Source organism: Henckelia pumila, chromosome 3 (genome assembly GCF_033568475.1).
Source record: "Henckelia pumila isolate YLH828 chromosome 3, ASM3356847v2, whole genome shotgun sequence".
Lineage (NCBI taxonomy): Eukaryota > Viridiplantae > Streptophyta > Magnoliopsida > Lamiales > Gesneriaceae > Henckelia > Henckelia pumila.
In genome coordinates this window covers 28,065,562-28,137,650 of record NC_133122.1, presented here as the reverse complement: position 1 = coordinate 28,137,650, position 72,089 = coordinate 28,065,562, and the positions used below count along the sequence as shown (strand labels likewise).

The 72,089-nt window shown below is 34.9% G+C and overlaps 4 protein-coding genes across 4 annotated transcripts; 3 read left to right on the top strand and 1 right to left on the bottom strand.

Annotated features, from left to right (window-relative positions):
• Nucleotides 1–4,860: 4,860 nt before the first annotated feature.
• On the top strand, nt 4,861–8,964 carry LOC140888333 (uncharacterized). The gene is made up of 4 exons (XM_073296014.1): nt 4,861–5,641; nt 6,269–6,412; nt 6,497–8,494; nt 8,597–8,964. Exons 1-4 carry the CDS (start codon nt 4,861–4,863, stop codon nt 8,962–8,964), a joined length of 3,291 nt encoding a protein of 1,096 aa, XP_073152115.1.
• Nucleotides 8,965–20,501: 11,537 nt separating this feature from the next.
• LOC140888332 (uncharacterized) lies at nt 20,502–26,951 on the top strand. The gene is made up of 6 exons (XM_073296013.1): nt 20,502–20,592; nt 20,973–21,107; nt 24,664–24,982; nt 25,158–25,976; nt 26,068–26,155; nt 26,247–26,951. Exons 1-6 carry the CDS (start codon nt 20,502–20,504, stop codon nt 26,949–26,951), a joined length of 2,157 nt encoding a protein of 718 aa, XP_073152114.1.
• A 3,190-nt stretch (nt 26,952–30,141) lies between these two features.
• LOC140888330 (uncharacterized) lies at nt 30,142–32,635 on the bottom strand. Its single transcript, XM_073296012.1, has 9 exons — nt 32,411–32,635; nt 32,184–32,327; nt 32,035–32,100; nt 31,847–31,952; nt 31,347–31,761; nt 31,079–31,254; nt 30,850–31,015; nt 30,475–30,744; nt 30,142–30,396 (listed from the first exon to the last, which is right to left on the bottom strand). The coding sequence occupies exons 5-9, from the start codon at nt 31,698–31,700 to the stop codon at nt 30,142–30,144; spliced, it is 1,221 nt and encodes a 406-aa protein (XP_073152113.1). The 5' UTR covers nt 31,701–31,761; nt 31,847–31,952; nt 32,035–32,100; nt 32,184–32,327; nt 32,411–32,635.
• Nucleotides 32,636–34,609: 1,974 nt separating this feature from the next.
• On the top strand, nt 34,610–38,359 carry LOC140888329 (uncharacterized). Its single transcript, XM_073296011.1, has 4 exons — nt 34,610–34,731; nt 34,883–35,198; nt 36,161–36,290; nt 36,624–38,359. The coding sequence occupies exons 1-4, from the start codon at nt 34,610–34,612 to the stop codon at nt 38,357–38,359; spliced, it is 2,304 nt and encodes a 767-aa protein (XP_073152112.1).
• The last annotated feature ends 33,730 nt before the right edge of the window (nt 38,360–72,089 follow it).

Below are 72,089 nucleotides of genomic sequence, written 5' to 3'. Positions count from 1 at the left end.
GGTTGTAAATTTATTAAAATTCTTATCGAGTTCAAGTAAATTACTCATCTGTAAATATTTAATTTTGAGTCATTCATGAAGAGTACTCTTGTGTAAAATTGCAAGAGCCACGAATTCTAATTTTGGTGGGACCGGATCCCCTACGGATTTACGGAAAATTTCATCCTGTCCCATGAGTTTTACCCCCATGTGATAGGTGAAAGCACATGATTGTTCAAATTATGCGGGCCCCACATAATTGATGTGGGGCCCTCATGATTTAAACCAATGAAAGAGTTCCACCTACCCCATGGGATAATGCTCATGGGATAGGATCAAAGTAACCGGGATCCACAGTAGGGGATGATGTGCCCATAATTATGACAAGTATTCAATTGGAACGTAAGGCTTTTGTTTTCCTTCTAACAATTGATACGTAAGATTTTTAGAGTCTTTATTAATATGAATTTTTTAAATTTAGTAAAACGTTTTTTTGGTTTAAATTTTTTTCTTCTTCTTGTTTTTTTTAACAACTCATCCTTTTTCTTCTTCTTCTTCCATCCAATTTTTTAATTTTTTTAACAGAGAAAGCTGAAATATTCAAGGTTCGATTTTCTTGATCTTTTACATGTTCATTGTTTTTTTAATTGTTTGATTGCTGAAATTTTTATTTTGTTTTATTTGTTTGTTCTTTTCATTGTGTTATTGAGACATGCTTATGAATTGTGCGTTTTTTCTTGTGGTTAAAGATATTGCCTTTAAGTATCTTAATTGAAGGATATTTGAGTGTGAATTATATATATATATATATATATATATATATATATGAGTTCTTTTATGGTGCCCAACTCATATGCCCAACTCCATGCCCACCATGTACAATATGTGAGTTGACCAACACAATTGATGAGTTGACTTATCACATATTGTACATGGTGGGCATAGAGTTGGGCATATAGAGTTGGGCACCATAAAAGAACTCATATATATATATATATATATATATATATGTATATGTATAGCCATGTAGGACTAGGTTTTAGCAGGACTAGGTTTTAGCTTGTGATATTTTTTTTTGAGAGAGATTTAGCTTGTGATATTTAATAATTATTGGGAGGGATGAAGAATTTTTCTTGGCTTCTTTGCTTGTACTTTTGTTTTAAAATATTTTTTAATTTATTTAAAAGACAACATGATTCAATATATTAAATTAGTAGATTATATATATTTTATCGTGGGTTTATTAATCTATAATAAGTAATTATATAAAATCATGAATAATGTATCGTGGTTTTTTAATTATAAATCTCCTTTAATTTTTTCATATTAATTAAAAAAATTCCGTGAATTTTTTTAATAATATTTAGTAAAATATTATAAACAAAAATTACTATTATATATAATCTATTCTAAGATTAAAACTTTTTCATTACAAATCTTATATTTATCACTAGGTTATCATTTGCGATACAGTACTCTCTTTTGATTGATGTTGGTTGCAATTGATGTACTTGACTGTTGAGCTTTGACTTATTGTTTTTGGATATTACTTATATTTTTATTTTTATTAATTTGTTGCATTTGATATGTAAAAGAAATTTATTGCTTTTTTTTTTTGTTAATGTCTTTGAAATAGAGACTCCAAGAAGCCAACAATTTCATTGATACGTCGAGATTCTTGATGTATTCTAGTTCAAATGAATTCAAGCCTAAGATTGGTATGTTATGTAATAGCCTAGACGAGGCTTAGAAGTTTTGGGTTGAATATGGTGGAAAAGTTGGATTTGGAGTTAGGAAGCATTATTTTAATAAGAACAAGAACACCGGCGTTATAACTTCATTTAAATATGTTTGTTGTAAAGAGGGTGTTCGTAAGGAAGACAAAAGAGATTCTTCGACACTCAATCCTCGGCTTAAGACTCGAACGAATTGTAAAGCAAGATTGGGAGTCACACTTGTGGACAATAAATATAAAGTTAATGAGTTTACCGAAGTGCATAATCACCCGCTCCATATTCAAGAAACAGTTCATATGTTGTCTTCCCAACATAAAGTTACAGAAGTTCAGTCATATGAGATTGATTTGGCAGAAGATGTTGGGCTTAAACAGAAATCGACTTTTTAGTTGATGAGTAGACATGCAGGGGGAATAGATGGTCTTGGTTATACCATGTTGGATGCAAAAAACTATATTTGTTCCAACAGACAAAAAAGTATGGTATATGGGGAAGTTGGTTGTCTCATGCGATATTTTCAACAACAGTTATCTAAAAATCCATCATTTTATCATGCCAATAAGATGGATGTGGAAGAACAGATAACTAATGTTTTTTGGGCCGATGCAAGAATGCTAATAGACTATGAGTATTTTGGTGATGTTGTGTCACTGGATACCACGTATTGTACGAACCGTGCACATCGATCACTGGCTATCTTCTCAGGTTTCAATCATCATAGAGGAGCGGTGATTTTTGGTGCAGCACTTTTGTATGATGAGACGACATCATCCTTTGAATGGTTATTCGAAACTTTTTTAGAGGCACACAAGCAAAAAAAACCTCTCACCATCTTCACCGACCAAGATCAAGCTATGGCAAAAGCCTTACATGAGATGATGCCTGAGATATTCCATGGATTGTGTACATGGAATTTAATGCAAAATGACATCAAACACTTGGGAAACTTGATGAATGATGGTTCTCATTTCTTCACTGATTTTAAGAGGTGCATGTATGTCATTGATGATGAGATTAAATTTGAGGAGGCATGGAGTGTTTTACTAGCATAGTATAATGTTCATGAAAACACATGGTTGCAATCCACTTACAATATAAAAGATAAATGGGCAGCTTGTTACATGAAGAAGGCTTTCACCCTTGGTATGAGGAGCACACAACTCAGTGAAAGCGTCAATTCTGATATTTAGAGTTGTATGAAACCCGACTTAGATATAATACAATTTTTTAAGCACTTCGAACTGGTCTTGGAGGAAAAGCGTTACAATGAGTTAAGGTGTGAATTTGAGACATGCCAAAAATTACCGAGATTAAAGCTAGAGGTTTCTCCTATGTTGCGTCAACTTTATGAGATTTATACACCTACTATATTTAATATATTTCAAATGGAGTTTGTTTTGTTTGCAGCTGCTTACATAAAATATAAAAATGAAACTCAGCCATTATTTGAATATGTTGTCGGGCTAATCGATAAGGAAGGAGAATGGAGGGTGACACTTAATCCTAGCACCAAGATGATTTCATGTAGTTGCCGAAAATTTGAGATGACTGGATTATTGTGTTGTCATGCCATGAAAGTATATGATGTACTGGACGTAAAAAGACTTCCAGAGGATTATATCTTGAATAGGTGGACGAGAAAAGCTAGGATTGGAGTGGTACATGATTATATGGGGAATGAAGTCGAAGAAGATCCTAAACGACAGAGTACAGAACGGTATAAAAAACTGTGTATGATGCTCGTAAGACTGGAAACCGAAGCATCCGCCCACCCATCAACTTTCTCTTTGGTGCATAATTCTGTATGTGATCTAACCAAGCAGGTCATGTAGATGCGTCTAACTGGAGTGAGCCAAGACAATAATGATGATGTCAGGACATCAAGGACGGGACCTTCCATAATACAAGCAAAAGGATTCAAGAAAAGAATTGGTGTGAAAAAGTCAAGAAGGTTGAAGAGTTGGGTAGAACTTCAAGCAAAACGAAGAAAAACAAATTCAAGAGTCGAGGTAAAAATATTTATACTATTGATACTTTTTTGGAAACAAAAATTATCTATTTGCTTACTTTTTATACAATTATTGTAGGACACTGGAACACATCATAAATTATTTGCATCTTGCTCAACACCTCCGGTACCTCAGGCATGTCTTGAAACAACTGGAAGTCAATTCAATTTCACCGAATTATTGATGGTATGAACTTTAATGATATTTAGAATTTTTTGGTGTGTAAAAATCTTAAGCCAAAAAAAAAATTTATGAGTTGAAAATGTTTGTATAATTTGTATTCTTGTTTAATGCAGGCACAATTTAATCATCCCCAACATTCTCTTGAAGCCATGGATTACAATGGAGATATATCCAATACACATCCTTGAGTATCTATGTTTTTTTTCTTCTGAAAAATAACACATTAACAGTGTTAATTGACATAAAGACTCAAAATATTTGAATTATTTATTTTTGATAAAAGTATAGTGATTACGTTTAGTTTTATCCGATAATGCATGATGAAAATGTTCTAAATTTTAATTTAAACATTAGCATGTTACTAGTCTTATATTGTTAGAAATTTTATTCGTGAAAATATTTTTTGACAAAACTCATAAAATTCGAAAAATTTATACGGATACATTATTAAATGATGAAAAGTATTATTATCAATATAATAATATTTAATGTTAAAATCATTAATTTAACTTATATGAATTAAACTATATATTATTTTATATAAAATAAATTTAACAAAAAATTAATATGTTGGATGGAAAGAAAAGAAGAATAATGACGAATTGTTAAAAAGAAAAAGAAACAAATTTAAAACTACGTTTTAATAAATTTAAAAAATTCATATTAATAAAGACCGTATAAACCTTACATATCAATTGCTAGATGAAAACAGAAGTCTTAAGTTCCAATAGAATACTTGCCATAATTATGGGGCGATCCGGTCCCAATTTTGGTGGACAATACATGGCAAGTCTATATCATATATAATCATACACACACACTGACACACATCTCTAAATACAATGAGAGATTCATATTCAGTGATCAAACAACCCATTTAGTTTCTGGAAATGGGCAATCAGTGGTCTCATGTTTTTCTCCTAGCAGTGGCATCATTATTATTTCATACACTAATGCCATGTTTGGCCATGGCGTTAACCACTGATGAATCTGCGCTTCTTGCTTTCAAATCCCAACTCAGTTTAGGCCCTTCTCATATTTTGTCCCAAAACTGGTCCGTTTCTTTCCCAACATGCAAATGGATCGGAGTTACTTGCAGTTTTCGCCACCAAAGAGTGAGTTCTTTAGATATCTCTTACATGGGAATCGAAAGAAATCTGCCGTCACAACTGGGAAATCTCTCGTTTTTAGTTTCACTCAACTTGAGCGGTAATGGTTTTCATGGCCAACTTCCCAAAGAATTGGCCCAGTTGCATAGGCTCAGATTCTTGGATTTTCGGTTCAACGGCTTCACCGGTGACATCCCATCTTGGTTTGGAACAATGGTTGAACTTGAATTCTTGAATCTTCGGAACAATAGTTTTACTGGTCCTATCCCGAGTTCCATCACTAATATGTCCAAGCTCCAAGTTTTGGACATATCATATAATCCTTTACAGGGAAATATCCCAGAGGAGATTGGAAGTTTGCTTAACTTGAAGCAATTGTCATTACGATCTAACAGGCTCACTGGTGTCATACCCGTGTCAGTTTTCAACATATCCTCCATGGAAATTCTTGATCTTACAAGGAATGGTTTGTCTGGCAGTCTCCCTGAAGACATGTGCCTCGGCGGCCTGTCGAATCTGAAATGGCTTTATCTGTCTTTCAATGAATTGGAAGGCCCGATACCGCCAGATATTGGAAACTTAAATTCACTTCAAGTATTGTATCTCGATTACAACCATTTTACAGGTACGTGTTTCGTTTTCTGACAAAAACTTCACTTCAAATTTTGTGTGAATGCAAATGTGTGTTGATTGGATTTTATTTCACTAGATTGAACCTAACATTATTGTTTCAAACTACACCTAAGTCCCCCCCTCTCTATATATATATTTTTAATGAATGAAGAATTCATTAAAGGTAAATAGAGTATGTGTACAACTACCGGGCATTCTCGGGATACTTTCATCCAGAAATAAGACGAAGCCCAGAGGATAAACATCAAAAACCAAATACATATATCAATCATACTTAATTTGAAACACATACAAGGCAAAATAAGAATCTTTAATAAGTCCCCCCCTTTATATATATGCTCGCACAAGTTCTGTCTTTTCGGACATCAAACTTTATCGAAAACAAGGTCCCAAAGTTCATGTTTTGAAAACTCTGGAACCACTAGAATCCTAAGAGTGGGATTACAACTCAACCCTTTGGGATGGAGATTTTGAGGAGAGCTTCTCTAAGTTTGTATGATTCGGTGATGGAGTATTGGTTCAAAATCTTGCTAGCTTGCTAACATAAGCTTATATGTAAATTTGTATGCTATTCTACGTTCTATTGTCAAATCCTTGCGAAATTCAACTCTTTGGATAGGTGTAATCCCAGAAAGCATTGGAGGATGCTCAAAACTTCATATTTTAAAGTTGTATTACAACAACATAACTGGAAGCATACCAAAAGCCATTGGAAACTTAACAATGCTGAAAGAGTTGTATCTTGGCCACAACAAGTTGATAGGTATGATATTTGAAGTAATTTGCACAACTTGTGAGTCCAAGAAATTTATAATTTTATATTAATTAAAACGTCCTGTTATTTCAGGCACAATTCCAGAAGAGATGGGCAACCTTTACAATTTGGAGAACTTTGGCTTGGCATACAATAATTTAACCGGTTATATCCCGCAAAAAATCTTCAACATCTCAACTTTAAGTTTGGTCGCTGTTTCATCGAATAAACTTTTGGGTCACCTTCCATCAATTTTGAGTTATGGGCTTCCTAATCTGCAAGAACTATACTTGGATAACAATATTTTCTTTGGAGAAATCACTGATTCTATCTCAAATTCATCTAAACTCTTCTTCATAAGCTTTATTTCCAACAATCTCGGTGGACAAGTTACCAACTCTTTAGGGAAGTTGAATCTTTTGGAACATTTACATTTAGACGACAACAATTTTGTTAGTGAAGAATCAAAGCTGAGTTTCATCACACCATTGAAAAACTGCAGCTATCTAAGACGATTAAGTTTTGCGGGGAATCCTTTCAATGCAATTATTCCAGTTTCTGTTGGGAATCTATCGACTTCTATCGAGTACTTTTATGCTTCTCGCTGTGGTCTTCGAGGCAGCATTCCAGAGGCATTTGGAAATCTAGAAAATTTGTTTCGGCTATATCTATATGGCAATGAACTTAGGGGAGCTATTCCGAATACATTGGTAAACTTGATAAAACTTCAAGGACTTTATCTTTCTGAAAACAAAATAAGCGGAACCATTCCCGATAGTCTCTGCACATTACAGAATTTGAATACAATGCACCTTCACCAAAATCAAATCACTGGTTCTATCTTTGATTGCATCGGAAATCTTACTTCTTTAAGGAAACTATACTTGGGGAACAATAGACTAAATTCTGTTATACCTACAAGCCTATGGAAACTCAATGATCTTATAAAGTTGGATCTGTCTTCAAATCTTTTAACGGGTTTTCTGCCTCCAGACGTCAGTAATCTGAAAGTTGCATTCGTCCTTGATTTGTCCAAAAATCAACTCTCAAGCATCATTCCCAGCTCTATTGGAGGCTTAGAAAGCATTGTGTATCTTTCTTTGGCAGAAAACAGATTTCGAGGTTCTATTCCCGAATCAATCAGTGAGTTAGTGAGTTTGGAGACGCTAGATCTTTCACACAACTATCTTTCTGGAGCCATACCAACATCACTACAAACACTTCAGTATCTCAACTACTTTAATGTTTCTTTCAACGAATTAAGCGGTCACATCCCTACTGGTGGCCCCTTTAAATCCTTTTCGAGTCAGTTCTTCATTTCCAATGCAGGACTTTGTGGTGAATCTAAATATGGAGTTCCACCTTGTCTTGAAAATAAGATCACTGAGTTGAAGAGGAAAAAAGTGATTCTTCCTCTTGTATATGTTTTCTTGGTGGTTTCAGTGATAGTTTTTGCCATGACTTTGTCATATATACTGGCGAGGTACCAAAAGAAAAATAAGACAGAGACCCCCACAAATAGTTCATTCAACATTGCACCGTCACGAGTCTTGTATCAGGAACTTGTAAAGGCGACTGAAGGGTTCAATGAGAACTATTTACTTGGCACGGGAAGTTACGGCTCTGTTTACAAAGGGACGCTTCAAAATGGAGAAAACGTGGCGGTGAAAGTGTTCGACTTACGTTTAGAAGGCGGATTCAAGAGTTTCGACACCGAATGCGAAGTCCTACGCAGGCTTCGCCATAGAAATCTCTGCAAAGTCATTGGTAGTTGCTCAAATGAAGACTTCAAGGCTTTGGTTTTTGAATTGATGCCAAATGGGAGCCTTGAAAAGTGGCTGTATTTGGAAAACAACTTCTTGAATATCGTGCAGAGACTAAAGGTAATGATAGACGTAGCGTGTGCATTAGAATACCTACACCATGGTTACTCGATACCTATAGTTCACTGTGATGTAAAGCCAAGCAATGTGCTCTTGGATGATGCTATGGTTGCTCATTTGAGCGATTTTGGAATCGCTAAGCTATTCAACGATGGAGTTAGTGTTACGCTCACAAGGACCCTTGCCACATTAGGCTACATTGCCCCAGGTAAAACATGTCATTTTTCCCTCTAACATCTTCCATTAAACATAATTATATATATTTGGCTCATATCTTTGATGAACTTCTTTATTTTTTCATGTTTTATAGAATATGGTTCAGAAGGGCTGGTGTCTGTAAGATGTGATGTTTACAGCTATGGTATAATGTTGATGGAAGTTTTCACGAGAATGAAGCCGAACGATATAAAATTTACAGGGGATTTAAGCCTAAGGAGGTGGGTGAATGATTCAATGCCTAATGCAATTGAAGAGGTCATAGATTCAGAATTGTTGAGTGGAGATGAAAGTTATTTGGACGAAAAGCTGGAGTGTTTGGTGTCAATAATGGAGATAGCTTTGAAATGTTCGATGGAGAATCCGAGTGAAAGGATAATTAGCATGAAATATGTTGTCGTAGCATTGAAGAAGATCCTGTCTCAACTCCTTCGCTATACTCCACAAGTAGGCAACGTTTGAAATTGGAGTTGTACTGATGTTTCTGTAAAATTAGACACCATAAATATTTCTTGAAGTTAATTAATAACCCAAATAACAAACTGATTTATTTTATTCCTAAAACTAGTAGTTTCCTTAATTTTTTACTAGTCATTTTCGCATGCGATATGTACATATGTATAAATTTAAGAGTTAGGTCTCTTGTAAAACGGTGTCACGATCTTGATCACCCGTAAAACAATCTTTTAATAGAGTTTTGTACAAATTTAATATGGATTACAATTGTATTTTTGGAGTAATTAAGATTTTGGTGTTTACAAATTACATAGGCAGAACTGACATAAGAAATGATCTAGAAGTCCACAAGTTTAACTGATTTATAAAACTAGACAAACCAAACCAAATTGAGTAACTAACTGAGTCCACAAAGTTGCCTAAACTGAAGTTATTCAAAATGGAAAATTTACTCTGACTAGACAAGTTACTTGAACTGAACAAGATGACCAAACTGAACCAGCTAATCTAACATGACAATAAATTAATAGGAAGACATTAATTTTTTCCCCAAGTTCATTTTCATTTCCTTTTTGAAAATTTATCGTGTTTGTTGCTCTCTCTATCCGTTTACCTGCATCATCAATTGTTTTATATTACTTAATTTCTAATAAAATGACTAATTTTTGTTATTGACTCAAATTATATCATTGAAGGGCTCGAAGAATGAGACATTGCGAATTCGTATTGTGATGATAAAACATTTTATATTGTTTTAATCTTCTCTAATTTGGTAACAGTTTGTTTTCCTACCACCAAAAATTGCTTCCTCTTCCGAAAGTGAATATGGAACTTCACTGGGGCACGGTGGCTTCTTCAGTTGGGCAAAATCTATATCGATGAAAATATTTTCGCATATGCAAAGTCGATGGAATCCATTGGTGAGGATTTCATGAATATCGATATATGGTATAAATTTTATTATATTGTAATTTTGTGTTTTGATTAAGGCATTATTGATTTGGGATTTTCATGTTGCTTCAAATTTTGCATATTATGGATGATTGCTTTCCACATGGTAACATAAACTCTAAAAAATTAGATTACTTAAAGAAAAGGAGAAGTGAGTATTTGCTGAAACGATTTATGATGTTCAGATTTTGTTTTTCTATGCAGATCAAATGAATCAAGATTGCATACTCAAGTCTTGGCCCAACTAAAAGTCTATCAAGTTTTTTTGGTTTTCACAATTGATCTAATATAAAAATATTTGCTACCAACTGTTATATCCAAGTAAAATTTGTTTTTTAGTGGAGATGTTAACTCAAATCCATCATTTAGTAACCATGGTATTAGCACATTACTCACGGAAGGTACTTTTGTGTTGGATTATAAGTGTTGAATTTTATGAGTTTTGTCAAAAAATATTTTCACTAATAAAATTTCTAACAATATAAGACTAGTAACATGCTAATGTTTAAATTAAAATTTAGAACATTTTCATCATGCATTATCGGATAAAACTAAAAGTAATCACTATACTTCCATCAAAAATAAATAATTCAAATATTTTGAGTCTTTATGTCAATTAACACTGTTAATGTGTTATTTTTCAGAAGAAAAAAAACATAGATACTCAAGGATGTGTATTGGATATATTCTCTCTTTTCTTTATTTAACTTTCACGAATTCTTTGCTTTTCTTTATTTGTCAATAAACATGTTGAAAAAGAATGGTGGAGGAGATGGGTGCTTACAGCTTCGTGCCTCTCTTGCTTTTATTTGTGCTTTTTTCTTTCATTAAATCAAAATTTTACAATTCCTCTCTTCCAATTGTTATGTGTTATGGTTATCATCGGATTTCGCTGCTCGCCGTCTTCTCTGCTGCGAATCAGGCCTTCTACCATCCTTTCGATGGTTCTGCATCGTGTGGCTTTTATTTGGGAGTTGGAAATTTAGTTCATTCTTTGTTTTGAGTGTATATTATGCTTTATATATTAGCAGTTCTTGAAGAATAAACAGTGTTCATTAAATCTTTATGGCAAACCTTTGAATAATAAACAAATTAATGTATATTATTAATACGTGATCTTTCATGCTATATTACATTTTGATTTCTGACTTTTATGTTATCAGTAAATCGGACTTAAAATATACATTGGATGGGAAAAAAAAAATTTGAGAGTTGAAATCTTAGGCGGTGCAGAAAATTAGCACCATTGAAGTCAAAGATTTGATTTTGTTTCAAATTAAACCATAATTGAAAAATACATTAAATATATTGCCTCAAAACTTATAATATATATATATATATATATATATATATATATATATTAATTGAAACAATTTCACAATCCATGGTGGATCAGCCCATTGGTCTTTAGATTAAAAAAAATGAAATTAAATTAAATGAAGAATGTAAAACCATGGATACTAGATATTTCATTAGTTATGATTTGGGTGCATGATTACTCTAAACTTTGGGGTTTTTGATGAGTTCATTCAAATTTATTAAATCGTTCGGATGCATTTTTATTTAATAGCCTGATCAAGAGTAAACCATGCTCAGGTTTTATTTTTACTCCTGACTCTAATGATAATACTCTGGTCACGGGTATATAAGAACTTCCCAGATGTATCATGTATAAGAATTTCATATTTTATTACTGAAGTCGGTCAATTGTATGTCTCCCTTGCTTTACTACTTTAGGTTAAGATAAAACTGGCCAACCCCATTATGCCAATTCATTTTGTAGTAAATTGACTGAGCTTATTAGAACCTATTTGAAATACTGGAATCTGTCATGCTATCTACGTGGATTCAGTTTGTGGGAGTGGGGATTTAAATCCAAGTGATAAGTTTGCTTTTTTTAATGTTATTTACGCAATTTGATTGGTTCTGTTCTCATGTGTGGGATATTGGAGATTAAATATGCATTTATATTATTCAACTTCATGGTGTTCTTCAATTTTCCATTCAAATTTTATGGGCTCTTTCTCTCTTTTTTCTGTTTGCTGATTTTGGAGATGTCATTTGTGTTTGTTGGTACATTTATTTCCCATTTGAAAACCATTTTCATATCATATTCACAAAATGACCGCCAACTGTTTGATGAAATTTCCACGAAATATATATATGTATAGGTGTTTCATTATACATTATTGTTATTTGTCTACCATGAGCCATGATCACCCCATTGTAAAAGCATCCAAAGAATACACTCAAATCCATAAATGTAAGATGAGGGGAGACACCAAAGCATAAAACTCCTCCAAAAATATCACAAGAAGTGCTGCTCTGAACATTATGAAAAATGTGAGACTATGGAAAAACAATTTTCCCATAGCTAAGAGATTCAAACAGCAAGTTTGCATGTACACATGTGCTGGCCAATAATTTTAAATTTCCATCAGGGTTGACCACTTGCAGTCTGATGCAGAATACAACAGGCACAATGATTTCCAGATAAACAAAATGATAATAATATCGGTTCCTTGAGAAATAACTATTGGAACTAAATATGCATTTAGGTGATTCAACATCAGGGTGTTCTTGAATCTTCAATTCAAAATTTATATGCATGTTTCTCCTATTTTTTCTGTTTGTTGATTTTGGATATGTCATTTGTGTTTGCTGGTAAATTTATTTTTCATCTGGAAACCATTTTCATATCATATCCACGAAGTAACCGCCAACTGCTTGATGAAATTTCACACCAAAGATATATTTCTATAAGTGTTGGGCAATTTGCTCAAAAATCCCCAAATGCAAACATATTTTGCTTTGGGGTCCCTAGTCATAAAATGTGATACAAAACAATACAAGATGTGGTACAAAACCATACAAGATGTGGTACAAATTAACAAAAATTGTGGTACAAAAAAATGGCTAGGGAGTGCAGAGCAAAATATGTTTACATTAGGGATTTTTGAGCAATTTGCACAGTGTTGTTTCATTAATTCATTATTGTTATTTGTTTTGAGTTTTGTTAATTATAATCATGCTGGATTTTTTTTTTTCTTTTCAACTGAATATATGTCATTATAGCTTCAATGGCTTCTTCTCCCCCACGCACTACTGATCCTGGTAATCCGAGAGACAATCGTAGACGTCAATTAAACACGGCGCTTCAACGATTAAGAAGACAAATCAATGACAGAAGAACGACGAGAAGAACTTCTTTCACGGCGCCGGTCAAATTACCACCAACAAAGATATGGGAATGAGCGCATAACGTCTCCACCTTGCATGTCTCTAATGTTACTCCCAATTCGCTCGGTATCGACTTCACTATATACAAATTTAAACAAATATTTCGAGTCATTTATTAATCATTGTTTTTGGTATTTATTTTGGTTTCTATTATCATTCGATAACGTTATAATCAAACAGAAAATGACATTTCTCGACGACGTGAACAACAAAGGCTTTTAGAAAGGCAAAGACGACACACAATGACTAATGATGAAAGGATTACATATTTGGCACAAAGAAGAGAGGCTTATCGGAGGAGGACCCGACCTTCTACAACTTCTCACGAAGGTGAAAGATTTGTATTATATAATTAAGGAATTTTTTTTTTATATTTTTTTGAACTTATTAAACATTTTAGAATATTTATTTTACAAAAATTGCATTATATAATGCAATTTAAAATTGTATATTATTACAATTTCGTAGCAATATGGAATTTTTTTTGTCAATATTTCAAAATCGTAGCAATCTGGAAATTTTCTTTAAAATCTTATTTGCTATAAAGATTAGTGATTTCTTATTTGATTAAATTAATACTTTCAAAGTCTAAATTTATGTCTTTGACCATATCTAATTATATGGTATTTTATTTTAAAAAATATATATATACGTAATTCTGAAACTGATTCCTATTTCTAATATATAATTGTGTTCATTTATAATTTAGGTGACATGTAGATTGAAAATAATTTTAAACATAATTTTATAGTTTCTTTTTAAAATATCTACAAATTATATATTTATTTTTTAATTAAAAATATATAAAAATCTTTTTGAATAATTCTTTAAATATGTTTTTCATATAAGGTACTGATGACATTATGATTCACCAAATGTATCACGTACAATCGATACCTTATCAGAGCTTATCATCAAATTTTCTCCGTGGAAGTACAAGCACAAATTATGATCCTCAAGGTATTTCAAACATACATTATATTAATCGATAGTAAATTTTGTATATTATGTTTGGCACATCACATATCACATACTACACATAGCTTATTATTTCTTATACAATTTTGAATTCATAAAATTCGAAAAAATTTGAATTGATTTGAAATTTTTTATAACAATCTTATCTGCATTTATAAATTGTAATTTTTTATTTTAATATTTTATACTTTTTATTTATGGGGACTTGGAGATAAATCCCCAATCAAAATCTCAACTTAATGGTCAGTCCCTGTATCATGAATTTATATTCTGCAGTCCCCAATACCACAAAATCTTTGTTTCCACTCCCTATTCCACATTTTATCTCATTTTCCCTTTAAGTTTGATTTTATTTACCTTCTTAATATTATTTTCTCTTTATCCACATCAATTTTCTTCCCCTTCCCCAATTACCATTCTCACGTAAATCCCTAGCCACCCATCTGCATCTCTTCTCTCCCTCTCCAATTCCTATCTTCCATCGAGATAGTTAAATCTCTCCCTACCGATTTATATCTCTTCTCCTCAACGTCGAGGCCACGCAAAATCTAGGGGCCATAGGAACCCATCGACTTGCGACGCCTGTGGATGACGATTTGGAAATGGGTGAAGATGAGCTGAAGCAAAACAAGCGAGAAAGTGAGTTTAATTCTTCTTATTTGTTTTTTTTTTTTTTTTTTCAATTTGGAGTTTCTTCTTATTTGTTTTTTTCAATTTGGTAAATTTTTCATGTGATTTGTCCTGGAATGTTTTAATTTTCTCAAATTCTTAGAAATAAATTTTTAAAACCAATCGTGTATCCAGTTCTGAAAATTATTTGTAACCTTCACAGCTCAAACCATATTTAGTCAATAATTTGTTTGGAGAAAAATATGTATATTTGGGTGATTATGATGCTCACGAAAGGAGTGCAATCTTTTTTGCATCAACACTTTAATTCAAGATGATTGGCGTAAGAATTAACTAGGCTTGTCAAAATTCATATGGATATAGGGTTGTCAAAATGGATAGAATACTAAAATAAAAGAAGTTAAAATAGACAAAATACTAAAACAAGATATTATTGCACACAACTCAATTTTTTTTTATTTATGAAAGATCGTATGTACAGAAAACGAATGCATTAATTCAAAAAAAAGTGTATAAGGTGGTTAAGTATTAATTTGTTATTAATATATTTGTTGACTTGTTATGGAACGTGCTTTTATTTATACATCTTGCATTCTTTTGTGATATTATTTTGCATTTGGTTATGATGTTGAATTTGAACTTTGGTGATGTTGAATTTGAACTTTGGTAAATGGTTATCACTCTTGATTTTAGAATTTTCATGAAAATTAATTATTTTGTGTGATGGTTTAGTACTTGGATTGACTACTCGAAGACTTATCGCTTGAACAATGTTTCGATAAATTTATTCAAAAGTTTCTGAATTGCACTATTTAACTAAAGAAAATTTTAAAATTTTTGGGGACTCATCCTTTTTTTTTCTTACACAAATGAAATGAGTTTAATAAAAAAAAATTTCTCTTAAGCAATCTATTTTTCATGATTTTTCTTTCATGGTTCACTAAGGTTAGAAGTTTCCCCTTTAATGTATAAAACTATTTTTTTACATAAATTTTATTAGCTTACTTGATTGTACTTGTTTTTGGAAGAAATTTAGAAGTTTATATTGTATTTGAATTGGTTGTAGTTATATATTTTTTTTTATTTCATGCAGAAATGTTGATGAAAATGAGGATCATATGATGAAAAGAAAAGATGCAATTTCTCGATGTTCTTCTACTTATTTTATAAATTAGCGAACAAGCTTGAACCAAAACTCGATGACCAGCAACAAGAAAGGTGCAGATTTGGATTATGGAGTCATTTTCTCGTAGGCAAAATTGATTTGGATATATGAGAGAATTAAGTTTGGTTACAACATGGAGAGAACTTGAACCGGGTTTTCTATCGACAACAAGATGCATGTTTGGATTGTTGTGTTTAAACGTGTGTTTGGGCGAGTGTCATGCTCTTTTTAGTTATGTGTGAGATTGTTTTATTATGTGATGTGTGTAAACGGGATTTATATTATTTTATGTATTATAATCCTCTTTTTCATATTTTTGGATCATTTTAAGTGCAAAGGCAATAACGACTAAAATATCGAAACAAAATAGCTTATTTCGAGCACAAAAAAACCCAAGTCCAGTACAATGGGCATGCAATTGGGTACATAATGGAGAAATTTAAGCATATATTCTGAACGAACCATTGTGTATGGAAGATGTACCATATTTAACAACACATAATACTGCAAATAGTCTCAATTACACCTCATTTTCCATATATTGTACCACTGTGAAATATAATCAGTAATGCATTTCTGACCGCGCATCAACACCATCATGGTAAAAATGTATGGAAGATGTACCAAATTTAACAAACCATCGTACCGCAAATAGTCTCTATTATACTTCAATTGTCATCTATTGTACTACTGGTCAATATAACGGGTACTACTTTTCTGACCACGCACCAACAACACCATGGTAAACATGTATGAAATATGTACCACATTTAACAATACATAATACCGCAAATAACCACTTTTATACCTCATTTGTCATATATTGTACTACTGAGAAATATAATCGGTACTGCATTTCTGACCGCGCACCAATACCACCTTGGTAAACATGTATGGAAGATGTACCAAATTTAACGTAACATACCGCAAATAGTCTCTATTATACCTCATTTGCCATATATTGTACTACTGGGAAATATAACAGGTACTGCATTTCTGACCGCGCACCGACACCACCTTTGTAAACATATATGAAAGATGTACCAAATTTAACATAACATCATACCGCAAATAGTCTCTATTATAACTCATTTGTCATATATTTTACTACTGGGAAATATAATCGGTACTGCATTTCTGACCGCGCACCAACACTACCTTGGTAAACATGTATGGAAGATGTACCAAATTTAACATAACATCATATCGCAAATAGTCTTTATTATACCTCATTTTTCATATATTGTACTACTGGTCAATATAACCGGTACTGCATTTCTGACCGCGCACCAACACCACCTTGGTAAACATGTATGGAAGATGTATCAAATTTAACATAACATCATACCACAAATAGTCTCTATTATACCTCATTTGCCATCTATTGTACTACTGGTCAATGTAACCAGTGTTGCGTTTCTGGCCGCGAACCAACACGACCATGGTAAACATATATAGAAGATGTACCAAATTTAACATAAACTCATACTGCAAATAGTCTCTATTATACTTCCTTTTTCATTTACCGTACTACTGATCAATATAACTAGTACCACGTTTCTTACCACGAACCAACACCACTATGGTAAAAATGTATGAAAGATGTACCAAATGTAACAACACATAATACCTCAAATAGTCTTTATTAGACCTCATTTTCCATATATTGTACTACCGGACAATATAACCAGTACTGCATTTCTGAACACACACCAACATCACCATTGATTTAACAAAATTAGGTCATTATCCGCATACATAAGGTTGTTTTAACCATAGATGTTACAAACATATACAACGGATACATATACATGTATTTGTTAATCACCATACATGCTACCAAATTAGATATTAGAATCCATAAACATGTGATAATCATTATTGATGCTACAAAATTAGACATTTGATGTTTAAACGTATGTTATGTATGCATCCAATGTCCTAATTTTGTAACTTCAATGATGATTAACAAATGTTTACACATTAAATGTCTAATTTTTTAGAATAAATTTATGCATTATAATGTCTAATTTGGTAGCATATATGATGATTAACAAACACATGTATATGTATCTATTGTATATGTTTGTAACATCTATGGTTAAAACAACCTTATGTATGCATCCAATGTCCTAATTTTGTAACATCAATGGTTATTAACATGTGTTTACACATCAAATGTCTAATTTTGTAGAATCAATACTGATTATCACATGTTTATGCAATCTAATGTCTAATTTGGTAGCATATATGGTGATTAACAAACAAATATATGCGTATCCATTGTATATGTTTGTAACATCTATAGTTAAAACAACCTTATGTATGCATCCATTGTACTAATTTTGTAACATCTATGGTGGCGTTGGTGCGTAGTCATAAAGGCAATACCAGGTATATTGATAAGTAGTACAATGGATGGAATATGTGGTATAATAGATTCTATTTGCGGTATGTTGTCCCATTAAATTTGGTACATCTTCCATACATGTTTACCATGGTGTTGTTGGTGCGTGATCAGAAACGCGATACCGGTTATATTTTCCAGTAGTATAATAGATGAAACATGTGGTATAATAAATACTATTTGCGGTATGATGTGTTGTTAAATTTGGTACAACTTTCATACATGTTTACCATGGTGGTGTTGGTGCATGTCAGAAAAACATTACCGGTTTTATTGATCCGTAGTATAATAGATGGAAAACAAAGTATAATAAACACTATTTGCGGTATGATGTTTTGTTAAACTTGGTACATCTTCCATACATGTTTACCATGGTAGTGTTGGTGCGTGGTCATAAACGCAGTACCGGTTATATTAATAGGTAGTACAATGGATTGGAATATGAGGTATAATAGATGTTATTTGCGGTATGTGGTACTGCTAAATTTGGTACATCTTCCATACATTACTATGGTGATGTTGGTGCATGGTCAGAAATGCAGTACCAGTTTGATTGAGCAGTTGTACAATAGATGGAAATGTTAGTATAATCAAGACTATTTGTGGGATGATGTTTTGTTGAATTTGGTACATATTCCATACATGTTTACCATGGTGGTGTTGGTGCATGGGCAGAAACACAGTACCAGTTATATTGATCAGTAGTACATTAGCTGGCAAATGAAGTACAATACGGTCTTATTGTGGTATAATATTATGTTAAATTTGGTACATTTTCCATACATTTTTACCACGGTGGTGTGTATTAAAAAAACTCAGTACCAGCTGAATTTACTTGCAGTACATTAGTAGACAAATGTATTATAAAATTGGTTTTACTTGGTATAATATTTTGGTGCTTGGTCAGAAACTTAGTACGAGTTGTATTGGCTCGTGGTATATTAACAGATAAACGTGGTTATAAATTGATTGCTTGTAAAATTTTGTAGAATCAATAATGACTATTACATGATATCGTAACAATAATGTCCTTCTACGTCCTGGCAGCGAACGGACATCCAGTGGTCTAATTATATCGGCATTAAAATGTGGTAAATCTGTATCGATGTCAAATGTAGGGATTGGATTGACAACTGCCGCATAAGCTAGCTCTCCGATAATTTTCAACTTTGTAGCAAGAGTCACAAGTCATATATTGACAAACTCTTTGATTCAATCGCAGCACAAGCATGGTTCCAAGGGATCCCATTAATACCCCAATAATAAATTCTGTAGGCCTACCTCGTTCTCTCGCACGATACATGTAATATTTGTTTCTTTTTTTAAAAAAAACCCTAAAGCTAGATTTCTTCCTATTTCCTTCTCCATCTGTGGGTTTTCGCGGAAAGGTACTGTTGAATTCACCGGTGGCTGTCGACGTCGGTGGCTTCAGTGGTTATGATTTATTTTTCCACGAATTGAGATTGAAGAAATGAGAGAAAATAGATCGGGAGAAAATGTCAAAATCAAGCAATAATAAATTACTTTTGCCAAAATCAAAAGTTACTCATTTTGAAGTATAACCACTAACAAACAATATGATTTTAAAATCAATAAAAAGTAAGTATCCCTTGACACCAACATAAATCAACAATGAAACTAATACAACTAGAAGGAATTATCAACACAAATATAAATAATTACAATAAATCAACACAAAATTGACACAAAATAAAAACAATCACCACAAATCGGAGAAATAATTGGAGAAATCGAACCAAAATATCAAAACTTGGAGAGGCACTCACTGCCTTCATCTCATGCGTTGCTTCTGCTTGTTCCTTGTCACGGCTCGCTTCAAAACATTCATTTGTCGTATCGCAGTGGCCAGTGGATTGGTTCCATTGATGTCATTTTCTTGCGAGGTTTTTTCCAATTGACACATGAGGGGGCGTGAGACCTCAAAGATGAGATAAGGAAGCGTGAATTTTGGGAGAAAGAAAAAGCGTAAAGAAAAGAAGGAAAACATTTGGTAATTTGGGAAAATAATAAAATTAACCATTTTGATCTAAAAAGGCTGCCAATGAAATCATAACAAGATTAGAAGGCCAAACTAAATACGATGTAATCACTTTCGTGATACTTGTGCTGGTAAAACTTTGGTCATTTCAATGAATGATACTACAAATATAAATGTACACGGGAAGGTACCGGAAAAATTTTGCCACGAGAATGCAAGTCTTAGATAAGATCAATCACGTGGGCATTGGAGCAAAGAATGACAGTAATACTCCAAAGGTTATACCACTAATACATTATACATCTCTCATGACATGAACAGTAAGAAGAAAATGGAGGGGAAATTACTCATCTTGAATTAAAGTGTTGACACAAAAAAGATTGCACTCGTTTTGTGAGTATTATAATCACCCAAATATACATCTTTTTCTTCAAACAAATCATCCACTAAATCAGGTTTGAACTGTCAAACTTACAAATAAATTTTCAGAACCGGACATACGATTGGTTTTAAAAATTGATTTTCAAGAATTTGAGAAGATTAAAACATTCCGACACAGATCGAATGAAAAATTGACCAAATTGAAAAATAAATAAGAAAAGATTCACTTTCTCGCTTGCTTTTCAGCTCGTCTTCACCCACAGTTGATGGGTTCCTATGGACCATGGATTTTGTGTGGGTTCTCGACGTTGAGGAGAAGAGAGGAGGGAGAGATTTAACTATCTCGATGGAATATAGGAATTGGAGAGGGAGAGAAGAGATGCAAATGGGTGGAGATGGTAAATTGGGGAAGGGGAAGAAAAGTGACGTGAATAATGAAGAAATAAAATTAAGAAGGTAAATAAAATAAAATTTAAAGGAAAAATCTGATAAAATGTGGAATAGGGAGTGGAAACAAAGATTTTGCGGTATTGGGAATTGCATAATACAATTTCATGACATGTGGACTGATCATTAACTTGAGTTTTTGATTGGGGATTTATCTCCAAATTCCCGTTTTATTTAAATATAACATTATATATTTATTTTTTATATGTTCATTTATTTAATCACATTGTATCATTTTACAACGTATTATTATTATTTTTAATTAAAAACATTATTAATTATTTATTTCATTTCAAAAAATAACTTTAATTATTAAAAAATTCGTGGTTTTTTTATTGCAAATAAATTAACATACATAAATTGATAATTAGCTAACAAAATCCTTTATTTTATTATTTTTTAAACCTATGCCACAAAATATAGTTACAATTCCAACAATTATGAACCTCAAATTACTTTTGAATAATATTTTAAATATGTTTTTTATACAAGGTGCTGATGACACCATGATTCAACAAATGTGTCACGTACGAACAATACTATATCAAAGTTTAACATCAAATTTTGTCCGTATAATTACAAGCACATGTCAACAACCCACAAATTATGCTTCACAAGTTATTTTAATTAATTAAAAGTACATTAATCGATAGTAAATTTTGTAGAATATGTTTAACACATCCCATAATTGACATGTCCTAATATTTCTTCTAGAATTTTGAATACGGAAGATTCAGTTGCATATAATTATATGAGTCGATTATATTGAACACAGTACGATTAGAGATGTTCGGTATATCACAATATCTATGTTCACGTCGATATTTTTATAACAATCTTATATGCATTTACAAAATGTAATTTTATTTATTATTAATTTGTTTATACCTTTTATTTAAAGATAACATTATATTTATTTCAATATGTTAATTTATTTAATCACATCGTATAATTTTACAACGTATTAATTTTTTATTAATTAAAAAATTATTGCTTCTTTAATTGCATTTCAATAAATAACTTTAATTACTAAAAAACACGTGGTTTTTTTTTATTACAAACAAATTAACATACATAAATTTACATTGTTAAAAAAATTCCTTAATTTTATTTTTTAAACATATATCACAAAATATAGTTACAATTCCAACAATTATTTTCTTCAAATTTTTTTTTGAATAATGTTTTAAATTTGTTTTCCATACAAGGTACTGATGACGCCATGATTCAGCAAATGTGTCATGTACAACCAATACCATATCAGAGTTTAACATCAAATTTTGTTCGTGAAAGTACAAGCACATGTCAACAACCCACAAATTATGCTCCTCAAGGTATTTCAAACATATATTATATTAATCGATATTAAATTTTGTATAATATGTTTGACACATCACATATATATGATGTACTGGATATCAATGTTTTCATAACCAAATCGGTAAACCCATAAATTAAATTAAACGGTTCAATCGGACAGTCTAATCGGATTACTATTATTACATTAAAAAATAATAATAGAATATAATAATTGATATATTTCAACATTTTAAAACCTTAAATATGTATTATATAATAAAAATATATAATTACCAAAGTTCAAAAACGTTTAGATAACAAAAAAAATCTAAAATATTATCAAAATAATATTTTTAGCAATGTTAAAAACCAAATAATAGTATATCCACAAATAAAATTTTTAATATATTAAATAATTTTTTTAGAGATAATAAAAAAATTTAAAAAATTCTATGAAAAGTTACGCATAAATTGATAAGAGCAAAGTTGTTAATGTATCTTAAGAGCAAGCATATTTTGAGGAAAAAAATTACGCAAGATCAAAAGATTTCTTCTACAATTTTGAATTCATAAAATTCGAAATTTTTTGAATAGATCTGGAATTTTTTAATCAAGATCTTATCTGCATTTATAAATTGTAATTTTATATTTTATTATTTTATAATATTTATTTAAATATTACATTATATATTTATTTTTTATATGTTCATCTATTTAATGACATTGTATCATTTTACACCGTATTATACTTTGTATTAATTAAAAAACATAATTGCTTCTTTAATTGCATTTCAATAAATAACTTTAATTACTAAAAACGTGGTTACATAAAAAAAACACAATTTATCATCACTCTACATTTTATTTAATCACTTTAATGGCATATATATATATATATTATAAAAATTTTAATTCAATACTTGAGTTGTGTATTTTCTTATATTCAACATTTAACTCATTTTCACTTTGGCGGGATGAAATTAATAACAAGTTAAGTTATATTTTATTTTAGAAATTGAAATTATGAATGAATTTACTAAAAATCAAACAAATCGGTTATAATTTATTGTCTACAACAAAATATAGAATGAAAATAATATTGCTCTCAACAACGAAAAATTATCAATCATAATTTAATTTAAGTATCAATCTAATCAGAAACACAAAATTTATCATCACTCTACATTTTATTTAATCACTTGAATGGTCACAATATATATATATATATGTATATGTTATAACAATTTTTTTTCAATAATTGAGTTGTGTATTTTCTTATATTCAAAATTTAACTCATTTTGACAGTTGGCGGGATGAAATTAATAACAAGTTAAGGTATATTTTATTTTAAAAATTAAAATTATGAATGAATTTAATAAAATTCTATCAAATGGGGTATAATTTATTGTTGGGGGACTTGGAGTTAAATCCCAATCCAAAACTTAATTTTTGATTCAGTACCAATGTCAGACAAATTTAGTTTTGACTTCCTAATGCATTACAAAATTTATTTCTAAGTCCCTATTGACTTTTTTTAGCTTTTTGTTCCCTTTTTTTTTATTTATTCATTATTATATGTAAATATTTTATTCTCTCTCTCACTTCGTCATCTTCCTCCCCCAATCTCTAATGCATCGGGCCCTAACCAAAAAACTCATCCATCCATCTCATCGCTGAAGCCTACCAACGGAAGAAAAGCCAAAACCAAATAAATCATCTATCTTTCTCTCTTTCTCTCCTCAGATTCTATCTACATATTTCCATTTATTCTCCTCAATGTAGGAAACCATAGCAAAACCCATGGGGCGTAAGAACCACTGGCCTGCGACAGCTATTGAAAAGTTTTGCAAGGGGCGACGACAGGAAGAAGAGATCCGAACTTAAGAAAACGAGGAAGTGGGCTTTTCTGTTCTGTTTGTCGCCTTTGTCCTATTTTTTAATGCAATTTGTGTTACATTATTTTGATCTTGATTTTATTTGTATATTTTTCATTCTTGTGTTCGTTACTGTTTTGAATTTGGTAATGTTATCGATTTTAAACTATATTAAATGGATGATTGTCATTGTTAATTTTCAAGTAAGTTTGAGAAAATCCCAAAGTAAATTTCATTTTCCAGTAGGTTTGAGAAAATCCCCAAAGTAAATTTTTTTTTGAAACTAGACAAATGTTGAGCTTACATAACACTTTTTTTTTTTTTTTGTCTGAAGATAGTGGAGTCAATAGTGAAGGTGGTATGATGCTGCTAGGAAGTTGTTCTTACAGTAAGAATTTGTTTATCTTTACAATAGAGGAGGATATGAGTCTAATGCAGATGTATTTGCAACTTGGCAAAAAATGTGATCAAATCAATCCTTCTTCAACCTTCTTACAATATCTTGCACCTCACCGAAAGTTATATGTGACATTGAATGAAGATCAAGATGTTAGTAATATGATCCGATTGTTTGTCTACATGAAAGTAAACATCATTGACTTGATAGTAATCCGAAAAGAAGAAATTATTTCAAGTGACAAGAATATTCTGAGGTAATTCATGTCTTTCTCTGTTTTTAGTTGTGCTACACCCGAACGATAGAAATAAATATTCCAATTTACCTTTAATTTATTCATACAGTTAGTAAGTACATTTTATTTAAGATATGGATGTTGGTATTTCAAGTGATTTACTGAAATATTTTATTGTTGTTTTTCTTTAATTAAGGAATGAGTTTGATGCGGATAATGGTTCTTCGAGTGCATCTCAATATGAAATGGTTCTACAAAGTAACTCCATTGATGCTTGGAGTCATTTGATTCGTGGAGAGGGGCAAAATTTTAAAAATGCTGATGAGTTTCGAAAGGTTCTTAAAAACTATGCTATTGCTACCATGAGATCGTTCGTGTATAAGAAAAATGACCAACAAAAGGTCTTCGTTGTTTGTAATGTCAGTGGTTGTGCATGGAAAATATATGCATCCAAATATAAGGCAGATGGAACGTTTGGAATTAGAAAATGTTGTCTTCAGCACGTATGTGAAGAGGCAAATCTTCGGAGCAGAGGCCATCCAAAGGCTGATTCTGTTTGGGTGGCGAATATCATTAAAGATAAATTGAGAGGAGAACCATCATACCGACCGTCCGCAATTGTAAGAGATATTCATAGGGAATATGGCGTTGAATTGAAGTACCATACAGCATGGATGGGGAAAGAAATAGCAATGCATCAACTTTATGGGACAGAGAAAGGATGTTTTGATAAATTGAGGTGGTATTGTGATGCTTTGAAACAAACAAATCCTGGTAGTTGGGCTGATTGTGAGGTTGATGAAATGAACAAATTTCGACGACTTTTTATATCTTTACATGCATGTATTGTTGGATTTGTTAAGGGATGCAGACCGTTGATTTTTTTAGATGGAACACATATAAAAAATAAATTCAAAGGTTGCATACTAAGTGCTGTGACAAAAGATGCTAATGATGACCTATTCACTTTAGCATTTGCGGTTGTGGAGGCTGAGAATGATGCTAACTGGGAATGGTTCTGTTTGAAACTGAGGGGAGTCTTGACAATGCAAAATTGTATAGTTTTCTCATAGTTCACTTTTTTTTTTTTTTTCTGATAGACATAGTGGTCTTGTTAAGGCAATCCCCAATATATTCGCCGGTAGTCACCATGCATATTGTCTACGACACTTGGTGGATAATTTTCGTACGCGGGTAAGTGCTATAATAGTTCATTTTATTTTAAATAATATTTTTTGTATGCGAGATTTTTAATATTGTTTTATTTAAATTTTATATTTTGAAGAAGTATCCATTGCACAACAAAAAGTATTGGGAATCTATATTCCACAAAGCAGCATACGCGGCAACTGAGAGTGAGTTTATTGTTCATATTACTAGTATAATCCAGTCAATGCCTCTTGCAGAAGAATTTATTAAAAATTCAGAACCCGAGAATTGGGCAAATTGCTTATTTTATGGAAAAAGATGGGGCATAATCAACAACAATCAAGCAGAATGTTGGAATAGTTGGGTTAAACCCGCAAGGTATTTGCCAATTGTATCCATGATTGATACAATACGGTTACAAATAATGAGCATGATGAATAAAAGACGAGAGTCATCTCTCCTAATGGTTGGAATCCTATCTCCTAAGCCAGAAAGTAGTTTGTTACAAAACTACACTAAATCTCGAAATTTGAAGGTTGATAGGTCTAGTTCATTGCTTTTTGAGGTTTTGGATGGTGATAAAAGTTGTGCAGTGGATCTGGGAAACTGGAGTTGCTCATGTAGAATCTGGAAAATTAATGGGATCCTTTGTAACCATGCTTGTGCTGCTATTGAGTCAAAGGGTTTGTCAATATATGACTTTTGTGACTCTTGCTACAAAGTTGAAAATTATCGGAGAGCTTATGCGGCAGTTGTCAATCCAATCCCTACATTTGATTTCAATGCTGATTTACCACATTCTAATGGCGATATAATTAGACCTCCGGATGTCCGATCGTAGCCAGGACGTAGAAGGACACAAAGATTCCTGTTTCAAGTAAAGAAATGTGTTACCAAGTGCGCACGGTGTCACAAACCAGGGCATAACCGTAGAAAATGCAAGGAAGCAATATAGTATGTGGATGGGCTGTTTTTGTTGGTCAGAATCACAGAACATGCAAAGAAGTGATATATTATGTAGATGGGCTATTTTTTTGTTACAATCACAAGACATGCAAAGAAGAAATATAGTTGCTAGATAGGGCTATTTTTGTCAGCACTCATACGCTATAGATTATATATTTTGGGTAATCATATGTCTTGATATACCTTTTGTTGTTTGCATGTTAAATGTAATGAATATGTAGCACATATTGGTGCTTATTATACCACAATTATTTTTGGTGTATTGATCGAATGCATAACTGTGTTGGTGAAGTTGGTAGTGTATTTGGTAGTTTTGGTGAAGTTGATATTCTATTTGGTAATGTTGATGAAGTTGGTACTGTATCATGGATATAAGAACGCTTTTTATTTCATTTGCTACATAGTGTACTACTTATCTATGTAACTTATACTGCAAATAGACACTATTATACTTAATTTGGAAGCTGATGTACTACAGATCAATATACTTGGTACTACCATTTTGACGATGCACCAACACCAAAATGGAAAACGTGTGGACAATGTACTACATTGTACTAAACAGAATACCACAATCAGGACAAATTATACTTAATTTTTAAGAACACGTACTACGGATCAATATAAATGATACTGCCTTTCTGACAATGCATCAACACCACAATGAAAACATGTATTGAAGATGTACCAAATATTACTAAGTAGTATACCACATTAAGACAAATTATTGTACTTTATTTGCAAATGCTTGTACTACATATCAATAAAGTTTGTACTGTTTTTTTGTCAATGCACCAGCACCACAATGGAAAACATTTATGAACGATGTACCACATTTAACCAATTCTTATACCACACTCAGGCATTATTGTACTTTATTTGCAAGGGCTTGTACTACATATCAATAAAGTTTGTACTGTTTTTTTGCCAATGCACCAGCACCACAATGGAAAACATTTATGGACGATGTACCATATTTAACCAATGCTTATACCACAATCAGGCATTATTGTACTTTATTTGCAAGGTCTTGTACTACATATAAATATATTTTGTACTGCATTTTTGACAATGCACCATCACCACAATGGAAAACATTTGCGGATGATGTACCACATGATTAACACATGTTTATACATAAAATTTCTATTATAGTAGTTTCAGTGATGATTATCACATGTTTATGCATTTTAATGTCTAATTTATTTGCATATATGATGATTACCAAACACATGCATATGTATTCGATCATTGTATATGTTTGTAACATTTATGGTTAAAACAATCTTATCTATGTATCCATTGTCCAAAATTTGTAACATCAATGTTATTTAACACATGTTTAATTATAAAATGTCTTATATTGTAGTATCAATCATGACTATCACATGTTTATGCATTCTAATGAAGTATAATATTGTCTTATTATGGTTTGATCCTTTGTAAAATTTGGTATAATGCCTTATTGTGGTATGCTACTTCGTAATATTTTGTACATTGTCCATAAATGTTTTCCATTGTGGTGCTGGTGCATTGGCAAAAAAACAGTACAAATGTTATTGATATGTAGTACAAGACCTTGCAAATAAAGTACAATAATGCCTGAGTGTGGTATAAGAATTGGTTAAATGTGGTACATCATCCATAAATGTTTTCCATTGTGGTGCTGGTGCATTGTCAAAAACACAGTACAAACTTTATTGATATGTAGTACAAGCCCTTGCAAATAAAGTACAATAATGTCTGGGTGTGGTATAAGAATTGGTTAAATGTGGTACATCGTCCATAAATGTTTTCCATTGTGGTGCTGGTGCATTGTAAAAATAGCAGTACAAACTTTATTGATATGTAGTACAAGCCCTTGCAAATAAAGTACAATAATGCCTGAGTGTGGTATAAGCATTGGTTAAATGTGGTACATCGTCCATAAATGTTTTCCATTGTGGTGCTGGTGCATTGGCAAAAAAACAGTACAAACTTTATTGATATGTAGTACAAGCCCTTGCAAATAAAGTACAATAATGCCTGAGTGTGGTATAAGAATTGGTTAAATGTGGTACATCGTCCGTAAATATTTTCCATTGTGGTGCTGGTGCATTGTCAAAAATGCAGTACAAATTATATTGATATGTAGTACAAGAGCTTGCAAATAAAGTACAATAATGCCTGATTGTGGTATAAGCATTGGTTAAATGTGGTACATCGTCCATAAATGTTTTCCATTGTGGTGCTGGTGCATTGGCAAAAAAATAGTACAAACTTTATTGATATGTAGTACAAGCCCTTGCAAATAAAGTACAATAATGCCTGAGTGTGGTATAAGAATTGGTTAAATGTGGTACATCGTCCGTAAATATTTTCCATTGTGGTGCTAGTGCATTGTCAAAAATGCAGTACAAATTATATTGATATGTAGTACAAGAGCTTGCAAATAAAGTACAATAATGCCTGATTGTGGTATAAGCATTGGTTAAATGTGGTACATCGTCCATAAATGTTTTCCATTGTGGTGCTGGTGCATTGGCAAAAAAACAGTACAAACTTTATTGATATGTAGTACAAGCCCTTGCAAATAAAGTACAATAATGCCTGAGTGTGGTATAAGAATTGGTAAAATGTTGTACATCGTCCATAAATGTTTTCCATTGTGGTGCTGATGCATTGGCAAAAAAACAGTACAAACTTTATTGATATGTAGTACAAGCCCTTGCAAATAAAGTACAATAATGTCTGAGTATGGTATAAGCATTGGTTAAATGTGGTACATTGTCCATACATAGATAAAAGAAACATAATATAGACGATTGGAGTAATACAGTAGAAGAAACATGAAGCATAACATAGCCTATTTGCAGTATCAGTTACATAGATAAGTAGTACACTATGTAGCAAATCAAGTAAAAAAACGTTTTTACTTCCCTGATACAGTACCAAATTCATCAACAACACAGTTATGCATCCGATCAATACACCAAAAATAGTTATGGTGTAATAAGCACCAGTATGTTCAACCAAACTACCAAATACACTAACAAAAATCATTGTCCACTCCATTATCATTTCTGTCAACTCATTTTACTCAAACCATATTCGTCACTTAGGATGGCTGCAGCAACGTATGCCCTTATACCGTCTATTTTGCAATCAGTCTGATGATTCCATGTAAATGGGTCATCACGAGCATAACACTTTGCCCATAGGCAAGTAAACACACCACAATCGGGATTAGGCCCTTGGACTCTACAATTTGGGAATCCCACGGTGCAATTGGAAAGGTCAAGGTCCTTGAACAGCCTCAAGTATCCTAATAGAAATTCAACCTGGACACAAATCGAATTATTGTAATAGTGAACTAATTGCATCACATAATGAGGGAGGTACAATAATGAAAGACTTACAAACTGTCTCGCACTTGTCCTGTCATATGAGCTGTCTATTGAGTTCCTCACCACAAATTCCTTTTTTTCATTATTCCACACAAGCAAAAACCAATGGGATCTCACACCAATAGGGAATAATACATATCTGCATATCATCATTACTTCCTTATTTAGATCGTGTAACTTCACCACAGTACTCTTCGTACACTTCGAGAGGAAGTCCACGTATTGATGATCCTCAAGTGATTTGTTCTTGTAATGCTCACCAAGTACTTTTAATACATCACGCTACAAAAAATATTTAAATTGTCAACAATCAATTTTAATACTTAAATACATAAATAGAAGAACAGTGGATGAAATACGGTTAATTACAAAGGTAGCCATACAAACCTGAACCCAAGGTTGAACCGTATAAATGGGGAGGTCGTGGTTATTGGAGCGGCACAAAATTTTCAGGTAGCATTCTGTTATCTCTCCCCGGACATCATTGCCAAACAACAGATCACATAATTGAGGTCCTTCCACTGATAGGTATGAGTCATTCCACACCACACAACTGTGTAAAAAAAAATTCAGTGCACTAGTTAAAATATACAATGTAATAAACATGATGACTTACTCCAATTTTTCTCGTGAAAGAAAAGAAGTAATGGCTTTTCTCTCTGAATCAGTCACTAAATCGTGTCCACAAAAATCTGTCCGACCCTTGTATACTTGCAAAGGATCCTCCACCACCTGTCCAACATCTAGTGTCACCTGCTCAACAACACGATCAAGATCTACGAGGTAGTCATCCTAATGAAACACACAATAATTCAAATAGAAGCAATATAAGTCACATATCAAATAAAGAAAATAAACAACTATACGTAATATATTACTATTACCTCTATCGTACTACCAACCAAACTACTAGATTTCTCTCTCAATCGTTTTGAAACTCTTCTCGGCACATTCATCCAACTCTCCTTGTTACTCCTACTCGCGTGCTCCACTTTCTTTCTTATGTTTACAATCTTCTTAGGATCAAATCCACTTGCAGCATCGCTCTCGTCAACCAACAATTTTGAAACACGATCATCAATATTTCGACCGGAGGCTTCTCCGTCATCCTTTGAGGTCATTTTAATAGAATCCACAATCACATCATCAACTATCTTCTTTGGTTCATTCTCAACTTCATTTTCTACTTGCATTTTATCACCTTCCTTCTCATCTAACTTTTCAAATCCATCCTCCATTTCATCAGCAACATCATTCACATTTTCATGAATTTTTGGAACTTGTGTCTCAATCTGCACACTATATAAGTCATTGAAATTGTCATCAAAATCCTTACCACCAGAATTTTTTTGACTACTAATTTTTCCAGAACTACTTTTCGAACCGTATCTGCGTTTCAAATTCTCAATCTCAGAAGACTGTTCCCTAACAATCTTCTCCAAACGAGTGACATCTGTTTTCAAAATATACTCATTCGTTGTTGACATTACCTGTAACAAATCAATCACAGAACAAACTTTAAGAACATTACAATTAATTGGAGAAAGTATAAATACGCATCACTTCACGTACCACAGCGCTGGAAGATATCTCCTCAACAAACACTCTTTCGTTAGGGAATGGAACTATAGGAACAATCTATTTATAACATAAAATCGCAAAGTTAGAACCTTATAATTATTTTGGATAATATTATATCAAAATGACATATCAAATAGGACCTTCATTCTCGTAATTGTGTTAAACAATTCTTCGGCAGAATCAGAATTGTTAGGAATTTTGCACTTCGCCCAACGAAACACACGGGGAAATTTCCTAATACTTGTCTGAATGGCAAACAAAGGTACACTCTCATACAACCATGCCTACATTGAAAGATTTTTAGATTAAGTATGTACAAGAAGAAATGTTATATATGACCAATGTATTAAGGACAATAAATACTAACCATCAACCCCACTAAACAACCATCTAGATACTTCTTTCGTTCTACTACACCTTGTTCACCACCGATATGGGCAGCCATGTTCTCGCAAAGGAATCGGTACGCAGCATCACCCCACGAGTATTCAAAGAAATGATCCAGATCATCGAGATATGGCATAATAAATCGTGGAGTTGTATAATTTCCAACCGGAAAAATCACACAATTGAATAAATACAAGATAAACATCCTCGCAAAGTCCTCGACATATTTTTTTTTCTTCTTACGTGCTAGTTCAAGAAGTTTCAAACGAATACTTGATCGGATTACCTTGCTTACACTACCCCCAAAATAAAGAGTTACAAAGGAAGATTCCATTTTCAAATCAATATTCACTGGTTGTCCAACATATTTTAACCCCATAACAATGGAAAACTCTGACGATTTAAAAGGAACCGATACATTACCATCACCAAACTTGAAGGACAAAGATTGAACGTCAAACCTGCTCAACACTTCCTCAACCTTCAAACAACTAAAGCTAAGCTTTGGCATCTTCAACCATTCTGAGAATGGAGAATCATTTATCCACTGTAGTTGTCTTCTCTCAATTACAGATGAAAGTTCTTCCATTGTACTCCGAAATACTGCAGCAGAGCAGCGGCTTGGTGTCTCATATTCCCTACGGATACTACGTTTCATCTCGGATCCTACTCGTTCTCGTACTATTTCTAAATCAAAAAAAAAACCGTGTGTCAAAAGTCATAACGATAAGATTTTGATAAACAATTTTCACGGTAACAAAACAGAAAACATAAACCGAAGGGAATATTTTTAATTTGAACTATTTGAGTTGTCTATACCTAATTCTATCCAAACAAAACATTGATAAATCTAGTTTGAACTCTCAAAACTACAAATCAAATTTCCAAAATTTTGCATACACCAATTTTAAAATTGGTTTCCACAGTTTCGAAAGATTTGTAACAACCTAGATGAAATTGAATAAAAACTTGGACAAATTGAATAAAAATATTAGAAGATAAAAAATATCAGAAGAAACTCACTGCTTTTTTTGCTTTGCTTCTGCTCGTTTTCCATGTGACTGACAGATTTCAAAGCGACGATAGCGATTTGAAATCTGTTGCAAGCCCGTGAGTTTAGCTGGATGCTAGATGTTGGGAGAAGAGATGAATATTGGTCGAGATTGAGAGATCGTCGCTTTGAAATCTGTTGCAAGCCCGTGAGTTTAGCGTGGATGCTAGATGTTGGGAGAACAGATGAATATTGGCCGAGATTTGGAGATAAGAGAAGATGATGAAAATTGGTGCAGGCGATTCTGTCAAAATGAGGGAAGAGAAGAAGAGAAGAAGGGCGTGAGAAGTGAGAGCAAATAATTTTTCAATTAAAAACCTAGATAAAATAATAATAATAATAATTTAAAAGGAGACAAGGGAGTGAAAAAAAATTTATTTGTTGTAGTAGGTACCTAAATCTCCAAATCTATGACATGGGTACTGAACCCAAAATCAAATTTTTGATTGGGTATTTAACTATAATTAACCGTTTATTGTTTACAACAAAATGTAGAATGAGAATAATGCTCTCAACAACGAAAAATACACAATCATTATTTTATTTAAGCATCGATCTAATCATATACACAAAATTTATCATAACTCTATATTTTATTTAATAACTTTAATGATCACAATATATATATATATATACATAGATAGATGTGTGTATTTATATTTATCTCAAAAAAAATGTGTGTATTTATATTATAAATAAACAAAATATAAAAAATATATGTAAAATCAAAAGACTTGGATTCACACATATTTATTTTCTAAATTTATTTGCATCATGTCATATATGTATATTTTACTAGATTGAGCTATATAGAAGTACAGGAACAAGAAATAGTGAAAGCAACATAATTGCTAATGATCGACGAGGTTCACGTCCACGTCAATATCATAATTTGGCAAGAAATGTCCATGAGAGTCAACATAATGGTCAATGGAATTTACCCAATCCAACACATTGTCCATATTGTCAAAGCTTTGTTGTTCTAGACGTACCAAATTACGACGTACCAAATTACATCTCATACGATCTCCAAATGAATTGAAAGAGCTATATAATGAGAACAATGAACATAGTAGGCATTTCAGATAGCATATTAGAGCTTATAATCATGTTTTCTCTTTCACATCGATGGGAGTCAGTATAGATGAATCTTTGGCAACTGGTTGTAATGGAATTTATACATTTCGTGCTGATGGGTCAATATATCACTCAATCGGAAGTCTTCTACCAAATGAAAATTCTAGGCCGAGGTACATGCAGATGTGGATTGTAGACAAAGATCATGAAATAGACAATAGACTTGAAGAAAATCAAGGACTACGATGAGAGCTGCTAAAAAAAAATACAAAACATCCTCGATCTATACAATTCATTCGTGCATGTATTTCGGCAAATTGGCAGACGTGAAGACATGCCTAGCTGCAAGCTCATCATAAAGGAACAACAACCTAATCAACGTCAATACAATTTCCCAACGGCATCTCAGGTTGCTGCTGTTATCATTGACAATGAATGTTCGTATAACTTGAGTAGTCGTGACATTATTATACAAGGAATTGGTGGTCATCTTATGAATATCCAAGATATCGTTGGTTATTATGATCCCCTGCAGTATCCTCTCCTTTTGCCATATGGTACGTATGGTTGGGATACAAACAGCAGAAACAACGATGGTTCCCGAGTTACATGCTTAAACTACTACGCATATATGCTACAGGTTAGCAGAATAACATACCACCCCATGCTTAATCAATAAATAAATTATTTATTAACTTCAAATATTGGTATATATATCTCTAAAGTTATGAAAACCATCCTTTTGTACTAGATACGAGAAAATTCTTCATCATTACTAATTCGCGGAGGTCGGCTCCTACAACAATACGTAGTTGACAACTACCTAAAGATTAAAACACATAGACTAAGGTGGATCCATACAAATCAAAGCAACATCCGTTCTGACCTTTATCAAGGGCTACAAGATTGTTTAAATGGGAGAGAGAACAACGCAGGTATAAAAAACTAATTTCAAACTAACATATTTTTTTAAAAAAATATTTACTTCTTATGCGCTAACAAATAAATTATACAGAAAATGTTGGCCACAGAATAGTACTACCATCAACATTCGTTGGAAGCCCACGCGATATGTATCAACGATACCAAGATGCAATGACTTTGGTACAAACATATGGGAAGCCAGATTTAATGATTACAATGACATGCAATCCTAATTGGCATGAAATAAAATAGCAACTACTTCCCGGGAAATCTCCCCAAGATCGTCCAGATTTGATTACAAGGATATTCAAAATAAAATTCGATGAATTTAAGAAAGATGTGGTGGATAGAGGAGTTCTAGGAAGAGTTCGCTCTTACTCATATGTCATCGAATATCAAAAGAGGGGACTGCCTCATGTGCACATGTTGGTTATATTTGACAACATTGATAAGTTACATACTCCAAACGACTTTGACTCAATTGTGCGTGCAGAAATACCTTTAGAAAGAGATGAACCCAGTCTATATGAAGCTGTTATACACCATATGATACATGGACCGTGTGGTTTAATCAATCCTCATAGTCCATGTATGAAAGATGGTAAGTGCAAAAAGAACTTCCCAAAACCATTTGTCTCATATACTTCTCGAGGTAATGACTCATATCCTTTGTATCAGAGACGTGACGGTATGCGAGTTGTATCTAACAACAACGATCAAGTAATCATTGATAATGGTTGGGTTGTCCCTTACAATCCGTGGCTTCTGTTGAAATATGATTGCCATATTAATGTTGAAGTATGTGGGGGTATTAAATGTGTCAAATACATATATAAACATTCACAAAGGACCTGATCGTGTTGCGTTAGAGTTACGTAATAGACAAAATTGTGATGAAATCCAACAGTATGTGGATGGAAGGTGGATTTGCCCTCCTGAGGCAATCTGGAGAATTTATTCATTTGAATTCAGTAGGATGTATCCTTCAGTTATTCGGTTGCAAATACATTTACCAAATGAGCAGTTAATCCGTTTCAATCCAGAGCAATCATTAGGCGATATACTTGCAAATGACGACAATTCGAAGACTATGCTTACTAAATTTTTCAAAATGAATTCTAATCCTACCATGGTTGAGAAGTACTTATATCGGGAGTTCCACAACATTATGCGTGGATACAATCTGGAAAAAAATGGACGCGTCGACGTAGTCAAAATAAAGTTGTTGGAAGGATATATGTTGTTTCACCATCTGAAGGCAACAAGTTTTACCTCCGTATACTTTTGAACCATGTTAAAGGGTCAAGTTCTTTTGAGGAACTTAGAAAAGTAAATGGAATTACATGTACAACATTCAAAGAAGCAACTGAAATGAGGGGTCTTCTCCAACAAGATGATTATATTCGTCAATGCTTGCAGGAAGCATGTTCTTCTAACATGCCATCTTCATTAAGAAGGTTGTTTGTGTCCATATTGGTGTTCTTCCAATCAACAGGAGTTAGAGAACTTTGGGATGAGTTTAACCTATATATGTCTGAAGATTATGGTAGATCTATTTTAGGAAGTAGTTTATTTATCACAAATAAATTTCTTCTTGAGATACGACGATTGCTGCATCAATATAAAAAGAAATTGGATTACTTTGATTTGCCACCAATAAGTACCGACTCCTTAGGAGATTCCCCACTGCCAAGAATAATCGAGGATGAGCTCTCGATTGAAATACCTGAAGAAGATTTGAGATTTATTGAACATTTAAACGTGCATCAAAAGATGGCTTTTGATACTATAACGGAAAGTATTATGCGCAATCACTCAAACATTTTCTTCATTGATGGTCTAGGTGGGACTGGTAAAACTTTTCTTTATCGATCAATTCTGGCACAGTTACGAAAAAATGGTAAAATTGCAATTGCAGTAGCAACTTCTGGAATTGCTGCAACATTGTTACCCGGTGGTAGGACTGCACATTCACGCCTCCAAATACCACTAAGACCATCAACACTTTGCAAGATTAACAAGCAGCCAGATCTTGCAGAGTTAATAAGATGTGCGACAACTGTGGTATGGGATGAGGCTCCAATGGCAAATCGTTATGCTTTTGAAGCTGTCAGTCAAACTTTCCAAGATATAATGGATAACCAATTGCCATTTGGAGGAAAAACTATTATTTTTGGTGGTGACTTTAGGCAAGTATTACCAGTTGTTAAACGAGAATCAATGAGAGATCAAATTGCTGCAAGCATTTCAAGGTCGTCGTTTTGGAATTCAGTGAAGATATTACACTTACAACAAAATATGAGATCTGCCCAAGATATTGAGTTCTCACAATTTCTTTTACGTGTTGGTGATGGTTTAGAAGAAAATGTAGGTGGTAATTTTATAAAGTTGCCGAATTCCGTGATCATACCATGGGAAAGTGAAAATTCAATTCAACAATTGATTGATTCTATTTTTCCAAATATGCCAGATCATGTACATGATGCAAATTACATGGTTGAAATAGCTATTATCACTACAAAAAACGTAGATGTTGATGAAATCAATGAAATTCTCATTTTAAAATTTCCCGGAGAAGAAAAAATATACACATCTTGGGACTCCGTAGAAGATGATAACCACAATATTTTCCAAGAAGAGTTTTTGAATTCTCTTTGTCCAAGTGGTTTGCCACCTCATCGAATCACATTGAAAATAGGATGTCCAATTATGCTCTTACGAAATGTTGCACCTGAACTCGGACTCTGCAATGGAACAAGATTAATATGCCGCAATCTTGGGAGGAACTTCATAGATGAAAAAATCATAACAGGTCCTCACAAGGGTACACGATATTTTCTTCATCGAATGCCTATGAAAAGTGAAGAAAATTCATGACTGTCATTTGAACTGACACCAGACAATATCCCATAAGATTAAGTTTTGCTCTTACCATAAATAAGGCACAAGGTCAAACAATACCAAATGTTGGTATTTTCTTGCGTAATCATGTGTTTAGTCATGGTCAACCATATGTCGCACTTTCTAGAGGAGTTTCTCAAAGATGAACAAAATTTTTAGTCAAAGATGGAAAGTTACAAAATCGATCAGGGGTGTACACCAAAAACATTGTGTATAGAGACATACTGCTACCAAATTGATGTGAAAAACATGAATGTGAGATATCATTATTTCTTTTTTCTATTATCGTTAAAAAAATCTATTTACTAATTTATACAACTCATTTTTGTTTTTGAATAGCAGGCGACATCATAAAGCTCAAGATGCAGTTCAACACTGATGCGACAAGAAATATTCAGTTCATGCATGTGGATGCTATTACAATATATCAACAAAATGTATTGCGGTTGAATGCTATGTTGCATATGGTATATCTTAATTAATTGTTATTTTAATTCTAATTACATATAATTTTATAAATAAATCTCATCTAACATTGACATTGATAAATTTAAAGCCCACAAGGACGCGGATTATTGGTTTGGGCTGGAAAATCACAATTGGAATGAAGATAATTGACTTCGGACGTTTGATTTTAAAAATATTCCGAAAAATTAAGAGACATGCGTAAGCAAGTTTATTATACAGTCTACCTTTTTTTATTTAACGTAGAAAGTTATGATTATATATTTTTTATTTTATAGTATGAAGAGAACTGGTTGAATTGAAGGCTGGGATCTAACGAAGGTATGACAACATATACTCTTTAAGATTTTATAGATGCAGTGTGTTTAATGTCTATTTAAGTTTTACAATTTTTGATCCCGTTAATTTTAAAGAAAGGCATAGCAAAACGAAGGGAGATAGAAGAAACAAAATTGTTCAGGTACATATGCGCTTATAGTTGAAAGGAAAAAATAATAATAACCTTACTTATTATTTCATTATACTCTTGCATTTTTACCTTTATTTATATATTGACAGGAAAAAAATCAGACCTGCTAATGATATTGACATAAAAACGGTACTACATAAATTACATATTATTCTTACTAAATTTTACTTCAATGTAATATAATAAATTCTCAATCTATAATTGTTATTCCTGCAGTTTTACGAGCGTCGCAAATAAGAAGACAAGTTTTGAACAATTGATTCAAATAATTATATCTCATGTTTATGAGATATATACATTTAATAGTTTTATGTCTACCTATTATAAATAAGTGAACATTAGGGGATACAAAATGTTGCAATGTGAAGGTGAAGATGAATATTTTCTTTTTTCAATATTTTTTAAATAATGATAGATATTGAATTTAAATCATTTATTATTTTTTATGTTTACATAGTGATGGGGAATTGGTGATAATTATTTAAATATAATTATTTTTCTTAAAAAATTGTAAGTACACCGATGATTATATTTAATGTAATTACAAATCACACACAAAATTTTCATTATAAAAACATCATTGTTTCATATTAAAAGATACTTTAAACTTTAATTATCTCGCACACGCAGCGCGTGTGCCTCGGTCGCTAGTAATAATAATAATAATAATAATAATAATAATAATAATAATAATAATAATAATAAGTATTAGTTTACGTTATTATCCCTCAATTTGGTACATGAAAAGTTTTTATCCAAATTTATATATTAAAGTTATTATAAATAAAAAATCCATACAAAACTAATTAATTTTTGTGTATATAATAATTATTAGTAATACTAATAACTCCATATACACAACATCAAATAATAATAAGTATTAGTAATACTTATAATAATAATAATAATTGTTATAATAATAATAATAATTGAAACGACCCTAACTCTATAATTATTAAATAAATAAATATGCGAATTTTTTTTATATATATATATACCTACTAAATAAAATATGCACATATATGCCCATACATACATGCACAGAATAAAAAGATTTAAAATAAATAAATAAATAAATAACTTAAATAAAATTGCATTCTTTAAATAAAATAAATATCTGAGTCAAACATTTAATTAAAAATACTGCAATAGAAAAATGATGTAAAATTTGCATGCACTGTAAATATTCAAAACCACAACCACTGAAAAATAATTAAAAAGTGTAACATGCTGACATAATTAAATCATGCAATGTGACTCAGACATCTATCACGGTCACGGGGTCACTGCATGTCCGCTCATATGTCCTCGCCGCCGGTAGGAGCTACATCCTCCTCTACGAACTCACATGCACCATACCAGTGTAGTGAGCCTAGAGGCCCAACATGCTAACATAACAAGGGTTTAAAATAATTTAAATCACTTAAATATTAATACATAACATATACATGAATGAGCATGCTTAAAAAAAATATCATGGCATAAACATACCTTAAATTAACTTAAATAACATAATACATACATATTGTTGAGCAGATAAATTTCTAACATTGCATGGTTGTATCCGTAGTGTAACCTTAAATCATACATTAAATACTGATCATCGTGGAAACCAACGTACGTGGCGGTGACGAATCACCTCTTAAATTGGCAGTAAACTGCCCTTCAATAGTTCACATATGGGGACGAATCCCCCTTAAATTGTCACACTACTTCAACTTCCAACATAAAAATATTTTATTATTGCTCAACCTTAAACAATTAATTATGCATAAAATTATTTCATGAATGCATGTACTTAAATAAAATGTGTGTCCTTCATATATATTTAATTTAATTTCTTACTAACATATTAATATTAAAATAACTTCAATGCATAAAAATAATTAAATATATAATCAGGACACATGCAAATTTTTCATGGATTGTACTGGACTGCTGGCCCTAACACTCAAGCCCATTTACTTAAATCTGGCCCAATGGGCCCAAAAGCCCAGAGACTGGCCCAATAACTTTCATGGGCTCAAAAGCCCATAAAATTAATGGACTAACTTAATTAAAATTTTAAAAGCCCAAATAAAATTATTTGGGAGTCCAAATAATTTTATTTCAAATTAATTGGCCCAAAAACCAATTAATTCATAAAATACTTTAAAAATAAAAAGACTCGAGCCCGGCCCACCAACCCGGACCCGAACCAACTTAACCCGACCCACTACCCTACAGACCCGACCCGGACCACAGACCCGACCCGGACCACAACTGAAACCCTAGAACCCGACGCCCTATCCCTTCTCGGCTGCGGCCGTGAGCAGCAGCCACTCCTTGGATGCTGCCGGTCTGCTTTGGTTGCCCCTGGCTGGAGCGCCGCCGCCCAGACATAGCCCACGTCTGGGCGGATTGAACCTAGCCCCTGACCCCGGCCCATGCACCCCACAGGACCAAACTCGAAGCCTCAAACCCGAAACCCTAGTCTGCGCACATCTCTCCTGGGCTCGATTGGCTCGAACCACTCGAGCGATTCGAGTCCAGGCCATACCAACACCCCCTCTAGACCCTCGGCCAGCAGCTAGACGTGCCATGGAATGAAGAAGCGTGAGCATGAATGGAGAATACATCCAATCGAGCACCAAGAACAAACTCAAATAAATTTTCGGAAAATTTCAAGAGTAAATCACGCATACACCATGCACACATAATATTCACTGATATTGTATGAAAAAGTAGAATAAAAACATGCCTAGCACCGAAGTTTGAAGAGAAAAACGAGCGTGGGACGATTTCGGGACGACGACGACTTGCTTTGGACCTTCAAAAACGTGGCTATGGTGTTCTTGGAGGTGTCTCGGTCGAAGGAGATGATGAATAGTGGGGGTGGCGGCTGATGGAGGTGAGTGATCGGTTAGGTTTTTGGGTAGATTAGGTTTTGGGGTTTTTTTTGTTTAATTAAAATAGGTTTTAGGATAATTAAAAGTTTTAAATAAAAATATAGAATTTTAACACTCCAAATAAAAGTTAAAATCTGATAACTTAAGCTAAAAAATATAAAAATCCCGAAATTACAAATTTAGGGAATTTTAAAAATAATTAAAAGTCATTAAAATGGCTAAATTTGGATAAAAAATGGACTCCTAAAATTATATAAAATTAAATACTAAAAATTTTGAGATAATAAAACTCAAAATAATATTTTAGGGCTCTAAAAAGGCTCATGAAATTAATTGGCTAGAAAGTTGTCATCTCGTCCGTCCACGGTCCCGTCTACGCGATAAAATAATTAAAATACTAAAAATCATAAAAATCACTAATTATGGGTTAAATGCTTAAAAATAAATTAAATCATGCACAAATAATTCACATAATTATTTAACCCATAAATCACAAATTTAAATAATTAAATATCCTAATTATGCATGCGGATTTACGTATTTAAAATACCGGTTGTTACAATTCTCCCCCCCCCCCCCTTAAATTGAATTTCGTCCTCGAAATTAAAGTACTTACCCGAACAACTCCGGGTAGCGAGTCCTCATGTCTGCCTCGGTCTCCCAAGTAGCTTCCTCCTCTGAGTGATTCAGCCACTGGACTCTGACCATCGGTATGACCCGCGTCCTAAGCCTCCGCTCCTCCCTTGCCAAGATCCGCACTGGCCTCTCCTCATACACTAGATCTGGTGGCAACTGCAAGGGCTCGAAATCCAACACATGCGACGGGTTAGAGACATATCTCCGAAGCATGGATACATGAAAAACGTTGTGCACTGCCGCTAGCCCTGGTGGTAGAGCTAAACGATAGGCCAACGTGCCAACTCTCTCCAAGATCTCGAATGACCCTATATACCTCGGATTAAGCTTGCCTCTCCGGCCAAAACGCACTACTCCCTTCATCGGTGACACCTTCAGGAATACGTGATCACCTACAGCGAACTCCAAATCTCGTCGTCTGGCATCTGCATAACTCTTCTGCCGACTCTGAGCAGTCCTCATCCGATCTCGAATCTGAGTCACAATGTCAGCTGTCTGCTGCACAATCTCAGGACCCAGTAGAATCCGCTCACCAACCTCATCCCAATGCACAGGAGATCTGCATCTCCTCGCGTACAATGCTGCATAAGGAGCCATACCTATAGACGACTGAAAACTGTTGTTATAGGTAAACTCCACTAATGGCAGTCTAGTCTCCCAAGAGCCCCGAAAATCAATGACACAAGCTCTCAGAAGATCCTCGAGAACCTGGATCACCCTCTCAGACTGACCATCTGTCTGGGGATGGAATGCTGTGCTGAACAAAAGCCTAGTCCCCAAAGCTGTGTGCAGACTCTTTCAAAACGCAGATGTAAATCTCGGATCTCTGTCTGACACAATAGACACTGGTATGCCATGCAGTCTAACAATCTCTCTGATGTAAAGCTCTGCATACTGTGTCAAAGAATAAGTAGTCCTCACCGGCAAGAAATGAGCTGACTTGGTGAGTCTATCCACAATCACCCAAATCGCTGTGCAACCTCTGGCACTCCTCGGTAAGCCAACCACAAAGTCCATTGTAATATTCTCCCATTTCCATTCCGGAATAGGAAGAGGTCTAAGAAGTCCTGCTGGACGCTGATGCTCTGCCTTGACTTGCTGACAAGTCAAGCACTCTGACACCACTCTCCCGATGTCACTCTTCATTCCGGGCCACCAATACAATAGCTGCAAATTTTTGTACATCTTCGTACTTCCGGGGTGAATGGAGTACGGAGATATGTGAGCCTCTGCTAAAATCTCAGCTCTCAACTGATTGACGTTCGGTACCCACATCCTACCACGGTACTGAACGATACCATCCACCACTGTATACAAGAGGTTACCCCTAGCCTCATCTCTCTATCTCCATCGCTGCAACTCCTCATCAGTAGACTGTCCATCCCTGATCCGATCTCGCAGAACTGGCTGCACCGTCAACACTGACAAGCTCGGTGCATGACCACTCGGATAACACTCCAAGTCAAATCTCTGAATCTCGCTCTGTAGTGGTAACTGTACGGTCAAACATGAGACCACTGACGACTTCCAACTCAAAGCATCTGCTACTACATTAGCTTTACCCGGATGGTAGCTAATGTCACAGTCATAATCTTTCACCAACTCCAACCATCGGCGCTGTCTCATGTTCAACTCCTTCTGTGTGAAGAAGTACTTGAGACTCTTGTGGTCTGTGAAAATCTTGCACTTCTCTCCATACAGATAGTGCCTCCAGATTTTCAAAGCGAAAACCACTGCTGCCAACTCCAAGTCATGCGTCGGATAATTCTGCTCATAAATCTTCAGCTTCCTCGATGCATACGCAATAACCTTACCACACTGCATAAGTACTGTGCCTAAACCCAGTTTAGACGCATCGGTGTACACCACTAACTCCTCGTGTGGTACTGTCACTGCTAACACTGGTGCAGTAGTGAGTGCTTCCTTCAGCTGATCGAAGCTCCTCTGACAGTCTGAACTCCAGATAAACTTCGCATTCTTCTTGGTCAAGGAAGTCAAGGGTACTACAATAGAGGAAAAACCCTTGATGAACTTCCTATAATATCCTGCCAAACCCAAGAAACTGCGAATCTCCGAAGCATTCTTCGGAATACCCCAATTCTGCACTGCCTCAACCTTCGACTGATCAACTGCAATCCCATCTCTCGAAATAATGTGGCCCAGAAATGCCACCTGCTCAAGCCAAAACTCGCACTTGCTGAACTTGGCATACAACCGATGTTCCCTCAAAGTCTGCAAGGCTGTCTGAAGATGCTGTCTATGCTCCTCGATGCTCCTAGAATAGATCAAAATATCATCAATGAAGACTATGATGAACTGATCTAGATACGGCTGAAAGACTCGGTTCATAAGATCCATGAAAACCGCTGGAGCATTGGTCATCCCAAATGGCATCACTAAGAACTCATAATGCCCATATCGTGTCCTGAAAGCAGTCTTAGACACATCTGCATCTCTTACACGCAACTGATGATAACCAGATCGCAGATCTATCTTGGAGAACACTGAAGCTCCCTGCAACTGGTCAAATAAATCCTCTATCCTCGGCAGTGGATACTTGTTCTTCACTGTGACCCTGCTGAGCTCTCGGTAATCGATGCACAGTCTCATACTGCCATCCTTCTTCTTCACAAACAACACCGGAGCTCCCCACGGAGAAAAGCTAGGTCGAACAAAGCCTTTCTCTAACAACTCCTGAATCTGCTCCTTCAACTCTTTCATCTCGGTAGGAGCAAGTCTGTACGGTGCCTTAGAGATAGGCACGGTGTCTGGCACTAAGTCGATGCTGAACTCCACATCTCTCACTGGTGGAATTCCTGCAACATCCTCCGGAAAGACATCCGGAAAGTCACGAACCACCTCTATCTCTGATAATGATCTGCTAGATGGCTCTGAAGTCGTGACGATACTCGCTAGAAACCCCTGGCAACCCCGTCTCAACAACTTCCTCGCCTGAATAAGAGATATCACCCGAGGAAAATCACTGCTCTGAGATGCATGAAAAGTGAACGGGTCGCCTACTGTAGGTCTCACTGACACTGATCTCCGACGAAAATCAATCGAAGCTCCATAGACTGTCAACCAGTCCATACCCAAAATCAAATCGAATCCACTCAATGGCAAAACCACCACATCTGCTCGAATGGAGTGTCCCTGCAGCTCCAACTCCAGTCCTCGAATGACCTTCGAGGTAGAAATAATCTGTCCTGACGGCATAGTAACATCATACCCACTGTCAATACTCTCAGGTGTGATGCCTACCCGCCTGATAAACTCCAGGGAGATAAACGAATGCGTAGCCCCTGAATCTAGCAACGCAAACGTGGAGTTGCCTCCAACTAGAATTCTCCCTGCACGCAAAAAATTCCCAACAATTTCATACCATTACTAAATTTTCCCCAACGAGACACTACTAATTCTTAATTCTAATCACAAGTAAGACATGCTTCCTATTCTAACATGCAGTTAAATAACCCAAATAACAACAAGTCCATAATAAAGACGAAATTTTAACCAAGGGAAAATTATTAAAATTCTAGGGGTAAGATATACCGGTGATCAAGGAGGTGTCTGGATCTACCTCCTCGGCCTGCATCACAAACACTCTACCAGCGGTGTTCTTCTTCCTCGGGGAGTTAGCTATCTGATGCCCTGGCTCCCTACAGTGGTAGCAAACTCCTGCTCCCAAAAGACAAGGTCCCGAATGCATCTGATAACACTTCGGGCAAGTAGGATAACCTATGGCATTAGGGGCCCCGCCCCTCTGCTGCTGCGGCCTCTGCTGCTGTGGCCTCTGCTGTGGATTCGGGCCCTTAGCCGGCCCTGTAAACTGCTTCTTCGCAGGAGGCTGCGAAGATGGTCGCTGATACCCAGCCTGAAACTGCCTCTTCCCCTGCTGCTCCCTCTGGATATCCCTCCGACCCTCCTCGGAACGCAAGGCTCTACTGACTGCAGACTCATAAGTAAGGACGTCTGCCATGCGAACATCATGCTTGATATCCGCCCTCAAACCCTCCACAAACTGCCTCAACTTCTCTAGTGGACTATCTGAAATCAGAGGCACAAAGCGACAGCCCCTCTCAAACTGACTCACGTACTCGACCACTGTCTTGTCCCCCTGACGGAGACTCACAAACTCCCGGATCATGCGACTGCGCACATCCTCTGTGAAGTACTTGGCGTATAAGATACGCCTAAACTCTGTCCATGTCAGTGTAGGAAGGTGAACTCCCCTGGCAGCACCCTCCCACCAAAGCGCTGCGTCACCCCTCAGCATGTACGTCGCACAGTTCACCCTGTCGGTGTCTGTGATCCCCATATAAGCAAAGATGGACTCCAGAGAGCGAATCCATCCCTCAGCCACCAAAGGATCGGTGGTACCAACAAACTCCTTGGGTCCCTTCTTCTGGAACCTCTCAGCAACGTCCTCCTCATGGGACAACCTAGGGCGAGTAGCCTGCTGCTCTAACAGATCAGTAATCCCTGCCATCATATTCGCATTGGCCTGCTCCAATGCTGCTAGAGGGTTCTGCAGAGGTGGAGGTGGAGGTGGAGGTGTAGGTGGAGATCCCCCATGTCTGTTCATCGGTCTGGGAGGCATTCTGCACCACCACATATTTCTTTACGTAAATCGCCATGCATAACTAAGTTGTTTAAAAGTAATGCTAACTTAAATCCAAAGAATTAAATCATACTATAAACACTTAAAACTTACAGACCGGTAGCGTGGACTTCTGAGCTAGCATAGCAGTAATGACCCCTCCGAGGACCGTGCTCTGATACCAACTGAAACGACCCTAACTCTATAATTATTAAATAAATAAATATGCGGAATTTTTTTTTTTTTTTTATATACCTACTAAATAAAATATGCACATATATGCCCATACATACATGCACAGAATAAAAAGATTTAAAATAAATAAATAAATAAATAACTTAAATAAAATTGCATTCTTTAAATAAAATAAATATCTGAGTCAAACATTTAATTAAAAATACTGCAATACAAAAATGATGTAAAATTTGCATGCACTGTAAATATTCAAAACCACAACCACTGAAAAATAATTAAAAAGTGTAACATGCTGACATAATTAAATCATGCAATGTGACTCAGACATCTATCACGATCACGGGGTCACTGCATGTCCGCTCATATGTCCTCGCCGCCGGTAGGAGCTACATCCTCCTCTACGAACTCACCTGCACCATACCAGTGTAGTGAGTCTAGAGGCCCAACATGCTAACATAACAAGGGTTTAAAATAATTTAAATCACTTAAATATTAATACATAACATATACATGAATGAGCATGCTTAAAAAAAATATCATGGCATAAACATACCTTAAATTAACTTAAATAACATAATACATACATATTGTTGAGCAGATAAATTTCTAACATCGCATGGTTGTATCCGTAGTGTAACCTTAAATCATACATTAAATACTGATCAGCGTGGAAACCAACGTACGTGGCGGTGACGAATCACCACTTAAATTGGCAGTAAACTGCCCTTCAATAGTTCACATATGGGGACGAATCCCCCTTAAATTGTCACACTACTTCAACTTCCAACATAAAAATATTTTATTATTGCTCAACCTTAAACATTTAATTATGCATAAAATTATTTCATGAATGCATGTACTTAAATAAAATGTGTGTCCTTCATATATATTTAATTTAATTTCATACTAACATATAAATATTAAAATAACTTCAATGCATAAAAATAATTAAATATATAATCAGGACACATGCAAATTTCTCATGGATTGTACTGGACTGCTGGCCCTAACACTCAAGCCCATTTACTTAAATCTGGCCCAATGGGCCCAAAAGCCCAGAGACTGGCCCAATAACTTTCATGGGCTCAAAAGCCCATAAAATTAATGGACTAACTTAATTAAAATTTTAAAAGCCCAAATAAAATTATTTGGGAGTCCAAATAATTTTATTTCAAATTAATTGGCACAAAAACCAATTAATTCATAAAATACTTTAAAAATAAAAATACTCGAGCCCGGCCCACCAACCCGGACTCGGACCAACTTAACCCGACCCACTACCCTACTGACCTGACCCGGACCACAGACCCGACCCGGACCACAACTGAAACCCTAGAACCCGATGCCCTATCCCTTCTCGGCTGCGGCCGTGAGCAGCAGCCACTCCTTGGCTGCTGCCGGTCTGCTCCGGCCGCCCCTGGCCGGAGCGCCGCCGCCCAGACGTAGCCCACGTCTGGGCGGATTGAACCTAGCCCCTGACCCCGGTCCATGCACCCCACAGGACCCAACTCGAAGCCTCAAACCCGAAACCCTAGTCTGCGCACATAGAGGTGCAGTCCGCCTTTCTGTCTCTCCTGGGCTCGATTGGCTCGAACCACTCGAGCCATTCGAGTTCAGGCCACACCAACACCCCCTCTAGACCCTCGGCCAGCAGCTAGACGTGCCATGGAATGAAGAAGCGTGAGCATGAATGGAGAATACATCCAATCGAGCACCAAGAACAAACTCAAATAAATTTTCTGAAAATTTCAAGAGTAAATCACGCATACACCACGCACACAGAATATTCACTGATATTGTACGAAAAAGTAGAATAAAAACATGCCTAGCACCGAAGTTTGAAGATAAAAACGAGCGTGGGACGATTTCGGGACGACGACGACTTGCTTTGGACCTTCAAAAACGTGGCTATGGTGTTCTTGGAGGTGTCTCGGTCGAAGGAGATGATGAATAGTGGGGGTGGCGGCTGATGGAGGTGAGTGATCGGTTAGGTTTTTGGGTAGATTAGGTTTTGGGGTTTTTTTTTGTTTAATTAAAATAGGTTTTAGGATAATTAAAAGTTTTAAATAAAAATATAGAATTTTAACACTCCAAATAAAAGTTAAAATCTGATAACTTAAGCTAAAAAATATAAAAATCCCGAAATTACAAATTTAGGGAATTTTAAAAATAATTAAAAGTCATTAAAATGGCTAAATTTGGATAAAAAATGGACTCCTAAAATTATATAAAATTAAATACTAAAAATTTTGAGATAATAAAACTCAAAATAATATTTTAGGGCTCTAAAAAGGCTCATGAAATTAATTGGCTAGAAAGTTGTCATCTCGTCCGTCCACGGTCCCGTCTACGCGATAAAATAATTAAAATACTAAAAATCATAAAAATCACTAATTATGGGTTAAATGCTTAAAAATAAATTAAATCATGCACAAATAATTCACATAATTATTTAACCCATAAATCACAAATTTAAATAATTAAATATCCTAATTATGCATTCGGATTTACGTATTTAAAATACCGGGTGTTACAATAATAATAATAATAATGAAATTTCATTGCATGAAAACCTATACAACATTAATTAATTGATGATGACGATGTTAATATTAATAATAATAATTATAATAATAATATATAATAATAATAATAATAAATACATATAATAATTATTAGTGATACTAATAATAAAAATAAATACAGAATGTGATTGCGTGTAGATATATCTCATATATAAAAAAACAAAGTGTAAATTAGTTTTATTGTATATTGTTCGTCTAATAATATAAATATATCTATTAATATTATAAAAGCGTAATAAATTTTAGTAATACTAATAATAATAAATATATAAATTAGGAAATTTCATTGCACGAAAACCTATATAATATTAACCAATTGATGATGATGATAATTATAATGATAAAAAATAAATATAATGGTTAGTGATAATAATAATAATAATAAATAAATAAATAAATAATTTGATTGCACGTAGAAATAAAGATTAATATCTAATCAAATGGTTTGTTCTCATAAAAAATAACTTTATATATACATTAATTAATGTATAATAATAATAATAATAATAATAATAATAAATACATATAATAAGTATTAGTATTAGTAGTACTAATAATAATAAAAAAATAAATATATTAGGAAATGTCATTGCACGAAAACCTATACATTAAAAATTGATGATGATGATGATGATAATAATAATAATAATAATAATGATGATGATGATGATGAGGATGATGATAATATTGCACATATATATATCTCACGTTAAAAAAACTTTAGTATGTGTCGAAGGAGAGAGTTGAAAATTTATTTAATATTACGTTTGGTTCATTTACAAAAAAAATGTATGTCTAAACATGAAAAAACTTTAAAAAAACTAAACAACAAATCACACGATGTTTTTTTTTAAATTGAAAAATTAATACCTAAATAACGGTTGTTTAAAATAGTTGAATAAAAGATGAAAAAAATTGCGTATAACATTAGTTACAAAAATTTTGTGATCATTCATAGTGCATTCAAGTTCGATATCCACGTGTAACGCACATATCTGTTACTAGTCCCTATAAATATACCAGTTTTATTTGTGTTTTTTACTTTGTTATCCTCCACTTCATTTATTTCACTAGCCGTGTTTTTACTTTGCTTTCCTCCTCTTCATTTACCCTTCATTTATTTCACTAGCCGTGTTTTTACTTTGCTTTCCTACTCTTCAGTTACCTAACTGGTTTACTAAATTAAATGCAATGCTGACTACTATTGTTTATCATCTTCCTTCTTACTCAAATGCACACGTGCCACACATATCATATATGTCCCTTTCACTTCCTAAACTTTTTATGGATTATGCCAAAGCGAACATGACGATAATAGAAATTGCGAAATATAATAATCAACAAGAATACCAAAGATTTACGTGGTTCACCCAATATAGGCTACGTCCACGGAGCTGCTGCAAATCTTTTATTACCGAAGAAATATTACAAGTGTATACAAAACACTATATCTCACCACACCCAAGCCTCGAGTATTACCGAGAAAATATTTCTCTAACTCACACAAGAGATCACCGAAAAAAAAGAACAACTCTTTTTTTCTCTCTTTATTTTCTTCTCTAATGTCAATACAGAAGAGAGGAATGGGATACAATAACTGAAGGAAGATGACTCTATTTATAATGTTTCCTTCATTCTTCTTTCTTCAAACTTTCGATGTGGGATTCCTTAATATTATATTTAATATGGGCCTCACCCCTAACAATTCTCCCACTTGAAGACTTGATTTCAATCATGGCTTCACACAGTCAATGCAGCAGCTCATGCCTCCTCGCTTATACTTGCAATCCAACTGAAGTCGAACATAACTTCAGTTTGTCAGTGGTCACCGTCTTTGTGAACATATCAGCTGAATTTTTACTTCCAGGAATCTTTTCAAGCATCAAGATTCCATCTTCCAAAACTGATCTGATGAAATGGTATCGAACCTGTATATGCTTCGTCCTAGCATGATAAACAGGATTCTTTGCCAAATGAATAGCACTCTGACTGTCACAGTATAATGTGCTATCCTCAAGCTTCTGATCCAATTCCTCAAGGAATGATCTCAACAAAATCATCTCTTTGCTCGCTTTCGTGACTGCAACGTACTCAGCTTCAGTAGTCAAAAGTGCAACAATATTTTGCAACTTGGACACCCAACTTACTATTGTACCACCCAATGTGAACACATATCCAGTAGTACTCTTTCTTCCATCTAGGTCACCACCCATGTCGGCATCGACATATCCTTGTAAGTCCTGATTAGTCCTCCTGAAGCATAGAGATAAACCAGCAGTACCTTTCAAGTATCTGAGAATCCACTTCACTGCTTCCCAGTGTTGTTTTCCTGGATTGCTCATAAACCTGCTCACAACTCCCACTGCATGTGCTATGTCTGGTCTGGTGCACACCATTGCATACATGAGGCTTCCGACAACAGAGGCATAAGGAATCTTGTTCATATAAGCATGTTCCTTCTACGTCGATGGTGATTGGACTTTGGTTAGTTTGAAATGACTAGCCAAAGGAGTACTCACTGGTTTAACTTCATCCATGTTGAATCTGCTAAGAACCTTTTTCACATACTCTGCCTGAGATAACTTCAAAACTCCATTCACCCGATCTCTTGAGATCCTCATTCCAAGGATTTGCTTTGCAGCTCCCAAATCCTTCATTGCAAATTCTTTTGATAACTCTCTCTTGAGTTTATCAATCTCCTCCAGACACGATCCTGCTATCAACATGTCATCCACATATAGTAGTAGAATGAGATAAGAACCATCAATCTTCTTCATATAACAATAGTGATCCGCCTGACACCTCAGGAAACCGTTATTATTCATGAATCCATCAAACTTCTTGTACCACTGTCTTGGAGCTTGTTTGAGACCGTACAAGCTCTGCTGAAGTTTGCATACCATTTTCTCCTTCCCTCGTACTTCAAATCCCTGTGGCTGCTTCATATAAATTTCTTCATCCAAGTCACCATGAAGAAACGCCGTCTTTACATCCAACTGCTCTAGATGTAAGTATTCCTTAGCCACTAGTCCAAGTACAGTTATGATAGTGGTTAACTTCACCACTGGAGAGAAAATCTCGGTATAATCAACCCTTTCCCGCTGTTGAAAAACTTTTACAACAAGTCTCGCCTTGTACCGCTTGCTACCGTCAACTTCTTCTTTGATATGGTACACCCACTTGTTGTGTAATGCCTTTTTGTCTTTCGCGAGTTCTGTTAACTCCCAAGTCTGATTGGATGACAGTGAATCCATCTCTTCTTTCATGGCTAACTCCCACTTGATTGAATCATCATTTTTCATTGCTTCATCAAAGGTCTCTGGTTCACATTTATCTGTCAGCAAAATATAATGAAGTGCATGAGAGTACTTATCAGGTGGTCTTATTGTTCTCAAAGATCTCCTCAGTTCAATCACCGGAGTTTGTGGATCAGCTTCTTGTGCAGTTTCTTCTTCCTGGTTACTATCCTCCGATTCATTCATAGGAATATCTATCAATGACACTTCATTTGCTTTCTTGAATTCAGGACATTTATCTCCAGCTGGAATGTCTGATTTGTCTTTGTACAAAACTTGCTCATTGAAAATGACATCTTTGCTCTGAATGATCCTTCGATTTTGGTCATCCCAGAAACGATAACCAAAATCATTATCTCCATAACCAATAAAGAAACATTTTTTTTTTATTTCGGATCAAGTTTCGTTCTACTGGCTGAATCGATGTGAACATATGAGAGACAACCAAACACTTTCAAGAACGAAAGGTTTACTCCTTTGCCGCTCCAGACCTCCTCTGGTATTTTGCAATCAAGTGGTACCTTAGGTCCTCTGTTGATCAGTTACGCTGCAGTGTTAACTGCATCAGCCCAGAATGATTTCGGGAGTCCAGCGTGCAATCTCATGCTCCTGGCATGTTCATTCAGGGTTCTGTTCATTCTTTCAGCCACACCATTCTGTTGAGTTGTACCAGGAATGGTTTTCTCCATCTTGATCCCGTTTTGTGCACAATACTTCTTGAACTCAAAATCTTCATATTCTCTTCCGTTATCAAACCGTAAGCACTTCACCTTCAAGTTGGTCTCATTTTCCACAATGACTTTCCAACTCTTAAAGGTTTCGTAAACATCAGATTTATTTTTCAAAAAATAAACCCAAACCTTCCTGCTCGAATCATCAATAAATGTGACATAATATCGTGAGCCATCAAGGGATGTCACAGGAGATGGTCCCCATACATCAGTATGAATCAACTCCAACTTTGCTGCTTTCGGTTCTCTACCGCCTTTCGAAAAGCTCACCCTTTTCTGTTTTCCAAGAACACAACTTTCACAAAGTTTGTGTTCGACAGTTTTTAACTACGGTAGCTTCCCTTTTGATATCAGGATCTTCATTCCTTTCTCACTTATATGTCCAAGTCTAGAGTGCCATAGACTTGAGTTAGCTCCAGCATCCTGTTGGAACACGGTCGTTCTCCGGATCAAAAAAAAAAGTGATACCCGGTGCAGCGGAAGTTTTAAAATTTTATATGGAACGATTCCATATGGGTATCAAATTCCTACGATTAAAATTAATAACATAAAATTTAAACAATATAAATTTTACCTTAAAATCTCGAAGTGAGATTATGGACACCAATAGATTAAACTGCTCTTGTTGTATATCCCAGGAACTGATGAACGAACGTTTCTTCAATCAGGTCCACGAACAGAAGTTTAATCTCTCTGATAGACTGCACTAGAAATTCTATCAGAAGTTTCTACGAAGAGAAAATTAACAGATTTGATCCGTTAAACCAGACTGCAAATTCGAAATTCACAGGCTGGATTTTTCGAACAGAGAGAGGAGAGGGGGCGGCCACACCTAGAGAGAAAAACTAGGGTTTTCGAAAATTTTGTGACCAGTTGTATGTAATTTCTGTACTGCAATAACTTATTTATAATGTGGGCTGCTAACAGCTTAGGGCCCATTAGTCATAAGTTCAAGCGTAACAAGCAAAGCCCGCATGTCCAAAAATTAATATAAAACTCATCGTGACTCAGATTGATAAACCAATTTCACCAATGTGCACAGAAACCATTTCTGCATCTTTTAAAGTCAAGATAAATTTTCTGAATTCGAATTCAGTGGTTTCCAAAAATGTCCATCACTATGTCATTTTAGGAAATCTTACTCCCTCTACTTTTAAATAAGAAGTCCCACTTCTTTATTCACTAAATTTAACTCTTTAAATTTAATTATCTCAACGGGGATTAAAAATCCATTACTTGTGTGACCCTCAATGGTTCAGGGATACAGCTAGCCGTGGGCTCACAACTCCTTGTGACTCGGAACAACAATTTCCAACTTGCCCATCGAATCATGGTAAGAGCGCCTAGCAACATCGCCCCATGATTCCCTAGGTATCACTGATAGTGCCTGCAAGAACCAATAGATTTTGGTTAGAGTACAGTACGGTCCCTTCATCCATATATTCCGATCGAATCAACAACCATTGGTAAATCGAGATTCGTTCGAGATTCGATAACTATGCAATGCATCTTGAAGATCAAATAGTGACATCGCATGTGCTACTAGGAAACCAAGTAACCTAAAACACATCATGTACTCTGGCAAGAGATTTGTCACACTAATATCTCCTCAGATTGCATAGGATATCCACACTCGCAAGTATGTGGTGAATCCTTGACAACAAAGCATCGACTCCTATATGTGTTGTAACTGTACCCAATCCCGACACCTGATGACCCCAATAAAGTCGGTAAATGAGTCAAAGTACAGTACTAGCATATAGAGTCTCAATGATGTTTCAAGTAGTAAGGACTAATGGTGTACAACCAAAACCGCGGACTTTATCCACTCGATAAGTGATAACCACTTGGAAAGTTTGGATAGGGTAGTTCGATCATTCATCATATGAATATCCATTTGCATGCTTTGAACATCTCTATGTTCCATACCAATGAAACGTGGTACTCGGCATCGCAAATGCTAGTCTCAATCTCGAGCGATCCTTATCCTTATTTGTGGAAGGCTCAATTGACTAGGAACTGTTTAGAATATACAGTGAACATAAGATGTGTTTCATGACAGTGATCTCTCTACATTCACTATCTCATCTTACTTTAGTATATTCAAGGTCTTTATCAAAATAGCAACAGTATATCATTATATAATAATAAGATAAAGTGAACTCCATTTAAAGAACGTATATTATATTAAACAAAGATTGTTTACAAAAAGAGACTCTCAAAGCCCTTAGCCACAAGTTGGCTAGCGGGGCATCAACTCTTTCAATATCCCACTTGCCCTAAAGCCAACTAGTCATACTACGTAGTCCCATTGCTTCGCGATGTTTGTCAAATAATGGTCCTGGCAAGGGCTTAGTAAGTGGATCAGCGATATTGTCTGTAGAGGCCACTCTCTCGACAGTGATGTCTCCTCTTTCCAGGATCTCCCGGATGATGTGGTATTTCCTCAGTACGTGTTTGGATCTTTGATGAGAGCTTGGTTCCTTTGCCTGAGCAACGGCACCCATGTTGTCACAGTACACCGGGACTGGACCAACAGCTTCAGGAATAACGCCCAACTCTTGGACGAAATTCCTCATCCAAACGGCCTCTTTAGCAGCAGCTGATGCCGCAATGTATTCTGCCTCAGTGGTGGAATCCGCTGTGGTGTCCTGCTTGGAACTCTTCCAAGAGACAGCACCGCCATTGAGCATGAACACAAATCCAGAGGTTGACTTCGAGTCATCCACGTCACTTTGGAAGCTAGAGTCGGTATAGCCTTCCAATTTCAGTTCTCTTCCTCCATAAACCATGAATACATTCTTAGTTCTTTTTAAGTACTTAAGAATATCATTCACGGCTTTCCAATGCATTTGACCGGGATTGGCTTGATATCTGCTCGTGACACTCAGAGAAAATGCCACATCCGGTCTGGTAGATATCATCCCATACATGATACTCCCTATGGCTGATGCATATGGTATGTGTGTCATTTTTTCTATCTCTTCGTCAGTCTTGGGACACATAGACTTGGATAGAGAGACTCCATGACACATATGTAGATGTCCTCTCTTGGACTCATCCATTGAAAACCTTTTCAATATAGTGTCGATGTAGGTAGCTTGAGTAAATCCTATCATTCTCTTAGATCTATCTCTATAGATCTGTATCCCTAGAATATAGGACGCCTCACCCAAATCCTTTATCGAGAATCTACCTGACAACCATATCTTTGTTGACTGCAACATCCCTACATCATTCCCAATGAGTAGGATGTCATCAACATAAAGTACTAAGAATGTTACCGCATCCTTAACTACTTTCTTGTACACGCATGGTTCCTCCGGGTTCTTGATGAAACCAAAATCCTTTATTGTTTCATCAAATTTCTGGTTCCAACTTCTTGATGCCTGTTTGAGACCATAGATCGATCTCTGAAGCTTACATACCTTATGCTCGCTTCCCATGGATGTGAATCCCTCGAGCTGCATCATATAGATCTCTTCCTTAATGTTTCCATTAAGGAATGCAGTCTTCACATCCATTTGCCATATCTCATAGTCATACCATGCAACAATGGCAATAAGGATTCTTATGGACTTGAACATTGCGACTGGTGAAAAAGTTTCATCATAGTCAACACCTTGCCTTTGAGTGTAACCTTTTGCAACCAATTGTGCCTTGTAGGTGAGTACCTTACCATCAGGCCCAAGTTTTCTCTTGTAGATCCATTTACACCCTATTGGAACAATTCCATCGGGAGGATCTACTAAAGACCAAACTTGGTTTGTATGCATCGAATCTATTTCCGACTGCATAGCTTCAAGCCATAAATTCGAATCCGCATCAGAAATTGCTTCCTTGAAGTTTCTTGGATCACATCCAATGTCGGGTTCACTTTGATCCCCTTCAAGAAGAAAACCATATCTAATAGGAGGCCTAGAAGTCCTCTCGGATCTTCTAATAATAGGCGTGTCTTGTGTTGATTCTTGAGGTATAGGATCGTTATTTTGTATTTCGGGTTCTTCTCGAATTTCTTCGAGTTCCATCATCTTGCCTTTCTTATCCAATAAGAACTCCTTCTCCAAGAAGGTGTCATTCCTTGAAACAAAAACTTTTGTTTCAGTGGGATGATAGAAATAATATCCGATTGAATTCTTCGGATACCCTACAAAATAACATAAGGTGGATCGACTATCCAACTTATCTTCCACTGTCTGCTTTACGTAAGCAGGACATCCCCAAATCCTCAAGTACGAATACTTAGGAGCTTTGCCATTCCATATCTCGTATGGTGTTTTTTCCACTGCTTTAGTGTGGACGTTGTTTAACAACAATACCGCTGTTTCAAGAGCATAGCCCCAAAACGAAGGTGGGAGCTCAGTGAAGCTCATTATAGATCGAACCATGTCCAACAAGGTTCGATTGCGACGCTCCGAAACACCATTCAGCTGAGGTGTCATAGGAGGAGTCCACTGAGAGAGAATCCCATTCTCTTTTAGATAATCCAAGAACTCGGTACTTAAGTATTCTCCACCTCGATCTGATCGAAGTGCTTTAATACTCTTACCTAGTTTGTTTTCTACTTCAGCCTTGAATTCTTTGAACTTTTCAAATGATTCAGACTTATATTTCATCAAATATAAGTACCCATACCTAGAATAATCATCAGTAAAGGTAATGAAGTAGGCGTGACCAAATTTTGTACCAATACTAAATGGTCCGCAAACATCTGCATGGATCAAATCCAATAGATTTTGACTACGCTCTAGCTTCCCTTTGAAAGGAGATTTAGTCATTTTTCCTTTGAGACAGGACTCACAAGTAGGTAGAGAGTTAATATCAGACATATCAAACATGCCCTCTCCCACTAGCTTGTTCATCCTCCTTGAAGAAATATGACCTAGTCTAGCATGCCAAAGGTTTGCTGGGTTTTGACTATCAATTTTCCTTTTATTTGTTGTTACCGGTTTATCAACATAATTAATTAGAACGTCTTTTAATTTTAAGTTATATGGATCATTTTCAAGTTGTCCACATCCAATTAAACATTCATTCTTGTAAATATTGCAAATCGCATTCACAAAATTGCAAAAAAACCATCTCTATCAAGCATAGAAATAGAAATAATGTTTTTAACCAAATCTGGCACATATAAAACATCTCTAAAAAATAACTTAAAATCATTCTGCAAAATTAAACAAATGTCTCCCACAGCTTTGTTCTGCAAAACTAAATAAATGTCTCCTATAGCTTTGGCTTCGACTCTAGAACCATTCCCGAGCCTTAGCTGGGTCTCACCCATCCTTAGCTTACGACTTCTTGTCATCACCTGCAAATCATTGCAAATGTGAGATCCACATCCGTTATCCAATACCCAAGAAGTAGTATTAAGTGAAACATTTATTTCAATATAAAACATACCCTTCGCAGTTCGCAACTGCTCGAGATATTCCTTGCAGTTACGTTTCCAATGACCGGGTTTCTTGCAGTGATGGCAAACATCCTTGGATTTTTTCATGTTTGAAGTCTTTTTCTTGTTCTTCTTCTCGGGTCCGGTTTTCTTGGATGGGGCAGAACGTTTCTTACCCTTTGTACTTGGCCCCTTCTTAGCAGATGAAGAGGAGCCCACCAAGAGAACCAGTTTATCCTTCTTTAAAGTGGCTTCATAAGTTACAAGCATATTGACCATCTCTTCAAGGGAGGCCTCTATCTTGTTCATATTTAAATTCACCACAAAACCATCAAACGATGAAGGAAGAGAGAGAAGTAATAAGTCCACATTGAGTTCATGCTCCAATACCAATTCAAGCGTTACCAACTTCTGAATGAGCCAAATCACGCGTACCCCATGATCACGGACCGAAGTCCCTTCACGCATGAGACACGTCATTAACTCTTTTACAGTAGCGAACCTTTCAGCTCTCGATTGAGCCCCAAAAAGTTCCTTGAGTTGTGCGTGAATGTCAGCAGCATTCACGGTATTCTCAAATTGCCTCTGGAGTTCATCAGACATCGAAGCTTGCATATAGCATTTGTCCTTGATATCATGGTCCCACCATTTATCAAGTTTGGCCAACTCTTCCGGACTTATATCAGCTGGTGCTTCCTTCGGAGGAGATTTTTCTAACACGTAGAACATCTTTTCCGAGGTCAAGACAATCTTCAACTTACGGAACCATTCCGTATAGTTTGCGCCAGTCAGTTTGTTTTGTTCGAGAATAGAGAATAGTGGATTGCGCGAATTCATCTTAATGAAATACTGAAAAGAAACAGACAATAATCAGTGATTGTTTAATTAATTTACTAAGACATAAAATAAGGCGAAATTTATTTTATGAATCTCACTCCCACTATTTTAACGATTTCACTACCCTCTAGTGAAAACGAGAAACATTTTCTTTAGTGGGAACATGGAGTCCAATTGACAAACTATAGTCCCGAATAATATCAGCCAACCATAATTTTCAAATGGTAGAGCCCAATTGCTTCCAAAGCAACCTCCATGTTTTTACCTCATGTCCAATAAAAGCCCAATAATATGACGCCGTTTATTGTGACACGTCAAGATGACCCATCAATATTAAGTTGTGATGGACGGTCGCCATGTGGATCCCCAATAATATGAGCCAATCCTATGGGAGTTCCATCCAACTTACAACATGTGTCGATCCAATGTACAGCTTTCCGACGAACGGGCCCCCCCAATAATATGAGCCGGACCGTATCCGTGGGTAGCATCTCATACATTGATCGTTGATGGAAGGTAGAAACATTTAAACAATATTTAAATGCCCTTTTGTTTATCTTGATATCAATTTTAAATCATATTTAAAATGAGGGATTTTAATTTCGAAAATTTGTCTCATCATTTAAAATTTGTATGCTTGCGGGATTCATACAATTTAGTCTAAACATGCATACAACAATAATATCATATATTATTTTAGGATGATCGATTCCATTACTAATCGACCCGTGGTTGCCAATCACGAGTCTAAGTCCAATCCTAGGTAATATGCAAGTATGCAATGCAATCCTATTACATTGAGCTTCCAATTTACATTTCTTCGGTCTTTATTGTCTGCTGGGCCCACCTTTGTCTTCAAATCTTTATCTCCCACTAAGTTTAATAAATTTACAATAAATTTCGATGATAAGCAGGGGATACATATTTAAGGGGTGGAAACGGGCCATAAACCAAGCCCACTTTTATTACATATGACAATTCATATTGGGCCATAAACCAGGCCCATTAATAAATCCAACAACAATAATTAAAACCAAATGTAAATAACCTAACATGCACCTAAAATATTGGTCATGGCAATCGATCATCCTTATCCAATAATATTTAATTCAAAAATTAATTTATTGAATATCATGCAATGGCAATAAAATTTAAATAAATAAAATCATATTTCATACATAAAATCTTATTTTATATATAAAATCATATTTTATCTAGTTTATCCATAAAATCATATTTTACATATAAAATCAAATTTTATACATAAAATAATATTTTATTATCAATTGTATCAAAATTAATAATTAAAGATTTAATTTATTGGATTAAATTTATAAATTTCCAAAATTCAAAATTTATCCAAAAATTAATTTTCTTAAAAATTTTGGGCTCAAACAATTTTGACCCATTTCCTCGTGGACCAACTGAAACAATTTTTAATCGGGCCAGAAACTGGGCCCGATAACAATTAACGGGCCGAAATTCAAAATTTGAAAAAAAAAATAAAATTTTAATTTTTCTGGGCTGCCCGGGATGATCCCGGGCAGTCCCCGACATTTGGGCCGGGGGCCCAGCCCCGTCGCTGGGCCGCTGGGCGCGGCATAGCTGCGCGCAGGGCAGCGGGCAGTCCCCCCGAAAAATTTTAAAAAAAAAAATTTCGTTTTATTTTTCTGAAAAATCGAGGCTTGTACAATTGAACAATATTTTAATCGTAAAATCCAAGAACAACCTGGCTCTGATACCACTGTTGGAACACGGTCGTTCTCCGGATCGAAAAAGAAAGTGATACCCGGTGCAGCGAAAGTTTTAAAATTTTATATGGAACGATTCCATATGGGTATCAAATTCCTACGATTAAAATTAATAACATAAAATTTAAACAATATAAATTTTACCTTAAAATCTCGAAGCGAGATTATGGACACCAACAGATTAAACTGCTCTTGTTGTATATCCCAGGAACTGATGAACGAACGTTTCTTCAATCAGGTCCACGAACAAAAGTTTAATCCCTCTGATAGACTGCACTAGAAAGTCTATCAGAAGTTTCTACGAAGAGAAAATTAACAGATTTGATCCGTTAAACCAGACTGCAAATTCGAAATTCACAGACTGGATTTTTCGAACAGAGAGAGGAGAGGGGGCGGCCACACCTAGAGAGAAAAACTAGGGTTTTCGAAAATTTTGTGACCAGTTGTATGTAATTTTTGTACTGCAATAACTTATTTATAATGTGGGCTGCTAACAGCTTAGGGCCCATTAGTCATAAGTTCAAGCGTGACAAGCAAAGCCCGCATGTTCAGAAATTAATATAAAATTCATCGTGACTCAGATTGATAAACCAATTTCACCAATGTGCACAAAAACCATTTCTGCATCTTTTAAAGTCAAGATAAATTTTCTGAATCCGAATTCAGTGGTTTCCAAAAATGTCCATCACTATGTCATTTTAGAAAATATTACTCCCTCTACTTTTAAATAAGAAGTCCCACTTCTTTATTCACTAAATTTAACTCTTTAAATTTAATTATCTCAACGGGGATTAAAAATCCATTAATTGTGTGACCCTCAATGGTTCAGGGATACAGCTAGCCGTGGGCTCACAACTCCTTGTGACTCGGAACAATAATTTTCGACTTGCCCATCGAATCATGGTAAGAGCGCCTAACAACATCGCCCCATGATTCCCTAGGTATCACTGATAGTGCCTGCAAGAACCAATAGATTTTGGTTAGCGTACAGTACGGTCCCTTCATCCATATATTCCGATCGAATCAACAACCATTGGTAAATCGAGAGTCGTTTAAGATTCGATAACTATGCAATGCATCTTGAAGATCAAATAGTGACATCGCATGTGCTACTAGGAAACCAAGTAACCTAAAACACATCATGTACTCTGGCCAGAGATTCGTCACACTAATATCTCCTCAGATTGCATAGGATATCCACACTCGCAAGTATGTGGTGAATCCTTGACAACAAAGCATCGACTCCTATATGTGTCATAACTGTACCCAATCCCGACACCTGATGACCCCAATAGAGTCGGTAAATGAGTCAAAGTACACTACTAGCATATAGAGTCTCAATGATGTTTCAAGTAGTAAGGACTAATGGTGTACAACCAAAACCGCGGATTTTATCCACTCGATAAGTGATAACCACTTGGAAAGTCCGGATAGGGTAGTTCGATCATTCATCATATGAATATCCATTTGCATGCTTTGAACATCTCTATGTTCCATACCAATGAAACGTGGTACTCGGCATCGCAAATGCTAGTCTCAATCTCAAGCGATCCTTATCCTTATTTGTGGACGGCTCAATTGACTAGGAACTGTTTAGAATATACAGTAAACATAAGATGTGTTTCATGACAGTGATCTCTCTACATTCACTATCTCATCTTACTTTAGTATATTCAAGGTCTTTATCAAAATAGCAACATTATATCATTATATAATAATAAAATAAAGTGAACGCCATTTAAAGAACGTATATTATATTAAACAAAGATTGTTTACAAAAAGAGACTCTCAAAGCCCTTAGCCACAAGTTGGCTAGCGGGGTATCAACTCTTTCACATCCACAGCTGCTAACATGTCTCTGCAATTGGAAGTCATGTAGAGGGTTCAAGTTTTCTGTCCTCGAGCAACAATCATGGCTCCTCTACTCACTTTCCAAGAGCCATTACCAAAGGTCACTTTATGGCCTTCGTCATCGAGCTGTCCCACTGAAATTAGATTTTGGGTCAACTTTGGTACATGCCTCACTTTGTTGAGCTTCCAGATAGACCCGTTTGACATTTTCAAATTGACATCACCCATACCAGCTATTTCCAAAGGTTTTCCATCTGCCAAGAAAACTTTTCCGTAATTACCAGCAATATAATTACTGAATACCTCACGATCTCCGGTGGTATGAAATGAAGCTCCCGAATCCATAACCCAAGAATCAACCGGGCTTTCCATGGATAGTACTAAGGCATCATGTACATTCTCAGTAACAGCATTTGCATTATTCTTGGGTGATTTGCATTCCTTTTTCATATGACCAGTTTCACCACAGCTCCATCACTTCAATTTCTTTTCAAAGGAATTTTTTTCTTTTCCAGTTCTTGATTTGGATCTGCCACGCCATCGGTTAGAACCTTTTTCGCTGCTCCTGCCTCTGCCTCTATTCTCGAGATTAAGGGCAGATCTCGATGATGTTGCTTCTCCCAAATCCATCCTCCGAACTTCTTCACCAAGAATTCGATCTCTGACATCATTGAATTGTAATTTTCCTTTGCCAGCAGAATTACTAACCGCTGCCTGCATAGGCTCCCAAACATTTGGTAAAGACGCCAAAAGAATAAGTGCTCGAATCTCATCATCAAATTTGATTTCAACCGATGTTAGCTGGGAAACAATCGTGTTGAATTCATTTATGTGTGCCGCCACCGAAGCACTTTCCTCCATCTTCAAGTTGAATAACTTTTTCATGAGGAACACTTTATTATTTGCTGATGGCTTCTCGTACATGTCCTACAAAATGGACATCATCTCCTCTGTGGTTTTTTCCTCCGCCACGTTATGTGCCACGTTCTTTGTTAGGATCAATCGTATTACCACTAACACTTGTCGGTCAAGAAGCTCCCACTCATCATCCTCCATATTTTTTGGCATCATCCCGGATAGAGGTTGATGTAACTTCTTGCTATAAAGATAATCTTTAATCTGTAACCGCCAGAACGTGAAATCTGTACCGTCAAACTTATTGATTCCAGGTCCCGATCCGTAATTTCCGGCCATCTCTTCTACCATCTTAATAACAATTTCAAAAAACATTTTTTGATGTGGAAGATCAAACAAATCTGCAACCACAGGGCATACTCAGAATTTTAAAAAAAATTTCACCAAGGCTCCCGCACACCGTAACAGCTATGATACCAGTTTTTATGGATTATGCCGAAGCGAACATGACGATAATAGAAATTGCGGAATAAAATAATCAACAAGAATACCAAAGATTTACGTGGTTCACCCAATATAGGCTACGTCCACGGAGCTGCTGCAAATCTTTTATTACCGAAGAAATATTACAAGTGTATACAAAACACTATATCTCACCACACCCAAGCCTCGAGTATTACCGAGAAAATATTTTTCTAACTCACACAAAAGATAACCGAAAAAAAAGAACAACTCTTTTTTTTCTCTTTTAATTTTTTTCTCTAATGTCAATACAGAAGAGAGGAATGGGATATAATAACTGAATGAAGATGACTCTATTTATAATGTTTCCTTCATTCTTCTTTCTTCAAACTTTTGACGTGAGATTCCTTAATATTATATTTAATATGGGTCTCACCCCTAACAAAACTACCATTTCATTTTCCCGATTCTTTGTGTCCCTTGCTTACCCTCTTCGTCGTCATGCCTCATGGCCAGAAGCCCGCGTCAACTTCTGCTCTTGTGTCCAGGTAGGTTTTCGCTTTTTCCCGTCGCTTTCTCTAATCATGTTAATTCATTGTTTATATAATTTCTTAATTCTTTCTTGTTGATTTATTTTCTGTAATTCGGTTTTGCTTCGAACACTATGCTCTTCGGTTCACTGTTTTCCCAAGGGTCTCTTCGATTTCCTCCATTTTTAGTCGAGGGTTACTTAACATTTTTTGGGCTGTAGCGCTTAGTAATTCAATGTTTAATTGATCATGTTTTAATTTCTTCGCACTTTGCTCTTCGTTTCTCCAACCCCACGGGTCTCTTTGGGGAAAATGAGGGATATAGACCTGGTCTTGTTTTTAATTCAATAGATAGACCTCTGATTGAAAAGACTATATTGCCTCTGCTTTAAGTGTTTTCTCTCTCCTGCTTCTCTTCTTTCACGTCTCTTTAAGTGTTTTCTCTCTCCTCCTTCCCTTCTTTCACGTCTCTGCGTTGTTTTTTTTTTCTGTCTTCTTTTCTCACTCTCCTTCCTCATTTTCCCTCTTCTTCTTCTTTTTTTTTATTCACCAAGCGGTCGACCGCCTTGGAAAAGCGGTCGACCGCTTTCCCCTCTCCTCCTTCCCTTCTTTCACGTCTCTGCGTTGTTTTTTTTTTTTTCTGTCTTCTTTACTCACTCTCCTTCCTCATTTTCCCTCTTCTTCTTCTTTTTTTTTTATTCACCAAGCGGTCGACCGCCTTGGGAAAGCGGTCGACCAAGGCTTGGGCTCGGTCGACCGCCTTCCCTGCCCAAGCGGTCAATCGCCTTGGGAAAGCGGTCGACCAAGGCTTGGGCTTGGTCGACCGCTTTGACAGCTTGGTCGACCCAGGCTTGGGTCAACCCAAACCATTGTATATATATTTTATTGTGTAGTATTATTATAGAAAATATTGGTGGTCTAGTGGTTAGAGTCCGGGAGAAGAGAGGAGAGTCAGGTTCGAATACTGGAGAGGAGAGAGGGAAGGGAGAGAGGAGGGAAAATGAGTGTTGGACATATATTTAAATGGCCCGACTTGTTTTTTTTTTGTTAGTTTTGCTTTGTTTTTTTTGTCTTGCCCCGCTTGATTCCCTCGTGTTTTGGCAGCAAATTGCTCCATGGTTCATCGCGTTCTGATGATGCGGCAACCACTTTGACCGGTCAGCTTCTTGGCTTTAAGTTTTTTTTTACCCAAAATCTCTGCTTTATGTTTTATTTCTTTACATTGTTGTGCCGGTTTCACTACTTTTCCGTTCTCCCAACTGACTCTCTTCATTTCTTTTTTTTTTTCCCAATGCTTTCATCTCTTTGGAGTGCAAATAGTAGGTTGTGCTGCTGGGAATTCCACTACTGGTTTGGGATGATTGCACCAATGTATGTTTTTGGTTTTTTTCCCTTCTTATCCATTATTATTTAATAGCATGTTTTTGTTTCATCACTATTTTCTTTTGATCAAGTTTTCGAGCAAGACATCGATCACTTGCATACTTTTCTGGTGGTTCCAACGTGTCGTTATTGTGGTGCGCGGAGGTTCCGACACGAATCTCCTACGTTTTATTGTGATTCTGGGAAGATAAGGCTCACCTCTCCTGTTATACCATCTCGTCTTTATGATTTGTTTATTGATGCGTTGGCTCCATCAACCATTTCGTTTTCTTGAATAAGAGTGAATAGGAAATACAAGTTCCTAATTCTGAATAGGCTGAATAATGTTGGTACCACTGTCAGCAAGTTGAATACTTGAATCTATAATTTTTGTGTCTTATGGTATTTAAAAAATATATATAATATCTTGTTATTCTGTTTCATTAGCTGAAGACCCAGTATCCTGCATCATTGTTTCATGATGTAAAACCTATGATTGACTCTATTATAGTTCTGGCTCGCTGATGCATACAAAAGATTCAGTTGCAAAAAATCAATAAAATGAACAGGAATACCTTGGAAAGGAAGTTAGAATTACCTGAAGAGTAAGTGCGCTGGTGTGCTTTGTGACCAAAAAACTGGTCAAATTTACAAAATATGCAAGGGCAGAATTGAATAGCAGCAACCAAATAATTCTCAGATCCACTTTTGCGAGTGCCACTGTGATGTCATCCAAGTTTCTTATTTGTGGATGTATACAAAATATAGACACAGTAGATGGCCAACACGAACACACACAACTAAATTGTTTTAAATACGCTTTATTATGTCGTAAATATCTAGCTTTAGATTGTAATGAATTGAAATACAATTAAATTTAGGAAAAATTGCATATATCACCCTTGTGAAATTCCGTGTTAGCTAATAACCCCATGTGAAAATTTTTTAAGCTAATAACCCCCTGTGATTCTAGATTTGTAGCATACACACCCTTTTCAGCTAAAAAATGACGAAAATACCCTTGCATAAAATAAATGATAAATTAAATAGTTCATAAAAGTCGAGAGCATTTTCGTAATTTTTTAGCCAGAAGGGGTGTGTATGCTACAAATCTAGAATCACATGGGGTTATTAGCTTAAAAAAATTTCACAGGGATTATTAGCTAGCACGGAATTTCACAAAGGTGATATATGCAATTTCCCCTTAAATTTATTGTATGTGCATCCAACTTTATAAATCATATCCTGCAATGCAACACGGCACCTACACCTGCTTCCAATTCTATCAGATTGTTATTGTTCAAGGTAGTGCGTTGAACATGTATATTTCATAGCATCACTTTAAGCCTGAAACACTTCTTTTCTTTTATTGCAGCGCACTAAAACAATATAATCGATGCATCTCAATTGTCTTCGCTCTCATCTATTTGAATTATGTTGTTCTTTCAACAATTCACTCACGGTCTATGATCTCTCTAGCCACAGGAATGCCAGGTGTTGCCGCATTTATTTTACCTGGTGGCCGGACAGCACATTCACGACTGCATATTTTACAGAGCGAGCAATTCCTTTATTTCTAGGTAATCTTGTACATTTCCTGCTTTCAAACATCCAAATTACTATTCATGTATTTTGGGCAAAATATTGAAGATTTATTCAAATTGTACTAATGGTAGTCCTCACATTGGAGAAAAAATATCAATGCAGTTTTCAATTTAATTGTTGAATCATATTAAATCAGTAGCTGCTGTATGGAGAGATGCGATGATGTCCTTCAAAAAAAACTTGACTCCCACGGGCAGACAACGAGGTAATAGTTTTTCATTATTTTCAAATCAATAGATTGATTTCATTATAGTTTACTATGTTTAAGAATTATTCTACGTTTAAATTTAGAAAATGTTACTTATACCAATTTCTTAATGATACGATTGCCTAACTTCAGGTTAATATATGATGATCCCAAACCAATTAAGTTACTGATGCCACTCAACATCATGCAATTTTATACTATGATGAATGCAGCGATTTCAAGTTCGCCGAAACAAAAGTTGTGTTAGCACCAATTTCCACCAATCCCAATATTTAGTCTGGAGAGATGCGATGACGTCGTTAAAACAACATGACTCTCACATGTAGACGAACAGGTTATATCTTCATTATTATCCAATCAATAGATTGAATCCATTACATTTTACTATGTTTACCAATTAATCTACGTTTAAATTTTAAAAATTTTACTTGTACCAGTTTCTCGATGACACAATATATTGCCTAACTTCTGGTTAATATGTGATTATCCGAAGCCAATTAAATTACTGATGACATAGAAGATTGACGAAAATAAACAAGGTTCAAAACCAACCAATCATCATGCAAGAAAAGAAGACAAATGCATCAGTCAAAAAACCCACCAAAGAAAGTAAAGGAAAGATGAAACAAATAGATATATATCGATGAAAACAAAACATTAGGTGATTATACAAAAAGGAAAAGATCACAAGCTGCATCAAAATCAGAGAAAAAAAAAAGGAAAATTAAGCATCAAAAAAGAAAAATAGTGATGACAATTTAGATGTGTATTAAATAAGAAACTATTCTCAGTATCTATGGGAGACCAATCAAACTCTTACTTTTAAATTCTTTTAACTTGTGTAGCACTTTAAAATCATTTACTTTGATTTTCATCTAATGTTGTTAAATTAGATTGTTAAAGTCACTAACAAACACCTTATATTAAACAAACATAAAACGAACACTAAATTGTATATATTCATACGAACAAAAACGAGATAAATATATTTGACGTGCGTTCTGCTAGTAATTATAAATATTCCCAAAGGACAATCAATTTACATTAGAGGCTAAACTATTTTTGGATAATATTTCTCATACATAAATGGTCACCTAAGATTTCATGCGCACTATATACATTTGTATGTATTCGAAAGACTTGAATGTTATTTTTACATCTCTTGATATGAATATGTTTGGTTAATCACTAATTGTATTTATGCTGAACATGCATGGAAAAATCTTCAAAAGCACTGTGAAGTATCGAAAAGTGTGTGAAGGACCAAGATAAGGATGTTCACTATAATATCTGTGACCAAATTTATGATATAATAGATACACATATATTTATAATTTTTTAACGCCTAGTGAAATAAAATTAAGGTTTCTAATTTAATTTTATGGCTAAATTTCAATTCTCATCTTTTGTAATTTTAGTAAATAAGTAAATCAATCTATGAGAATATTTTAAGCATTTTACTTTATTTATTTAATAAATTAATGTATATACTAATTATTGATTAAGTACTTAATTAGTCACTACATCTAAATTAATCATTAAAGAATTATGTGTTTCTAGAATCCTAATATTCTATATCCCAAAAATTATGTTTCATCCATATGTTTTCTACCACAAACCCACGTTCTATTAATGAAATTTTATCGCCCACAAGGGCATAGGTGAGTTGGTAAGGTCTGAAGTGACGTGGAAAGAGATTCCCCAGCGTTGCGGGTTCGATTCTCATGTGGAGCATATTTTCTGCTGAAATATTATGGAGATATGCTTTGGGGTTGGACCATGTTGCTCCCTCCTTCAGGTCTCTGCCGCTCGTGCACATCCATCGATTTAACCTCCACATGAGCCAATGAGAATCTCTGACGAATGGGGTACCCTTCGGGGTCAACCCTTTTCTAAGATTAATGAAATTTTATCGATTGCATTATATCTAATTATTTAATATAATTATTGTTTGATTATTAATTAGGCTTTATGCCTCAATTAATCACAAGTCCTAACTCCTCATAGCCTTGATCTCACGTTCTAGGTACTTTTTTCTACCCATTCAATAATAAATAAATTATAATCTTCATTCTTTCTTCTTAGCTTCCGGAGAAAACATTTTTACAAATTGGTTTGTTTGTATTTAATATGGAGTTATTATTATTTAAAAGTTGTAACTCATTTTCATAAATTCTCTTCAATATGATAATAACTTCTAGTTAAATTGTCAACATTTCATGTCTCTTGTGTTGTGTATATAAATTCTCCTAAAAAATGACCAGGGACACTTCAAGGTTTTGTATCAAATCACAATTATTCCATCGGTACACCAATAACACCTTTTTTGCTGTTTCCTTTTCTTTTAAATACTCAAACCTAACTTCAACACCACTCATCTTTTCTGCCTTGGAATTATAGTATCCATCGACCATTGTACAAGCAAGCAACCACAATAGCAAACACTTCTCCTCATCAATTTGCCAATAAAAATTATTTCATTAATTATGCATTTCATTAGTAGTTGAGGACAACCAAGAAAGATTGAAGGCCATCGAAAATAATCATCTTTCAAGTTGAGGAATCTGGTATTGTGTACTTGTGGATATTTAAGGATTCTTGAGGTATATAATCCTTAAGCGATGCCGTGAAGTTGAGGTAGACAATAGTTTCTACTATAAGAATATGATATCGAGGTAATTGGGCATATGTTTTAAAATAATGATGTTCCTGTTTTCGAAAACTCAATTGTACACTGCTCGTTTCATGTCCTTCGATTTCGTATATGTTTCGTTTTGTATGATTCATCTGTTATAATATGAGATCTTGAAATGCACTGTTAGGATTCAAATTAAGGAGTGGTAAGAAAATTTTCGAAAACATGATAAGACCCTAATGTGGTGAGTTATATAATAACTGATATAAGGCCTCGTCCCCTTAAAGTACTATGAATTGTTGACATTGCTTTAAAACTTTTTTAAAAAATTAATTGTTGAGGTGTAATAATTG

Excerpts from the sequence above, each read along its gene's own strand:
- LOC140888333 (XM_073296014.1), top strand. The coding sequence starts at position 4,861 with ATGCCATGTTTGGCCATGGCGTTAACCACTGATGAATCTGCGCTTCTT. Across the intron at positions 6,413-6,496 it reads TGGCCACAACAAGTTGATAG|GCACAATTCCAGAAGAGATG; the intron begins GTATGATATTTG and ends CTGTTATTTCAG. Across the intron at positions 8,495-8,596 it reads ATTAGGCTACATTGCCCCAG|AATATGGTTCAGAAGGGCTG; the intron begins GTAAAACATGTC and ends CATGTTTTATAG.
- LOC140888332 (XM_073296013.1), top strand. The coding sequence starts at position 20,502 with ATGTACACGGGAAGGTACCGGAAAAATTTTGCCACGAGAATGCAAGTC. Across the intron at positions 25,977-26,067 it reads AATGATGCTAACTGGGAATG|TGGTCTTGTTAAGGCAATCC; the intron begins GTTCTGTTTGAA and ends TGATAGACATAG. Across the intron at positions 26,156-26,246 it reads TGGATAATTTTCGTACGCGG|AAGTATCCATTGCACAACAA; the intron begins GTAAGTGCTATA and ends TATATTTTGAAG.
- LOC140888330 (XM_073296012.1), bottom strand. The coding sequence starts at position 31,700 with ATGGAGGATGGATTTGAAAAGTTAGATGAGAAGGAAGGTGATAAAATG. Across the intron at positions 30,745-30,849 it reads CGGTTCAACCTTGGGTTCAG|CGTGATGTATTAAAAGTACT; the intron begins GTTTGTATGGCT and ends TATTTTTTGTAG. Across the intron at positions 30,397-30,474 it reads GGACAAGTGCGAGACAGTTT|GTTGAATTTCTATTAGGATA; the intron begins GTAAGTCTTTCA and ends ATTTGTGTCCAG.
- LOC140888329 (XM_073296011.1), top strand. The coding sequence starts at position 34,610 with ATGGGAGTCAGTATAGATGAATCTTTGGCAACTGGTTGTAATGGAATT. Across the intron at positions 34,732-34,882 it reads AATGAAAATTCTAGGCCGAG|ACGTGAAGACATGCCTAGCT; the intron begins GTACATGCAGAT and ends GCAAATTGGCAG. Across the intron at positions 35,199-36,160 it reads ACTACGCATATATGCTACAG|AGACGTGACGGTATGCGAGT; the intron begins GTTAGCAGAATA and ends CCTTTGTATCAG.